This window comes from Malania oleifera, chromosome 6, assembly GCF_029873635.1.
Source record: "Malania oleifera isolate guangnan ecotype guangnan chromosome 6, ASM2987363v1, whole genome shotgun sequence".
In the NCBI taxonomy this organism is placed as follows: Eukaryota; Viridiplantae; Streptophyta; class Magnoliopsida; order Santalales; family Ximeniaceae; genus Malania; species Malania oleifera.
Window position 1 is genome coordinate 23312576 of NC_080422.1, and position 72089 is coordinate 23384664.

The window sequence follows — 72089 nt, forward strand, 5'->3', positions numbered from 1 at the left end:
TGTTTATTATATACGTATTTGGGAAAAACTAAAGTAAGTAGGGTAATCATCTCTTTTTTTTCTATAAAACCTATATTATGAGTTAAATAAAATTATGGAGATGATCATACCCTTGTTGTCAGCAAAATATATTTTCTCCGGACAGTTGATTATATTATGAATTATCACTCAAACTGTGTGGTTTTAGAAATGATTATGTTACTACATAAATAAACCTGTTAGAATATTTTTCTTTTATGGTATTATATGGTAAAAGTGGTGGTACTACACTGGTTCTGGAAATTTTTTTTTTTTTTTTTGAGAATATGTAGATATTTTGAAATGACTATTGAAAATTCTGTGTTGAGAAAAATGATTCTGTACTGAGACGATGGGGAGGGATGCTCAGTATGGAAATGCTGTTGTGAAGTCTATACTGAGACGATGGGAAGGGATGCTCAGTGTGAAAATTCTGTAGTGAACTTTGTACTGAGACGATGGGGGATGTTTAGTATGGAAATTCTATTGTGAAGTCTGTACTAAGACGATAGGGAGGGATGCTCAGTATGGAAATTCTGTTGTAAAGTATGTACTGAGAACGATGGGAAGAGATGCTCAGTATGTATTGAGAACGATGGGGAGGGATTGCTATGAAGTATGTGTTGAGAATTGATATCATGTTATATGTTGTATTATGGAAAATACATATATGTAGATTTATGTAAAAAGAGCTATTTATTGAGCTGGAGTATGTTTTGAGAAGAAAATATATATTTTCAAATAAATAGGAGTGAGTACAGTTTTATATGCTATCTCAGTTAAAATTTAATTAATGGATATATTTTCTTACATAAAAACTCATTTGCCACACACTGATAATAATCTATTCTGTCTTATTGAGAAGTGTCTCACCCCAATAATTTTATGACATTTCAGGAAATACAAGGAGCCGAGCTTAGCGAGCTTCAAGAGAGGGGGCTTAGATACTATAGCTTAGAGTAAGTACTGGTGAGACACTGATATGTATACAGATATGTTTTTGTATACCTTGGGGTCTAATATGGTTTTTTTTTTGGGAGACACCTATGTAAATGAGAAGGTTTAGAACTATGGTATAGTTCTTTATATTTAAAATATTCTCCACTATGTGATTTTAAATTGAGTTATGGACAGGTGTACTCAATAGTGCACATTAGGTTCAGGTCGTTATAATGATGGTATCGGAGATATATATATATATATATATATATATATATATATATATATATATAGAGAGAGAGAGAGAGAGAAAGAAAGAATAGCACTCCGGGCCCCACCGGATTTGGGACGCTACTGTGTTCTTATCATATGAAACCCAAGAAAGACTGGTTCACTATGTATAGATTGGTTAGTTCTGGTTCCATTCTGATGTGGAATGATACTGCGTGCAAAGTGATCGGGATGGGGAATGTCAGAATTAGGATGTACGATGGTGTGGTGAGGACATCATGTGATGTGAGGCACATACCAGAGTTTAGGAAGAATCTGGTTTCATTAGGCACCTTGGATTGTAACGGATTCAGTTACAAGTCTGAAGGTGGGGTAATGAAGGTGAGAAAGGGAGTTTTAATGTGATGAAGAGGAAGAGAGTGTCGAGTAATATATATACACTACTAGGTACCACGGTTGTAGGTGGAGTTGTAGCCGTAGAGTCTGAGTTTGACAGTATTACTCTTTGGCATTTGGGTTTAGGACATATGGGTGAGCGTGGGATGAAGGAACTTCACAAGAGAAATCTTCTAAAGGGGGTAAAATCATGTAAGCTGGATTTATGCAAGTACTGTGTGCTTGGGAAACAGAACCAAGTTTAGTTCACAATGGCCACACACAAGACGGAGGGAGTATTGGACTACATTCATTTAGACGTTTGGGGATCAGTGAGAGTGGCATCACGAGGGGGATATGTGTATTTAATAAGCTTCATCGACGACTACTCACAAAAGGTCTTGGTGTACTTCATGCGTCACAAGTTGGAGATGTTTTCCAAGTTTAAATTGTAGAAAACTGAGGAGGAGAACCAGACTAGGAGAAAGATCAAGTTCCTTAGGACAGACAATGGAGCTGAGTACACAAACTCGGGTTTCAAATATTTTTGCAAGTATAATGGAATAAGGAGGCATTTTATCATACGCTGGACATTGCAGCAAAATAGTGTTGTGAAGAGGATGAACCGAACCTTAGCTGAAATGGCTCGGTGCCTCAGATTGCATGCTGGGATCGCCATGAATTTATAGGCCGAGGTAGTTAGTATGACTTGTTGCTTGATAAACAAATCACTAATGGCATCATAGAATGGGAAAGTTGCTGAGGAGGTGTGGATAGCTAATGAGGTTGACTACTCTAGACTTAAGAGTATTTGGGTGTCCAGCCTATGCGCACATTCTTGGTGAGGAGAGATCTAAACTTGAGGAGAAGTTTAGACGATGCATATTTTTGGGATATCAGAAAGGTGGGAAAGGGTTCAAGTTGTGGGATCCAGTGGCAAAAAAGGTGGTGATCAGTAGAGACATGGTTTTCGATGAGAAAGCCATGTTGCGGTGTACTGAGGAAAAATTTTAGAAACAGGTGCTATAAAATCATAGCAGCAATGAGCATATGATTCAAGTGGAGTTAGAGACTCGGGGCAAACATGTAGGGAGTCCTAGCAAGAGAGATTAGCTAGTAATGTAGGTGGAGCCAAAAATTTAGGGTGAAGATGACATAGGGAGTTATAGCTCAGACAACTAGCAGTTGCATCGTAGCATAGCTATAGACAAACCCAGACGTGTCATCAGGCCACCCCCAAGTATGGTTTTAATGATCTGGTGTCTTATGCACTTATCACCAGCAGCGTGGATCCTACTATCTTTTAGGAGATCATGCACAACCAAGAGAAGGGTAGCTGGATAGGCACTATGGTGGAGGAGATAGGGTCGTTGCATAAGAACCAGACGTGGGACTTGGTGGAGCTTCCAGTTGGGAAGTGGGTGATTGGATGCAAATGGGTATACAAGAATAAGGAAACAGTTTCAGAAAAGGAAAGAGAGAAGTACAAGGCTCGCTTGGTAGAAAAGGGATACTCGTAGAGGAAGGGAGTAGATTATGATGAAATCTTCTCCCCTATGGCCAAGCATACTTTCATTAGGGTAGTGTTGGGATTAGTTGCGCAACATGATATACATCTCAATCAGATGGACGTAAAGACAATTTTCCTCCATGGTGACATGGATGAGCTAATTTACATGACACAACCAGAAGGGTTTAGCCAACCTAGTCAAAAGCACTTAATCTGAAAACTGAAGAAGTCACTGTACGGGCTAAAGCAGCCTCAAAGGTTGGCATTGAGATTTGGAGGGACAAAGCTATAAGGAGACTATGGCTATCTTAGGGTGGCTATGTAGAGAAGGTACTGGAGAGGTTTAGCATGGCTAATGCTAAGCTAGTGAGCATGCCTTTGGCGAGTCATTTCAGGTTGTCTACCGCTCAACGCCTAAGAACAAATGATGAGGTTCGTTATATGTCGAAGGTCCCATAAACTAGTGCAGTGGGGTGTCTGATGTATGTCATGGTGTGTACGAGGCCAGACCTAACACATGCTGTCAGCGTGGTGAGCAAGTTCTTCTCGAATCTAGGTAGATAGCACTTGGAAAATGTCAAGTGGATTCTCAAGTACTTGAGGGATATGACCAAATATGGCATAATGTTCAGTGCACAAGAGAGTGATCCATCAGTAGTAGGGTACCTAGATGTTGACTACGCAGGAGACTTAGATGACAGGGGGTCTACCACACGGTGTAACAACCCCCAAATTACTACCATTTTTTTATATTATTTTTGCAACAACATTCATTACTCTGATACCCATAATAATTTTTACTATAACTTCCCAGTCCCAAAGTGGGTACTGAGAATAACTGTTCGTCAATACCAACCATCTAAGCAGTGGAAAACGTAAAATACTTAAACCTTACTTACAATACCAGAGTTTCAGTATTTCCTAAAAAGATACATATACATCTCCCAAAAATCGACAAGAACTCCTAGGGACTACTTAAATTACATCTCCCAATAATAACACTTTTCCTGTAGTTAGGGCAGTGCTAAAGTCCCCTCTATCTCTAAGCTCGCTTCGCACGTCGGTTTGGATTTCCTGAAATGGTTGAATTTCTGGGGTGAGACACTTTTTAGTAAGACCAAATATGTTATTACCAGTGTGTGGCAAATGAGTTTACATGAATAATACATTTACTAATCAAGTTGTAACTGAGATAACATTTTAGGGTAAGGCATATCATAACTCACACCTATGTCACTTAAAATACAAGTGTTTCTGAATTTTCTATTTAATCATAATTTTAGCTATAATAGATAAATCTTGATTTTTGTAAATCTACATACATATATAACTGTGAAAACTTCCTTAGATGGATAACTGTATGCATGAATTGACCCTGCATGCTTAGGTTATGCGGTCCATGGGCTGGTCCTGACTGCCAGGGAGCTCTTCGTCTCTCCTCTGGGCACAATCAACTGTTATTCCACACTCTATTTGGAGATGTGTTGTTGCACTATCTATACTGTACTAGCTACGGTACCGTGCTCTGTAATCTGTTTTGGTCCATCAGGGATCTAATACTATATAATACTATGTCTGCATATTAGTGTTTTACCATGATTCTGTATAATTGAAATAACCACGATTTTGTATAACTGAAATAATCATGATTCTATAATATCTGTAATAGCATGATTCTATAATATTTATATTTCATGGTTTTGTAATATCTGAATAATCATGGTTCTGTAAAACTATATAATCATGATTCTCTAAAAGCTGTATAATCATGGTTCTATAAAAACTGTATAATCATGGTACTATAAAAGTTGTGTAAAACTCTTTACTAAACTGATATTTCTCATGCCACATAATAAAATAAAACTCATATACTATAATCTGTATATTTTCGCTGTATAAGAAATATATATAATCTGTAGAATTTTTCTTGAAATCCAGATTTCTGAATTTTTCTAAAAATACATAATTTCATACCCACAATGTCATACTTATAAATTATCCAAAAATCATATTCTGGAAGAACATAACTATATATAGAATATTTTACTGGTAAATTTTCTAAAATAACTAGCATAACATATTTTCTTTACTTGATTACTAGGAGGCTTGCCAAACTTCCTAAATTCACGCCCGCGGTGTTCGAAACTCCAAAACCCTGAAATCACATTTTCTTAGTCTCACACATGTTGTTTCATCAATGAAACTCCAAATAGCTAAGTATTTATCACCCCTACCTAATTTCCTAAGGGAATGCTCATAGGGATCCTAACCCAATGCCTGCGACACTCGCACAAAACCCTGTATTCCAAAATTTCTAATTTTATCAATTCGAACCTAGAATGCATAACAATCGAACATTACTAAGTCCTCTTAAGTCATATAACTCATTAAACTTAAAAACATCTCCCTTACCCTAGTTTTGGAGTGGTGCCCGGGATCCTCAAAACATAATTCTGCTCTTGTCAAATTGACGAGGATCGCCGCTAGGTGTTAGATACGGAATCTAATTGTCGATGGGGCGAGTTTAGAGTGAGAAAATGAGAAGAGAGAGAGAGAGAGAGAGAGAGAGAGAGAGAGAGAGAGGACTCGCAGCTGAGAGAGGAGAGAGAGAGCCTTTGAAATTTAACAAGAAAAATTTAACATGCAGCCTTATATGGATTTCTGTCCTAAAGCAAAATCGTTGATGATTTTCTTAGGCTCTTAGAAAACCATCAATGGTTTGGTCTTCAACCAAACCATTTTATCCATTTTACCTTTAACCCAGCTTCGGTAACTACAAAATCGTCGATGGTTTTTCTGCACCCTCACCAAATCGTCGACAGTTGGTCCACACCAAACCAAAAATCCCTTTTTTCTTTATTTCCTTATTTTTATTATTTTTTGGGTCACTACACAGGGTACGTATTTACCCTTGTGGGAAGACATATTTATTGGAGGTATATGGTGTAGTCACCCGTAGCATTGTCTACTACTGAGTCGGAGTACATAACAGTGACTAAGGCTGTCAAGGAAGCGTTGTGGCTTACGAGGTTGGTTAAAGAGTTGGTTGTCCAGCAAGGTGAATTTCGACTGTAGTGTGATAGTCAGAGTGTCATCTACTTGGCGAAGAAATAGGTGTACTATGTGAGGACAAAGCACATTGATGTGCGGTATCACAAGGTCAGGGAACTAATTACTTCAGGAGAACTTCTACTTAAGTAGGTTCAAACATCTGACAATACAGCTGATATGCTGACGAGCCAGTCACAACGGACAAGTTCAAGCATTACTTGGGTTTGATCAATGTCTCCAAGTGCTAGTCGGGAGACGGACCCAATCTACTATCCTGGGTGGAGCAGTGGTTATGCTTTAAGATTTCCTAAGTGGTGAATATTCGCCAAGGCAGAGATTGTTAAGGATGTGACTCATATTCTAAGTAGAACACATATACCAAGAAAGTTACGTGAAGTGAGGAGCAAGAGCAAGAAAGAAGGTTGTAGGAAGAGGGCAAACTAATGATGGTTTAGGCTGTAACCATCGACGGTTTCAGGCAGAATGTAGAGTGTTACTTCTCGACTCCAAACCATCGATGGTTTCTAACAGCGAACTTCATGAAATTCAAACTGAGAAGCCAATAGATCAGGTAAATCGAAAGTTTTTCCTCTAGTGATCGCTATAGGAATGGTTTAGATAGAATCTAAGGTTCCTATACTTTTAGGGTTTGTATATAATCAATTATTTGTAATCCTAATATAAACTTGACATAATTGATAGTGAAAATCAGAGTTGTTGCTCCCGTGGACATAGGCAAATTGCCGAACCATGTAAATCTTGTGTCTTTTGATTGTTGCTTCCGTCCTTCTCATTATTGAGTGTTTGCTTCTTTAGAATAGTTCATCATAAAGTGATTGCATTGGTTGTTTGTTTGATTCGTGAGTGTATGTGAGAGTGCTTTCGCTATGCATCCGTGAACAACTCCTATCCTAGTCATTTTCAGCGCTTGGTTTCTAAACTCAAGTTGGTTTCTTTACCTCCTTGAGTTTGAGGGGGAATGCTAGCAAGATACATGTGTTTGTATACCATATATATAAATATATATGAATTAATTATGTATACATACCATGTGTGAATTAACCTATATGACACATGCTTATAAAATCTACCTCGTATGTAGTTAGATTTTGTGATCCATAGGTGATCCAACTTGTATATATAGAGCCCTTTGAGGCATGGTATGTATTAAACATATGTACATACCGTGTATGAATAAACCATGTGCACATACAGTGCATGAATTAACCATGTGTATATACCATGTATAAATTAGCCTATATAACACATGTTTGTAAAATCTATCTTATATGTAATTAGACCATGTGTTTCGTATGTGATCTAAATTGTATGAATAGAGCCCTTTGAAGCCAAGACGAAATACAACAATCATTCATTAAGAGGAAATACAACAATTATTCATTCTTTCGAAGCTATGTTTAGCTAACACTATGGTTGTAGCCGCGTTGCCAAATCAAATAAATCATGATGTTTTTCTTGTTTTCTTGTATTTTTTCTTTCGATTTACTACATGAGTATGTATAACCTTAGGATGTAATTCATGACAATTACAAAAATTAATGTTGACGTAAAATTTAACCTCATACCAACAAGTTTGTTGTGATCATATGCAATCTAGAAAAAGGAGATTGGAATATGCCTAGTAGCCTCTAGGGCCCTCTCCAATGCTTAATTCAAAGCTCGGTTAATTAGTATAAGAATGAATACTACCCTTTTTGCCAACTGCAAGATGAGTACTAAACAAAAGTTGCAACTGTGAAATAAAATGTCCTCTAATTGAAAGTATCCTTAACATAAAAAACTTTTCTAAAGTAAATACGAAAGCAAGTAGCAAAAAGTTACTATTCTTCCAAGTACAAGGTTAAATCTTACTACTTAAAGACTAAAGTCAAATTCATGGTAGTTTTAACATGACAACTTTCATATTATCAATATTATCCTTCAACAAGCATTTATTTAAGAGTAGAATTACACATGACTATTGATAATGATAAGAGTCTCTTCATATTTACTTGGGAAATAAACCATTTGTCTCTCCATTTCTCATACCTCTTGATTTTCTTCCCAAAGCTACAACCTAGCTATATACATCTCCATTAATTGATTGTGCAATAGTTTTTAGGATTTTTCAATGCTATAATTAATCATTATTTAGATTGTGTTATGGATTGCAAATATTTGTTAAATGATTGAATTTTGGGTTTGTTTCTATGTTAAAGCTTCAAGATGTCAAGGAAAATGGATCCATTAATGACAAAGACAAGAATGATATTATCTCGAAAAGTTGTATGGTGAGAAGTTTGGGTGCTTTAGAGATGATGTGGAATTTTTGGAAAGCTAATTTGACTTGTAAAAGGGATCTTAGGAAGGTTTACAATAGGCAAGTCCTCTTAACTTTTTAGATCTATTTCCCTTTAGAAATTGAAGATGTAAAAATATTTTATAAGGTTGCTTAAAATGAATAATAATTACGCAAGGCATAAGATATTTTTAGTAGAAATCTAACTGTATCGCATACAAACACAAGCACACACACACATATAATTTTGTTTGTTTTAAATATGTGATTGGTAAGGTTAGAGAGGATTGTTCAAATCATGAGATTTGATATAAGTTCAATAAGGAATTTGACAGATGTAGAGGATTGATATTTATTAGCTCATACTTAAATTTACTTGTCATAACAACGAAATGTATGTCTTTTCACTTTTAGTCAATTTTTTTATTATATTTATTTTTTTTGTTATATTTCTACATGGGCTTTTGCATGTGAAGAATATTGTTTTTTTTTTTTTATGGAAGAAAGAATTATGTATACATACATACATGCATATGGGTCTCCACTCGGTAAACAAAAAGAAAAAGTGAGTAATAAAAATTAATTTGAAATTTAGCATATTTTGATTATTGTTTAAAAAAAAAAATTATCTTTTTTTCCCTCTCATCATTTTTCAGTAAGCTTGATTTGTTTTCCCCATCTACCCATTTTTCTTTTGTCATAATAATCAATAGCAATTTTCTATGTCTAATAGAGGATGTAATATTCTTTGTACCCACGATAGAGATTAGAATTCCGTTTATTCACTTCTTTCCCAAAATATTATCATGAAATATTAGTCTAACATCATAATGAAATACTCGAAATAATTATAATAAGAAATATTTACCATGTAAACTCATACTATTACCTAGAATTTACATATTGAACTTTGACTTTTAGTTGACATAATTCGATGTGTTGCATATATATTTCAAAAATGTATTTTTAAAGTAGTAATTTTGTTTTTTTAATATCTCTTGTTTACCAAACCATCCTCATAAATCTCAACTACCCATATAAATTATCCCATTTTGAGTTAGTTAACCAGTGGGAATAGACATGAACACAATTTCCGCTTCCTTTGCATGCGCTTTATTTTTTTCTTTTACTTTAGAAACATTTTCTCTCTAGAGTTTTGATGTCCATACCTTGACTTCTTTTTTAGGCAAATTATTATTATTATTATTATTATTATTATTTAGGCATGTTGGAAGGACAACTAGTGCATGATTCACCAACTTGAATGCTAATTGTGTTAATTTGCTTTGTTTAGTAATGATGGTCTTAATTAATACAAGTAGTGAACATGTCATTGTGTGCGTGTTTCACTACTCAATTTTTTTTTACCACACCGTCGGGAATACAACTAATAAAATATTTGTGTACAAATAAATGGCTTCTAACAAAAGTTTATGGATACATCAATATGCACAAATACACTCACGTATGATATGAAATCAAGCTCAATGTGAGACTGTGATTTTGTCAAAATAACGTATGCAATCTTTGAGTTAGATGTATATGATAAAACACTTCAAAGATGCAAACCTAAATAAAAATTTTCTTCCAAAAATAATTTTCAAATGAAGTGTAGGAGAACCTAGAATTTTGCACTCAAATTAATTTATGCCCAAATAATAATAAATGATCTTTGCTAAAAAAAAATATACAAAGTATACTTCAAAGATCTTCAAATTCTCAAACGCAATCTGCAAAAATATTTTTCAAAATGAAGTATTAGAGATTTTAGAGTCATGCCCAAAAACGAATTCTTGCAAGAAAGGCAAGATAAGCTTTATCAATCTTGCAATAGAAATGCTAAAGATTCACAAACTATAAAAATATTTCTCCCAAGATATTTATCAAAGAAATATGTGGAGAAATTCGACTTATACTCTTAAGGAATGATTTTAAAAAATAAGAACAAATGAGGATAAATAATATTTGTTGTGAAAAATAAATGCCCAAATAAATTTGTTCTTGAAAAGATTTTCAATGTAATGAGTATGGGAGAGTATAAATGAATGAAAAAATCAAAAATATTTTCGAAGGATTTTCAATCTAATCTTATGTTAAAATTTGAGTAATGAAGGGGTATATATAGACCTAAGGGAAAATCTAACCGTTAGGGACATATTGGGCATTTTAGAATTTGTTTAATCAAAAAATAATTATGTTTAAGTGCTTAAAAATGACCCAACCCAAGAGGTTCGGTCAACCGTCTTAAAGGGTCGGTCGATCAAGCCAAGGTGATATTCCAAACCTTCATAGGTTCGATCGCCTAGGCACGGGTTCGGTCTAGCGATTCTTGAGGGTCGGTTGACCGAGGCAAATTTGAACTAAAAGTTTGGTCAGTTGGGGCAGGTAGAAAGGTCAAGTCTAAGGTTCGGTCGACCATGAAGGATTGGTTCAAATATAGGTCGGTCGCCTGAGCCAGGTCAAATAATTGACTTTTGACCTGGTCGGTCGACCGAGACATTTATAACACCATGGGTCGGTCAATCGAGCTCCTTGAAAAATCAAGGTAAGCCCAACTTTGACCTAATAAGTTTAATCCCTATTTATATAGGTATGACATTTTAGCTAAGGGAATTTTTCATGAGATGTTTGAGGACCTAAGGTCAATCTATGCTTTTTGAGCTTGTCATTCTTATCATGCATGCCATGCAATTATTACAAATCACACACTAAATACATATACAATTTAAAAACAAATAATGTCTTCAATCTTCTTTTGCTCTTCTTGTTCTTTATGGAATCTGCCAAGTGAATGTGAGCTCTAAGTCCTTTCCGGCTTCCTTTTCCCTTTTCCATGTGTGTGTTCTAAATTATTAACATGTTCAAGTACTAGCCACATACATTAGTTTCAAGTGCTTTATTAGCATCAAAACAAGGAAAAAACTCAAAAAGTCAATAATCTCCCCCTTTTTGATGATGACAAACACCCAACAGCAAAACAGGTTCAGCCTGAAAAGGCTCCCCTAAGAATATGCATATCTTAACAATATTTAATACAACTTAGGCATATCAAGTGAAGAAGACATTAAAGATGGATCATTTAGTTTTGACAATGAAGCACATACATGTGACATGCAATATATAACTCAGAAATTTTATCATCTTGCTCTCTCTTTCCCCTTTTTGGCATCAGCAAAAGGGTTAAGCTAAGAAAAAATAGTGGATCATAAAAGAGAAAATCTTACCTTAAAATGGCACTCCCCCTTTTTGATATAAGATTTTGAAAATATAACTCCCCCTTTTTAATTTAATATTTGAAAGTATAACTCCCCTTTTTTTATTCAAAAAAAAAAATTCTAGGCATAGCAATTTAACACACAAGCAAGAAACAAAATATGTCTCATGTAAGATTGTTTCTTGCCATGAAATATATATATATCCCCCTTTTGATATTATCTTGAAGTGCTGGGGGTGATGCTTGCTGGAAAATAAACTATGAAGATCACACAAGCAGGTAACATTTTTCTAGTTGGGCATTTAAGCACAATTCATAAAATAACCAAAAAAATAAACCACAAAGATCCTAAATATATTAGACAATTCAAAACAAGGATCATATGGTAAAATAGATGACTGTGGCAAAAATAACATATTTCAAATTATGATTTGCAATAAGAACAACACATTTAAGCACATGCCACAATACATTTAAAACATATCTAAGCTAGACATGTTGGAGAGCCTAATAGGATAGAATAGATTTTGTATGCTCCCCATATCGATTTGAATTATAGCTTAGATGATATGAACTGCTTATACTAAACAAGATTAATCTCACTAAGAATGCCAAGTAGTATAAATGACTATTTTGCATTCCGTAAACCAACTATACTTATTGGCCTAACAAGGCTTTCACATCTTGTTTTGATGGTAACAAATAAAGGATGGTTTAACTAATTCGTGTTCAAGTGATGCGATTTCAGGAACTCTAAAATGACAAGTTCAAAAAGATTAAGAAAGAATGACCAAAGATCACCAAGTGCTTAAAGTCAAACTACATTTACAAAGTGATCAAGTGGAAGCTCAAGGAGAATCAAGATAGTTAAAGCAAATGAAGCTCAAAGAATGATCAAGCTCAAGGAAAAAGAAAGGATATTCATGAAGACTTCAAAAAACAAAAGAGTTTTTAAGTTTTAGGAAGTTTCATGTAAGTACTTCAACTCTAAATATCATTTTGGATGAGATGAAGCTCATTAGGGGATAAAATGGACTTAGAGACCTTATTTTAGAAACCTTGAAAAATATATTTTAAATGTAAGAAAGCAAGAAAGCCAAGGGTTTTGAAAACAAAGAGAAAAATATATTTTTTAAAATCTATTTAGGCGACTGAGGAATAAACCTCAGGCGACTGAAGATTTTCCTAAAAGAATTCTGAAGAGGCAATGTAGCCTCAAGTGACTGAAGTTGGATCTCAAGCAACTGAAGTTGGACCTCAAGCTCCTGATGCTATTTTCAACAGAAAAATAAAACAATGCACTGAAGGCTCAGGCGACTAAACTTATAGTTTAGGCAACCGAACCTCGACAACGGCTATATTTTCTTTAATGTTTTAATTTCAAATTTATATTTCTTGCGCCCCAGACTTTCTAGAAACTTGAGGGACACTCCAAGTAATCTTGGACAGCACGAATAAGACCCTTTCTAAGCCTATAAATACATGGTCTATGAAATCAAATTATACCAAGAATTGAAAATCATCTCTCAAAGCTTTCTGAACAACTAAATGCAACATTGGCCACGGGAAGGCATAAACCCCAAGTTATGAAGTGTTCAACTATGAAACATCTCAATAGGCTACTAAGGCTCTTGTTAACTACCACAACTTGCCAATTGGTTTGCAGGTGAAAAGCACTAGGACATTTAAGCCTGGTGCCTAACATGGTCCTCAAGGCTTTCAAGAAGTAACCCATGAGCTTCACATCCCTATTGGAAACAATGATTTTTGGAAACCTATTCTTGATGACAATCTTGCTGTTTATTCTATTATGGATGCACGGGCTCAAAGTGTTTTTTTTTTGGGGGATTAGGGAAAGTAGGGTAGTTAAGTGTACCTAAACTCTTTTGAACAAAGTTAGGTTCCTTCAATTCATACACTAGTTTCAACTCCTCATATTCTATCGGGTTCACTCTATGATCTGTGACATGTGAAAGCTTTGTCATGGGAGATGACTTACTAGGTGGCTCAGATAGGACATCCTTAAACTCAGAAGGTAGAGATGATACTTCTAAGGGTGTTTCTTTTTCAGGAAGGGGTATTTCAGTCTCCTTAGGAACATCCACCGACACTACCTTGGTATCTTGACTCTCCTACTCACAGAGCTTTTTTACTTATGGTGTTCAAGGTTTCACAAAAGGTCTATTTCTTTTCCTTCTTATTTTTATCACCATCTTTTCTATCAAGCGCCAAGTTCATGGGTAATTTTCCTTTGTCCATAGGTTGATGGACTATGGAATTACTCTCTCGGGAGGTGACTAGATCTAATTGTGCTGGTTGGGACTAGTTGTAGTTTGCTACTCTTTGAGAGTGTGGCTCATTTGAAAACTATTTTCCCATGGGCCCTTTAGTTATTTTCTCAAAGTCATAAGCTAAATTATAGGCATGTCCAAGGGACTCAATGTGATATAGGAATAGTTTTCTCCTAAGTTCAAGCTTTAATCTTAGGCAAAATCGGGAGGTCTGTTGTAACGACCTGCCTAATTTACTACATAATCAACCATATTAATTATCATTAACTTAAAACATAACAAAGTCAACCCGAACCCGTGGGTAACGAGGACGCACCTGTCATACACAACAAAAACCTAAGTAGCAATAAACATAAATTTCATCCACCCAACCATAAAATATAATATACCAAAGTTACCTACATTCCACCATATGTTGTGTAAATATACAATCCTCAAAATCACCAAAAGAAAAAACTAGGATCCAATACCAAAAACCAGCTGATCCTAGCTCAAAACTTATCCTCCTAGCAGGATAGTAAAAAATGCCTCAACAGCGGGCTTGGCTCACTTGTCTTTCTGGGTTCCCTGAAATGGTTTAACCTAGGATGAGACACCTCTTAGTAAGGGAAATAAATTAAATACAGTTGTGTGGCAACGTGAATATTTAGTTCTATAATAAATATACAGTACATGTTACATGCTTGAAAACACTGATAATATCATAACTAAGTAAACATACAATTTCATAGTTTTACTAAATCATGTTGTATTTCACTGTTCATAAAAACATCTGATATAACTAGTAATTCCAAAATTTACCCAGGATGAATAGCTAGCTGATGTCATGTATTACCCCCCATGATGGGTTGTGCAGCTTGAAGGCGGGACCCAACCACTACCAAGTCAAAAATGTCTGTAAGTACTATGGGCCCGCCACACCCTGGTTTAGACTGCTAAGTGGACGTCTACAACTCTACACTGAAAGCCACATCAACTATCCATCTCCCACCCCCTCTACTAGTAAGGGCGATTAGCACAAATTTGAACTGAACTGAACTGTATAGCTACGGTCCCGAGCTCTTGATAACTGATTTGAACTATCATCCGAGTTCTAATAACATATAATACATGATAATATAGTGTTTTAACATAAATAGATTGATAGCATTTTTCTAAATTCTGTAATAACATAAATAATTACGGCCTTATGTCGAATACATTCATAATTGCGGCCTTGCACCGAAAACATGAATAACTATGGCCTTGCGCTGGCTATCAATCACGATCTTGCGCCGAACATAACATACATTCTGATATGAATAAATGTACTGTTTATCATGTATTCTAAAATCATAGTTTATTGTATTATCATGTTATTCTAGAAAATAACTGAAACATGCTTTTTCTATAAAATTGACTTAACATAATACAAAATGTGTAAAATAATATTCATGTCACACAGACTGAATAAAATCATGAATTCTGTTCTGAAATCACATTTCCTGACATTTCTTACTAAATATATTTTTTCCTGTATAATAGTAGTATTTTCCCAAATATACATTTTCACAAAATATGCTCATATATAATACATGCCTTCTGAAAATTAATCTGCTATTAAATAATAATAATTTTCATGAAAAATTACTACTTTAGTTTACTCCCTTACCTGACTACTAAAAATCCCCTAATATGACTAGTCCTACACTCGCAAGGCTCCCAGCTCAACACCCTGAAAACAACATCTCCCTAAACAAAACTTTAGTATTTCTTCGAGTTCTACATTTGTTGACCCTATGGGTCATACCTTGTTTTGATTATGACAAATACTCAAGCATTTAATGTCTTCCGAGTTGATGTGCAGGTTTATCTTGGCAATATCATCTGATGGCACTCGGAGACCCGAAGGAAAATGAAGACCTTGAAGACCCTAGTTATAATTTATTTTTTGTAATTTCTACTTGGGTCTATAATCTTAATTAAGAAAAGGTCTGTAATAATCTGCATATCATGCATATAGGAACTACAAAGCTCAAAGACCTTAGAACGACTCTAGGTCCCTACACACAATCAAGACCATAAATGGACCTTAGGGAACACCCTTCGGTCAACCAACGCCGGATTTTTTCGGTGTCCTAAAATGACCTAGAATGACCCTAGGACACTCACTCATGTTTAGTCATTTGAATTGGGTGATTGTTGGCTTAAACAGAACCGAAATGCACTAAATGTGCACACTCGGTCGACTGAACTTCCCTGTACAAAAATGCCTGATCAACCGAACCAATGCTGGGTTAACAGGCCGACCATAACCCGGTCAACTTAACTCTTACAGTTCAATTTGACCCCGGTTGATCAAACTCCTCAGGAGTCAAATTTACTAACCACCTACTCGACTGTGGCCATATTACATTGCAACGACCTAATTGACAGAGTTCCCACGTACGGGAACTCAATGGTCTGGTTAACCGATCGAGTTAGTTCAAAATCTTCTTGGTCGACTGAACCTCGAAAAATGGGAAAATCGCCTTCAAACTTACAAGGCCGATCGACCAAACTCACAAGTCATTTAATGCCCTGTCGACCGAACTTCAAGCACTTCAGTCAACCAAAGTCACCTTGGTCGACCAGTGCTCTCGAGTTGCCCCTCATTTTTTACTGCAGTTAATATTTTTAAATGGGGTTAATTTATTTAAATAATATTAAAACTTTTATAATTATTCAATTTGTGTCCTTAACGGTCATATTTATGGGAAAGTCTATATATACCCCTTCATTTGGAATGATTAGCAATGAGATTAGCAAAACAATTAGCAAATATCATCTAAATCTCAAAAAATCCATTTTTGCCTATTCCACTCCAAATACTCTCATATATTCATTCCCTTGATACATCTTAGCATTGTGAGTATATTTTTGTGCTAGTGTTTATTAGGTATTGTTAATACTCTCATTGTCTTGCTGAATATTTGATATTGATTTTGGGGAGTTTGGCATAGTTTATCCCATATATTTTTATTGACAAAATCTTGTGTTGGGATAAACTTATAAGCTTAAGGATCTTTGCATTGTCATTGCAAGATTCCTATACCTTTATTTTTATGTGCAAAATATTTTACAAAACTAGATTTCAAACAACTTTTGTGTCTGATACAATTTAAGAAAATATTTTTGAGTTCGTTTGAATAATATTCCCAGCATCTTTGAAACACTAAGTTGATATTGAGATTTCATATACTTTGCTTTCAAAGATTAGCTTGCTTGAACACTTTTGTGTTTGATTAGATAAAGTCATTATATTGAGTGTAGATTGCACACATATACCACTGAGCTTATAGTTCTTACATGTATGGTGTAGATTGATTATTACTTGCGCATATTGGGTACATATCTACTTTACATGAAAGCACAAACACTGTACCAACTTGACTGAGAAAAATACTGTTGTATTTCCAGGAACAGGCCTGAAGAGGGAGACTAGCCCTATTGAATAGTCCCAGATTGGCTTAGACCCGGTTAGGAAAGTTAGGTGCACCATCCTGGTAAGGTGTAGGTTGAGGTCAGCCCCGCTAATTAACCTGGTTGTAAAGGTTGAGGTCATCCCTATGCTGATTGACCTAGTTGTAATTGGTGCCGCTCCACCCGTTAAGTAAGCATTAATGGAATTCTCAGGCTTATAAGTTAGAGGCGGGGACGTGGGTACAGTTAGTCGAACCCTGATAACATATCTTGTGTGCACTTTTTATCTTTCAGCAATTTACATTTCTGCACATGAATGTTATAACTGGTGAATGCTGCACATGATTTTAATTTCTACACGTTATATTTATCTGCGTATTTGGAACTGTATAGACAGACCCTAGGTTGCGAATATACTACTATTAGATTAGCTAAACCTAGGAATAAATTTTAAAATTCCAATTCACCCCCCTCTTGGGAATACACCAAAGCTAACAACATTTTCTACAACTATAGGAAAGCCAAATGTTAAATAAAAAGTCTTACCTTGAATTTGGGATGGTGTCCAAGTTAACCCCACCAACGATCCACTCCAGCAAACTTGAAGAGAAACTTCCCAGGAGCATCATGGCGGCCTCGGATCGTCGAACCGGCAAGAGATCGGCCCAAAATCTTAGAGAGAAAGGAGAGGGGACGAACATTTGAGAGAGAGAGAGAGAGAGAGAGAGAGAGAGAGAGAGAGAGATTTCGGCGTTGGTTGCAGGATTTGAGCTAGTAGACGGTAGTGTAGCTCTGCGTGACTGGGATAAGATTCAGCCGGTATTGGAATTACCCATGAGACCTTACTTGTGTAGTGGTGAGTTGTCCTGACGACGACTTTATTTTGAGCAGTGAGCGCTTGTTTTGGAGGTGCGTGCTAGTCTATCTGTTTTCTCAGAGAGTGCGACTTGTTTTGGGGCGAGAGCTAAGTGACGTCGGCTTTTTTTCTCACGCCCATTTTCTGGTTCAAGCACTTTGGTTTTTTCTCTTTTCGTGGATGAGCCGGTTGTCCATTCGTTCATTTTCTCGGCGATGTTTTTGCGGTTGAGCACTTAGTTCTGTTCCTGAACGCTCGGAGTTCTCGAGACCGCTGAGAGAGTTTCTTTTTGAGCGCTGTATTGTTGCGGAGGTTTGTTCGCTTTCTGTTCTGACTCGGCGTTGAGATATGAGGTGTTTGACGGTTAGGCCCGAAGGAGAGGTGAGTTTCCTGTTTTTGTCGGTTGTTTTTTCGCGGCATCCGGCAGAATTACTGGTGTTTGTGGAGATTTCTGTGAGAGCAGGCAGGGGGGAGGACCCGAGAAGGGAGTGTTATGGTTGCATTGCATTGAGTTGCGGGAGTGAGATCTGGGTGTGCTGGGGTTTAGCCAGTCTTTGTCTGGGATCGGAATATTTCGAGGTTTTGTTGAGTTGCGGGGAGGGGGAGGAGATCAGGTGAGTTATCAGTGAGAGGATCTGTAGGTGGGGTTCGCGATGTGGTGGGAATGAGAGAGTCGTGTGGAGTGGGCTCCGATGAGTAGTTGCGAATGGCAAGAGGTCATTGGGTGGGTAGGTCCGTCTTTCATGGCTTCTGACCGATCCGCTGTCTTTTGACGTGTGAGAGCGCGACGCGTGGGACCAGGGCATTCTGCGGCACGATTTTCTGGGGAGAGTTGGTCCGAGATGATTGGAGACACGAGGAGATTAGGTTCTTCGTTGGTGAGCTCGAGGGACTAATTTCGCGAGATTTTTCCTGTTTGATTTAGTTAATGCTGTTCTGAGTTGGAGTTGTTTCGGAGCGGGGAGCGAGTTCGACTGACGGTATTTTTGAGTTAGTTGAGAGTTTCCTTGCGATTCCAGATTGAGGTGTATTGGACGCACCGATTATGCAGTCTTCGTGTCATTGACGACCAGGGAGTGCAACTGAGGTTTTTTACAGGATGCGCTCCGTAACCCCCGGTTGCGATCGGAGTTAACCCATGCCGGATGTTCGGACCCAATTCATTTGTGCTCCTGAGGTCCTATATGAACTGATTGTGATTTGTGAGAGTTTGCAACGCAGAACTTTTTAAGATGAGGAGATTGGAGCCGCAAGCTTTGATGCCGTTTTAGTGTACGCTTGAGGAGAGATTATTGATTTGTTTGCTTTTTGTGTCCGGAGTGAGCTTCGGGCAGGTTTCTGTTGGAGGCTCTTGGTCTGATATTGAGGTGATAATTAGCATTGTAGTGTATGAAGGTTTTTTTTTGAACCGACGGCCCAGCGGCCGAGAGGTTGGAGTTTTGTTGAAGCTGTGACGCCTGCTCTGAGGGAGACAATTGTGAGAGTGGGGAATGGGGTAGATGGCCTCAGGATGGAGGAAGAGTGTGGCCCCGTAGTGGGGAGCCGCTTCTGTGATTGCCGCCGGGATTGGTTGTCCCGTTCGTATAAGCTGAGATGACCCCCGTTTCTACCTCTCCACCTAGCTTGTTAGGAGATTCGTTGACCTCTTTACCTTTTGTGGATTTTTCCGCGTGGACGATCGGTTTTTCTTGATTTCTTGATTGTTTGATGCGGTGCTGATTCATTTTGTTTTGTGACGGCTGATGATTTTTTTCGGGCGCTTTTGTGTCTATCCCGCTCGTGAAGCGGACTGGCTCCGACTTTTGATGTTGGAAATAGTTGTTCTTGGACTGCGCATTGTGATGTTTGACTCCGTTGCTTTTGAATGGGGATACCTTATTTGCGCTCGTTGCCTTTCGAGCGAGAAGATTGCTTACTTTCCTCCTCGGGACCTGTTGTCTCCCTCGTACCCGTGACTTTTTGCGCCTGATGAGGAGATTAGACACGAGCGTGAGTAGATGATGTGCAGGGGACTTGTTTTTGTGGTGGGAAGACGAGGTGAGGGCGAGTACTCCGTTTGTTTTTGTGACTTTGTCTTTTCGCTTTAGATCGACGTTCCCTGTGGCACACGGTATAGGAGAGTAGTAATGGTTGCGAGCTCCAGGCTCGACCGGTCGAGTGCGTATGGCATGAATCGAGAGGGACAGGAGCCCTTGTGGTATTTGTCTCGGTTTGAGATGCCGGGAGCGATGCTTTCGATTTATTGTTATGAGAGGTTAGTGAGTTTTTTTCCTGTTTTGAGATGTTGCGCTTTCTGTTGGGGCTTAATTGGGGATGGCTTTCCTTCCATTATCATTTTGATGGGGGGGCAGGTTCTGACGAGAGCGTATCGATTTTGTGTCTTTCGCGGTGCCCGCTTTTGGAGGCTTGAGGTGCAGGCAGGCGGGATGAGGGGAGAGCTGAGGGAGCTTCGTACGTGGATTGATTGGTGCATACAGTTCGAGTGTGGGGATTCGCATGGTGAGGGTATTAGGACTCGCGACGGCGAGAGATGGGTGGGCGTTTTAGGGAGAGCTGTGAGCCCCCTTCTCTTGTGGAGAGAGAAGAGCCACAGTGTCCTTTGGCGGGATGGATTTTATTCTTTTCCGTCGAATTCGGTGTTCGGGAGAGAGGAGAGACGGGGAGGAGAGAGAGAGAGAGAGAGAGAGAGAGAGAGGGTTCTTCGCGTGATTTCTGAAAGAAAAATCAAGTTTAGACTATTTATACATCTACACTCATTGACGAGTCACATCACTTCATCAACGAGGTCACGAAGAGATTTCGTCGACGAACGCTTATTTTTCATCAACGAAATTCAAAACTGAAAATAGCCTCTCGATATCTTCTTGTTGACGAGACACGTGTCCCAGTCAACGATCTCATCAAGAATGTTCATCGAAAAACGTGCTATGTTCGTCAACGTGACCCCTGTTGAATTCCAAATTCAATTTCCTTCTCTCCTCCTCCTATTATTTAATCACTATAATTATTCAGGTCTCTACATCTATTGACTATCAATCTCATAGACATCACATCTTATAGACAACTCATCGAATTGACTCATGTATTCTGACACAATTATACTACCTTGACACAAACTATAAAGTTGATCTATAATATGCTCTCTATAACTAAGGGATTCATACTTCTCTCTTAACTTGTCCTTCATTAGATCCCAATACTCAATGGGTCAATGATTTCGACATTTATCCAATGGAGCTTGGCTTGCCCCGTTAATCGCATTTTTGCAAACATAACCCGAGGAGGGTCAGTCATAGTACACCAATCAAAATAAGCATCCATCCCAGTCAACCAATCTTGGAAGACTTTAGGATCCTTTTGTCCATCATAGGTGGGTGCTTCTATCCTCATTACATCCTTGTATGGATCACGATGGTTAGGTCTCCTAACATGAAGTTCATCAACGTCATAGTCTTCATTATCCCAATGTTGGGCATAGGTCTCATGACGTGGGGGTCTCCTAGCAAAGTCATCTTAACAATTCAATCGCTGTTGTGGAAGGAGAGGAGGTCTCTCTCTAAGAGGCATAGGTGGTCCTCTTTCATTACTAATCCTACGACCTCGGTAAGGATTCTTGACTTAAGTAGACATCCTAAGGGTTGGACAAGGATTTGGACGCACTAGGGAAGCCCTTGGAATGGTGTTTGGTCACACAAAGTAGGGTCAAATGTAAACCTAACCAAACTATGTTCCAAATATCCAAAATTATGAATATAGGTGGGTTGGCTTGGGCAAAACCGTCACCCATTTTTTCTAGAAACCTGAAAGCTGCTAATGGATTTTTTGCCGCGAACACCCTTCAGTATTTGGGGCATAACTTTTGTTACAGAACTCTAAATAGGGCGATTCTAGTGTCAAAAACAAAGTTAAGAAAATTTCCCACAACTTTTGTGTTTAGGGCTTTTGAAGATGGGAAGGTTTTGATAGTGAAAATCGTACATCAATTTGGAAGACAAACAATGAAGATGTTGGGACTTAGAAGGTTCACCTAATCAGACCTAGGCTCTGATACCAAGATGATGTAGGACGGGGATGCGTGACCTAGTCCTATAGGTTTCAACTCTCAATCACATACATGAAAAAGACTTTAAAATGAGAATTCAATCAACCAAACATAAGCAAAATGAATCATGCTTTATCATGCGGTCCAATGATTTTAAAAAAGGTATATAATCATATTCAAATTCAATCCCAGGTGGTTCTTTCACAAGATAGTCAAGTTATATTCCATGAAAATACCATTCAATCATTCAAGAAAATAAATCAATGTTATCACAATCATATCCCACAGTTGACAAGCAAGTATGTGTATAAATAGTGAGAAATTTCAAGTTTGGAGGTATTTAGTTGATTGGCAGCGAAGGAACTGAATAAAAATGGGATTTTTAGGGGTTTTGTGAAACGGGGACTTATGGGATCTTAAACAAAGATGGTACCAAAGTTATGGATGGGTTAGGTTGAGTATTACCAGGTGGCTCCTCTAGATAACTTACCAATGATCAACAAATGTGAATCAAACTAAGAAATTCGTCGAGATCGTGGTGAATCGGTGTAAAGGTTGCTGCTTGTTGTTCATCGTGTGCGGAGGGCGTGAGACAATCAAAGATGGAAGGATGTGACGGATAGATGTGATGGGTAGATGTTGGATAACTTGATAGATAGATTGTTGGTCTCACACCAACTGATCTCCAGGGAGAACGTCGTAGCCTCTCGTCACTCAACCACAAGGATTAGAACAAAGCTCTGAACTTTCAAAAGGAAGAACCTTTATTCAATCAATAATATTACTTGGCTACCTTCCAGCGTTTACAATTGCAATATATATAGGGGAAAAGAAAGACCTAGTGATAAATGACCTAAGCGTCCCATACAGTCACGTGAGTTGACTCACTTAGGGAACTCACACAAATCTCTCACAAATTAAATACTTAACACAAATTAAATACCTAACATAACTCAATGCAATTAATTAAATGAAATAAAGTCAAAAGGGAGGCCTAAGCTGTGGGAGGCCTAGAGTAGCCGTATGGAACCCAGTAGATCTGTGTGGGACCCACAAGGGTCTTGAGTCTCAAAATTGTAAAATCATAACTCAGGGCTTCTTGATTCTAAAAAGTATTCAAGTATCTCCATAAGATCTTCAAGTATTTCCATAAGATCTTCAAGTATCTCCATAAGATCTTCCAATGGTTATCAAGCATTGTGGACATCCGGGGGTCGTCCACGTGTCACCATGTCGGCGAACGAAAGGGAAAGAGGGAGTGGTTGCTGTTAGCTTTAGTGTAATCCCAAGAGGGGGGGGGGTGAATTGGGTATTTAAAAAAATTATCGCCTAAGTCAATTGGTTTAACAGCAGTATTACGGAACCTAGGGCCAATCTATGTGATCAATAAGTAAATGTACATGCGCAATAAAAGTAAAGTGCGGAAAAGTAAACAATACACGCGATATGTTATCGGGGTTTGACCAATACTGCCTACGTCTCCGCCTTGGCCACACTAGCACAAGGATTCCACTACTATTCACTTAATGGGTGGAGCGGCATCGATTACAACTAGGTCAATTCAAGGGGTTGACCTCAACCAACACACCTTACCAGGATGACTCACCTAACTTTCCTAATCGGGTCTAAGCCAATCCGGGACTATTCAACAGGGCCAGTCTCCCTCTTCAGGCCCACGCTTGGAATACAAGAAATGATATGAAATTTTCGTACGCGGAAATATGCTTCTTTACAAACAGATATGTTCACCAGTATAGCTCAAGCAATAATGCAAGCACGTATGATATGTAAATATGCTCAGTGCTCAACTGTGTGTAAACACTTAATCATGTATGATAATCAATCAAGATCTAGAGTGTGTATCTAAGCAAGGTTTGAAACACTATGTTTGAATATCACAATATCATATCAAAGTTTCAAATATGCTAGCTAGTTGATTCAAACAAACTCAACAAGATATTCTCAATGTACTAAGCACAAGGAGTGTTTGAATGCAAACTTTGAAAATGATTTTTGCACACAAAAATATAGGCTTAGGTGTCTTACAATGACAATGCAAGAACCACAACCTTCTAAATCTTTTCATACAAGATTTATCAAATAAAATCAGTGGAAGAACTTAATGCTATACTCTCAAATAAAATCAATCAAACTATAAAGTAAATGAGAGTACTAGCAAGGAAGATTAAGCACAATCACTTAAGAAATACTGACAACACTTAAAAGATCAAGAAAAATGGAGTGTATGAGTGTTTGGGAGTAGTATATGCTAAAAAGAGATTTTTGAAAGTGAGACAATTTTGGCCTTAATCAAATTGTTAATCCTTACAAATTATGACAAATGAACAAGTATTTATAGGCAAGAAGAAATTTTTGATCATTGGGGGACTCAATGGGGATAATTAAATTTGTTTTAAAAGCTATTAAGAAAATTAACCCAGTTTACCCCATTTAAAAATCAGTAAAAAATATTTTAACCCAAGAGATTCGGGTGCCCGAACAGACTCACTCTGAAAATCAGTTTTTAATGGTTCAGGTGCCCAAAGAAAGGGTCGGTCGGCTGAACAAAAGTCAATAGCATTTTGTTCGTAGGTTCGGGTGCCCAGTTCCAAGTTCGGTTAACCAAACTAACCAATTCAGTCGCCCGAGCCCATTTTGAATGTGATCGTTCAGGCGCCCGAGTAGTTGAAAAGGAACCTGACATAGATTCGGGTGCCTGAGGAAGATATACTCAAAAGTGGTTCGGGTGCCTAAACACAAAGTCAACATATTAACTTGTTCGGTCGCCCGAGTCATTTTACACGCCTCTTAAGATTTTCAATTTAAGTCCATTTTTGCCAAATTTAATTCCCCTGATATGAAAATGATAATGGGGACTCATTAGTGCATATGTCTTGGGACCTAAGGTCTTTTCAAGTACGCCCAAAAACTTGGCGTCGGTAGACCAAGGGTGCCCTAAGGTCATTCGGTCCCTAAGGTTTTTCTAAGGTCTGTGTAGGTACCTAAAGTCTAACTAGGGTTGATTTGAGCATATCTACCTATCATGCATGATGCAAAATATTACAGGTCATAGGGTGTACAGTCCATAATAAATATTACATCCTAGAATGAAGAAAATAAAAGATAAATGCAAATACAACACAAAAAACTTCATTCTTTGGCACGAACACCGCACACCATCATGATATGTCTTTCAGTCCGAATACACGTGCATAGTGAACCTGCATGCAAGCTTTAGTACAACCATCAGTATCAAGAGTATTTGTCATTATCAAAACTGGATGTGACCAATTTGGTTAATAGTTACCAATCCCCATCAGTCGCTCACCTAGAGTTACGAACCGTCGATTTTGATACTGGAGAAGCCCATGAGCAGGCTTGATATACATGAGTGAGCACCAACTTGACCTAAAAGTTTAAGTCTATTAGGTCTTGGGCCCAACCATGTATATAAGTACCCATCATCCACTTAATTTTTCCAATCTTGTGAGTTCCAACTACTACCCCTTGAACAGAAACCATATCCCTTATGGGAGTAAGCCTAATTCCCCAACAATTGCTCAAGTGGACCTTACCACTAGCACATTACGTGCGTCATATTGCATTCCATGTCTTGACCTAATTTGGATCGATCCATCCCTAGCCTAGATGATCCTTATTGGTCTCGGCCACACTTGGTCCTCGAACTGTTAGCACATCAGGAGAATTAGTTTCACATCTCGACTTTTTATGATGTCGCTCAACCAAAATTACGAACCGTCGACTCTAATACCACTTGTTAGCACTGGAAGAGCCCATGAGTGAACACCAACTTCACTCAAAAACTTAAGTCTGTTGGGTCTTGGGCCCAACCATATATATAAAGTACATATCATCCACTCAATTTTTTTCGTGTGGGACAAACTCACAAGTGGAATTCTCAACAACATCAAATTCTAATCTTGAGTATGTTTGGATTTTACGGATTTAAAAAAACATATAGTATAAAATTATATTGAGTTTATTTCAAATTTTCACAAATTTAAATCCAAATTCATATTATATAGCCTTTGAAAAATTGAAAGTAAGTTGTCTTTATTGTAATTATTTTCAAATCTAGAAAGAAAAAAAGAAAATTTTAATTTTTAACTTTTTAATACGAATTTTGGAAACTAGAAATAAATTTGAATATTATAATTCTTTGGAAAATTAAATATTGAAAATAAAAACTATTTTCTACAACTAGACTGGCTCTTAAAATTCAACTATGAAAAAAAAAAAAGTATATAGCATAACATATCTTTTATTTCACACTCATTTTCAACTATGAAAAAAAAGAAAGTATATAACATAACATATCCTTTATTTCACACTCATTTCTACTCCTTTAAAATTTATGTTATGTTTGACATACTGAAATAAAACAAATCAAATATAAAGTAATTTTAAAAAATTATATCTACCAAATATATAACATTATATAATTAATTTTATGTGTATCAAACAAACCATTAATATTTGACGCTAAGAAATTTCTTTCACATAGAGTTGAAGCCAATGTTGACTAGTCTTAGGAGGAACCAACCATGTGGCTTCCACTACTATGTCCTAGTAGTGGTCCCCTCGTCATGACTTGAGTGCTTAAATTTGAGTTAGAATTTTCTTTTGCTGCAAGTGTCAAATTTAAGCCATTAGCTAAGGGAACAACTATATACATATATGTTTTCATTTTCTCTTTTTTTTGGATTACGCACTGAGTTTTCACGTGACTAATCTTGCGCCCCTTGAAACTGATCCTACAACTCCAAAAGGAAGTAAATTTTAGGAATTCAGGAACGAAAATGAACCCGAGAGGATTTGTACACCTGATCTCGTTAGAGACACTCCCGCAACCCGCACTATCGCCTGAACCACACCTTGGAGGTTATGTTTTCATTTTCTTTAATAGACTTGACCATTTCTATTCTTACAACTTGAAAAGGATATTTTTCCCCACTTTTTGTGAAAGAAAAATCTAACCCAATTTTTTACTTTATTTAAATAACTAAAAAAGTAAGCTCGATAAATGTAATAATGTCATTCTTTGACATTATTTCATTTTCTAAAAGTTCTCTTAGTTGGCTCACACATAACCGAAAGGAAAAGTGTGTAGGCCCTTTGTGTTATGGTTAAATAACTTAAGTTTTTTGTTTTTTTTTGTACCTTTTTTTTTTTTTCAAAGTTTGAATCCTGCATTTTAAGGGTGACAAAACGGTTATCGGTTGGGTTATTTTTATGTATATTAGTCAAACATCCACTTCAATTTTAATAATTTCAAATAAAATGTTACATTATCAATCTATTAAAAATAGTTTATCATGTTTATAATTCTTAAAAGTAATTTCTAAACATATTAATGATTAAAACATTTAAGCTCTAAATCTTGTACCAAATATATGGTAACTTTCTTTTTATAGCGTAACTTAAAAATGTATGGGAAATGATGAATAGATTTATTCTCAGAGATGAGCAAAATCAAACAACCCAAAAAATAAAAATAAAGGAGTGAAGAAGAAGATTAGAAGAATAAAGAAGAGGAATGGTTGGAATCCAGAAGGCCATTTTAAGAGCAGGCTGTGGGGAAATCAGCAACTCAGGAAGGAGCGAGACAACCGAGATATAGGCAGCGCACGCAATGGCACTCTCTCCTCAGAAGTCAGGCTATCCCCATCTTGCCCTAAACCCTATCCTCAATCATTAGTCTCTGTTTTCATTTATTTACTTATTTATTAATTGATCGTGCTTGTGTCTGATTCGTAGGACTCTGTGACCGTTGCTTCCTGCTCTTGATGCTGGAACACCTGATCTTTTGCAGTGTCGCATGCATGGGGTAATTACTTCTATTCCAAGTAGAAAGATTTTGAATTTTGGTACGGGTTGGTCGAATCAGTGTTTTTATAAGCATCGGTCATCGAGGGGTTTTGATTGAGTTAGCTTGTTCTCGAACTGGGCTGTAGCCTTCTTATTTGTTTATTTATTTATCTATATTTTTCTGGGTAGCTGGATTGTATGCAATCTGCTTGTGTTTTGATGAGCTGAAATCTCTTCCCCTTTGATTGCCGTAAATACAGGGAACTGGGAAAAATAATTAAAATGTGGAATTTGAATTGTTCGGGGCTTGAGAAAGCTAAAATTTCCTGCTTGAACGAGAGCCTAATACAAGTATTGAATGTTGTATTTGAAATCCGACTAAAGATTGTGTTCTGGGCGGCCAACCAACGGATTAGGGTATTTCCATGTTTATCAGTTTCTTCATCGGGGAAAGGAGCTACTTTGACCAAATGCTTATGTTAGATTCTTTTTAAGTATATTCCAGTGGACTCTGAAGTAAATTTAAATTTCAGTGATTTCATAAACCCAAAATGCATGAGATTGCATTTGGAATCACCGATTTTTGCTTGAAATGGGAATTGCAAATTCGTGTATTTGAAATTCAAGAATTTCATTTTAATTTTTTACATTCCCATCATCTCTTGCATCAATTACTGAAAATATGCCACCCTATATAATAACTGAGTGACTTGAGCCACTAAAATTAATACAAGAATGCCAACCAGAAGATAACCAAAACTAGAATTTCTGCAGTTTGCTTTTGGGTTTGTTGTGTATGAAACTCATGATCATTATGCAGCAATCACTGCATCATAGAAGATTAACAACAAATTATTTTACATGAAGTGTGAGAAAGGGTGGCAAAGTGCCAATAGGTCATAGACACTGACAGCTTTTTTCCAAAGTGTAGGAGAAATCTTTCCATAAGACCTACCTCAAAGGCCTTTCATTTTGTTTCTGCTAGCGTGGCAATGGCTAATCAAGAGGTTGATTGTAATTTTGAGAAGAATGGAAGTAGAGATGAGAGAGCTGGGGTAGAGCAAAAGAGATTGGCAGGCATTTTGGTGTAGTGGATTGGGAAGGGTTGATGGGTTTTTGAATTTGAGTTGAAATACCTGAGATTAGATGCTTTAAAATTCATGAATTTGGACCTTTAAATCCACCTTATGTGCCATTCAATTTCAGATTCTCTATTCAAGAAAGTGGTGGAACAATGTATTTATATTTGGACTTCCAAAAAATGTTTTCTATATTTGTATTTGTTGGTAGAAGACATTTTGAACACTGTTCTGGCAGCTAGTAAGGTTGTTGAGGATGTTAAAAGGAGGAATAGCGAGGTTGTTGTGTGTAACTAAACATTGAGAGAGCTTATGTTCGACTGAGCTGGGTTTAAAGGTATTGACTCTAGATGGAAGAGTTTGGTGAGGTGTTGTTTTTTACTGCCACTTTTTATTCTGTTGTTATTAGCAATTGAGAGCCCAAGGACTGGTTCCCAACCTTGACACGGGTAAGACTGTGTCATGGGCCAAACACGTCATATCTTGTGAAGGGCCATACAACACAAGTTATAGAATTTTTGATTAACTAGTCACCGCAATCTCATCACATGAACAAATTCACAATCATTGAATACAAAGTTAAGCGGAAGCAATAAACAAGCATGTACACATGAGTCACCTGGTAAAAATTGTAAAGCAATGCATTTCATTATTCACACCTTCGTAGGCAACGAGTGTTTAGTAAGAGAGGCAAGTGGACTAAACACACTTACAAAAGTTAATGAGTCCTACAATGATTGATGAACACTCACCCTCCCCTAAACTTCTAGCTCTGACCCTAGGAAACATCAAACTAACCATTGGGTTTACACTCCCATTTTACTCGAAGGCATTATTCGATCTAAAGAATAAAACCCCCACTACTATTTACATGACGTTCGCCTATCCTATGTACACAAGACAAGTGATAATAGGCAAGCATCATGCTGTGAATAAGCTTGGCACATGATAATATTCCTCACTTATGCGGTCAACGTCTTTGTAGACTTTGACACTAAGTGCTCTTCAACTTCGTCCACGAATAGTTCTATGTCTTTTGTTGACGTCCAGCTCATTTTTTCATTTCCAAGGCCTTTTGACTTCACTAAGAATTTGTGCACTTCTTCCTTAATAATGTGAACTCCCTATCTTTTAGGATGACCTTAACATCTCGTCTATCTAGTTATGTTGTCTTTAGTGGTGCTTTTGTTGACTGATTTTTGCTTGGATCTTCGGCATCAACAACAAATGGTTTGAGGTAGCTAACATGAAACAAATAATGCACATTCATCCAAGTTGGAGGATCAACCTTGTAAGAGGCCATCTCGACTTTGGTCAAGATGGGGACTGGTCCTTCATATTTTTTAAGTAGTCTCCTATCTTGAGCTCGTATACTTGATTTGTTCTTGATGGAGCTTAATAAGCACCAAGTCACCCATGTTGATTGTATACTTTCCGTTGATTCCACCCAACATGCCACTCTCTTTCGACATAGTGGAACATTCTGTAGCATATTTGGTCATGTGTTTCGTAGCACCTTGTGCAGTAAGCTCTCTTTTCAAGTCCACCCAATTATCAATTATGTATTGCCAATTCTAAATCCCATTGTACTTGGTACACCACCAAAAATCAACCACCAAGTTCATCTTGGTAGTAAGCTCACCCATCTGGATCTATAAAGCTTCTATCCTAGCAAGGAAGTCCTTTGACCATTCCACATAGAACCCTGTTGATGTCTTTGTGACCCCTAAAATGCATCAACATGTTTACAAAGTCAGGCCTTCTCCACAACCACATTGTTGGCTATCTCAGCCTGCACGTCTAGAGCATTAGTTCTCTCGGTATTGGTGCAGGACATGTTCTTGTATCGATGCTTCACACAATCCCACAGTATGAATGCAATCGAATTCATGAAGCAATTAAACATACTTTGGTACCAACGGACACAATCCGAACACTTCAACCCTTGTGAAAGGCCTTGCGACACTAGTTGTAGTGCCCTTGCTTAACTAGTCAACCAAAAGTATACTGCGATCTCATCACAGTCATCATATGAACAAATTTACATCTATTGAATATAAAGTTAAGCGAAAGTAGTAGACAAGTATGTATGAACACAAGTCATGCGGTAAATTGTAAAGCAATGCAATTCATTGTTCACATCTTTGTAGGCAACATATGTTTAGAAAGAGAAGCAAGTAGACTGAATGCATTTACAAAAGTTAGTGAGTTCTACAATATTGATGAACACTAACCCTCCTATAAAGAGCTTTCTATGTCCAACTTTGAACACTAGGAAACAAGAAAGATTAGATTGATCGGGGAGTCATACTCCCATTTTACACTAATTAATTCTTATATTAATAAGGCCACTAGAATACAACATGACCTTATTAATTTTCACTACCTAGGCTCAAATTTATGGAGCAATAGCACTCTTGCCCATATTGATTCGCAGCTCTGAGAATCTCTCAAATATCTTGAGAAGGGTAAGAACATTACAAAAAGAAGCATCAAATAGAAATAAACTAGTATCACCAACAAATGGAAAATGATATACAATAGCACACTACATATAGTCGCAATAACTTGAACAAACCCACTCTTTAACTGCTCAATCAACCAACCTACTCAAAACAATCATGCCACATCAATAAAAAGGAGTGACAAAACTTGTGTCACGAGCCAAGCTCGTTTAGGGCATGATGCTTGTCGGTGACTGCTTTCTTTTGTTTGGACAATGTTTTAAAGGGCACAATTGAGGCTCACCCCAAGTTAGTGTGTACCTAAAATGCCTTGGGGCATGGTCTCAAATATGAAACTCTTGAAAAGGCAAAATCATACTACATCAATGGTTATGCATTTGCTCAAAATGTGTGCCTTTTATGATTTTTGCTCAAGGCTTATGCATTTTAGTTTTGTGAAATTTGAGTTTGATTTAGGCAGTAAATACGGTTGGTTAGTATTTAAATAAGCGTAAGCTGTTAGGTTGTGAGCAAAAAAGCTTGGGGAGATGATCTTAGATTTTGCTATGTCATATGATTTTGTTATAATGAATACCTGCTTTAAGAAGAGAGAAGAACACTTAATAACCTTTAAAAGTGGAAAAAATGGAAGTCAAATAGATTTTTTTTAACTAGGAGGGTAGATCATTTATCATCCAAGGATTGTAAAGTTATTCCAGGTGAAAGCCTAACCATACAACATAGAGTCTTAGTGCTAGATATAGTTTTAAAAAAATGGAAGAAAAAGGGTAAAATACACTAGTGTAAGAGAACTAGGTGGCGGAACCTAAAGGGAGAAAATATAATAAAATTTAAAGATAAAATGATCAAAGATGGGGATTGGACTATAAAGGATGGGATAGACACAAATACTCTTTGGAGTAGATTAACTAGCTCAATTAAAGAGATATCAAAAGAGATTTTAGGTGAAGCAAGGGGAAGATTCACGAATAACAAAGAAAATTGGTCGTGGGATAAAGATGTCCAAAAGGCAGTAAAAGCAAAAAGAATTTGTTATAAAATGTAGCAAAAATGTAGAAATATGGATTACTTTGAAAAGTATGAAGAGGTGAGAAAAGATACAAAAATGGCAGTTAGTGAAGTTAAACTTAGATCATTTAATAGTTTGTATGATAGATTAGATACAAAAGAAGGAGAAAGAGATATATTTAAACTTGCTAAAGCTAGAGAAAGAAAGTGTAAGGACTTAGGAAATGTAAAATGTATAAAAAGTGAGGATGATATTTTCTTGGTTAAGGACGAAGACATAAAAGATAGATGGCGAAGTTACTTTAGTAAGTTATTTAATGAAAACTATATAGAAGGCTTAAACTTATAATTGACAAATGAAGAAAAGACAAAAAATATGAGATTTATTCGCAAAATTAGAGTTAATGGAGTTAAATTTGCACTAAAAAAGATGAAAAATAGAAAAGGTATTGGATAACATCTCAAATGAAGTTTGGAAATGCTTAGGTGATAACGAAACTATATGGTTAACTAATTTATTTAACACAATTATAAAAACTAAGAAAATGCCAGATGAATGGAGGGAAAACACTTTAATAACTATGTACAAAAATAAAGGAGATATTCAAAATTGCAATAACTATCGTGGAATTAAACTTATGAGTCATACTATGAAACTATGGGAAAGGGTAGTTGAACAAAGATTAAAGTTAGAAATGAAGGTCTCAGAAAATCAATTTGGTTTTATGCTTGGGAGATCTACCATAGAAGCTGTATATCTTTTCAGAAAATTCATGGAAAAGTTTAAGGAAAAAAGGACTTGCATATGGTATTCATTGACTTAGAGAAAGCTTATGATAGGGTACTGAGAGAAGTTCTATGGTGGGTTTTAGAAAAAAAAAAAAAGGTGTATGTAGTAGGCGTACTAATGTCACTGAGGATATGTACGATGGAGTAATGACTAGTGCAAAGACTCTAGATGGAGACTAGAGAATTTCTAATCACCATAGGTGTACATCAAGGATCTGCTTTGAAACCTTATTTTTTTGCTTTCGTGATGGACCAACTGACTAAGAACATTAAAAATGAGGTGCCATGGTGTATGTTGTTTGCAAATGATATTGTATTGATCGATGAAACTAGGGGCGGAGTAGAGGTTAAGTTAGAATTATGGAGAGAAACTTTGGAATCTAGAGGTTTTAAGATAAGTAGAAATAAGACAGAATATATTAAATGTAATTTTAGTAATGGTCGGAGGAATATTGGAGACAAAATTAAACTTGATGATGAAGAAATAAATAATACTTGTAGATTTCGATACCTTGGAATTATGCAAGCTGAAGGAGAAATTGAAGATGATGTGATGCATAGAGTTAAAATAGGTTGGTAAAATGGAGAAGTGCTTCAAGTGTGCTTTGTGATCGTAGAATACCCTTAAAATTAAAAGGGAAGTTTTAGAGGACAGCTATAAGACCAGCAATGCTATATGGATCAGAATGTTGGGCGATGAAAAAACAAAATATCCAAAATGTAAAAGTTGCCGAAATGAGAATGCTTAGATGAATGAGTGGTATAATACTGAAAGATAAATTAAGGAATGAACATATTCATGATAAATTAGGTGTAGCTCCTATAGAAGATAAGATAAAGGAGGAACAACTCAAATGGTTTGGGTACTTGCAACGTAGGCCACATAGTGCGCCAGTGAGGAGGAGCGAGTTAGTTACTATGGGGGGTAGTAGAAGGGGTAGGGGTAGACGTAAAATAACTTGGAATAAAATAGTGAATAAGAATTTAATAATCCTAAATTTGTCAAAAGAAATGGTCCATGATCGGATAAATTGGTGAAAAATGATTCATATAGCCGACCTCACCTAGTGGGACTTAAGAATTGGTTTTGTTGTTGTTAGGTTGTGGGCCAACAATGTATATCAAGATTTCATACTCCCCTGTACGTGTAGTGCAACCACATATGGAGAGATAAACACACGATAGATAACACCCATTATAGTGAATAAATAATTTTTTTAACACCACACAACAAGTGTGAGCAAGGAGACTAGAACCCAAGACCTTGGGGTAACTGGCTCTGATACCATGTTAGAGTACCACTTTCCCTAAAAGAAGCTTTTAGGTTGTGGACCAACAATGTATATCAGACTTTAACAGTTAGTAAACTTGGACCAAAAAAAGAAAATTTAACCAGATGTAAATGTGAAAAGATAAAGGATTGCTTTATTATGAGTGGATTTGTACACTCTTGAACAAAATGACGAGTGTTGCATCTTTGATCTTGTACACAAATTGTCTTCTAGCATGGTTTACTTGAATGAATTCAATTTGTGTGCTTAGAATGACCAAGAAGTACTTTACAAATCATATTGGATTATTTCTTTTTCAAATTTTTTATTTGTACTTTTTGTAGTTTTCCTTATATTTTGTATATGCGGTGTGCACACACACATTGTTTCACTATATTACACTAATAAACATGTTCCCTTGTTCACGGCATATATGTTTTTGCTTAACACCAAGGGATGACATTTTCAAATAATGAAACCAATTATGTTGCATTGTTGCTCCATGAGATGACATTTTTTAATGATGAAATACTGAAATTCATTATGTTAAGAGTCAAATATATTGCTGTGTGATGTGCGTTCTTGGCACCATTAACTACAGGCATTGCATTGAATTTTTTTTTAATGATTTACCTTAATTAATGTGTTGTACATGACTATTTCCCACAATGAAAGCATATCTTTAGATGACAAAGTTATCCATTTCTTCAAAATTGCATTTCTAAATCAACTAAAGCACTTGTTAATATATCATATATATATTCCACTGCAATTCTAATATTTTTATTATTAAACATTTGCAATATTTCAGTTGTAAAATAAAACATAATATTTTGTGCATTGTATGGGGATCCACAATTAATTACAAGATGTATTGGTGTCCACCATACCATGCCTTTTTCTATCCTTTGAAGTTGGGTAATGGGTTTTAGGTTGCAATAAGATTTTTTTCATCTTTAAGAATCATCTCTTCTTGATGGTAATTGATGCCTCAAGAACACAATTTTCTGGGAAGCCTTTTTTTTTTTTTCCTTTTTCCATTAATCAAATTGTATCTAACAATATCTTGGATGCTGAGCTATTGGTGAAACTACATTTACTGGAACCAAATGTGTCATGTATATTTGTGTGTTGGTTTATAACAGAATCAACTGTGATTTGTAACAGAGCAGTGCTTGTCTGGGATGTGTTATTAAGCCCACATCGCTCACCTCAGCAGATGAGCCATCAAAGGGACTGAGAATTCATGGTCGTAAAGTTAAAAAACCCAGCATATCAGAGGATTTCTGGACCACCAGCGCATGTGAAATGGACAACAGTGCTGTTCAGTCACGGGGAAGTATTTCATCAATTAGCACATCAAACCAGACCCTTGATTCCCACAGTGGCGGTGGCATCACTAAAATCCCTTCTGAATTTGTAAATCATGGCAAGTTCTTGATGCACTCTATTGTTTTAGCATGTTCTATGGTAGCTGTCTACATTTGAAGCTGAGGGCCATGACTTAACACAAGATAGCAGATTTCTTATAGACCTTTGAACAAGACCAGTGATGGCAGTTTTTGATTGTGTAGTTTTTGGTCAATATACAATGCATGACAATTAATCTAGTATCAATTTATAGATTTTTATTTCTCCCCTTTGTTCGAGCTCCTTTTATATATTGATTTTGCATGTTTTTCTTTGTAATTATCTTGATTATTGAGACATTCCATGGTGGGAGGAGTGTTCTCCTCTTTACTCCCAGATATTTGGTTTGGAAATGCTTGGAAAGAAAATGTAAGTTATCTTACCTGTCAATGTTTTATTTGCAGGTTTTCTTCTATGGAATCAAACTAGGCAGCATTGGGTCAGAAACAGGAGGACTGATAACCAAGCACAACAGGTTCGAGAACCCAAATTGAAGTAAGTTGCTTCATTGTGTCTGAATAGAACTTGCAATTTATACATGTAAGCAAGCCAAGCCCTCGTGCCTTCCTGTCATCTTGGAAAGTTGACCTGTCATTTGTTGCATCTGGCTGCAGATTTCCCAATTCTTATCTTGATCAGATGAAGATTATTCATCCAGCACCAAGAGTGCAACTAACTACTTTGTTCATCTGATGTTAAGGATGCCAAAGAAGCCTGTCCTCTGGTTAATCGATTGATCTGATTGTGTACACATTTCTTCTAGTGTTTAAGAGACCGTCTAATTAGTCAGTACGCTTCTCACAAGCAAGCTTTTGCTGAGTAGGAAAATATCCCCCCGAAACAAAACAGAGGGAGATGAGACCATGCTGGGCTCTTCTTTAGTTTTTCTAGGCTGTTTTTAGGAGTTGGGACCTAAGTGATCTAATCAGTTTAATTTTGGTTTTCTGTTCTTTGGCGGGTTCAGTGTGTCCTATCCATGGGTGCAAATTGGGGTTGCTCCCAACAAGGTTGGATATTGTGTTATGGGCACAACTTGATCTCCCAACATGCCGCTTTCTGTACTAACCAGGAAGTGGTTTAGTGAGTGAATCTTGTTACACCAGTTATACATGCATGCTTGTGCTATAAAGCAATTACCTAGTGCTGGTCCTGTCAAATTGGGTCATGGGAAGCTAAGTATAGTCTTGGCCTTGGCACTTCAATTAAAAATACAACCTAAATATGTGCACATTGTAGACACTGAAGACACTAGAGCTCACCATATCCTTTGAAGTTTGAATACCTGCTCCTGTGCTCTTGCTGCCTCTTTTGTTCTTGCTCTCTGTGTGCTCTAATTAGTTGGAGCCGGTTTGTCAAGTTGATTGTTTGTGCTGATAGGAGATGGTGCCCCTTGCAAAGCCTGATGAGAATGAATACTTGTTTCAGTACCTCATTTTCTCCCATTAATAATCACAGACAATGTTGATAATACTTTGGCAATGATCTAGCATGATAACTAGCAGTTAGTGTGTGTCTATTGATGACAGTTGGTATTACGGTCAAACTGACAATATGTTTTGTATGCACTGGTTCTGTGGGTGATGGGTGTGTCCAAGTGCCTGAATATTTACCATAAATTCAAATGAAGGGATTTCTCCAGCCATCCATCTGTTGGCAATGCTGCCGTGGGATTTTGCAAGAAAACCATCTTTCGTGATGTATACATCCCATTTTCTCCATTGGTCTAAGCTTAGATCATTCACAAAATTCTCATCTGCACTTCTTTTTCTGCTTGGAATTCTACATTTGCAGTTCGAATGCGACATATGACAGTTTGCTGGGGAGCAATAAGCCATTTCCGCAGCCAATCCCACTCTCTGTAAGGCTAAGTGCTGGCCCGACTTTTGACGGTTTCTATGAATAGAATTACCATTTCCTGATAAAAATGCTATATTGACCTGATAATTGTTGATTTCGAAACTAATAGGAAATGGTTGATTTTCTCGTCGATGTCTGGGAGCAGGAGGGGATGTACGATTGAGGAAGCATACGTATTGGCTGTAGAATATGAATTCCACCTTGTCTGTTGTGACATTTTATAGCAAAGGGGTGATCAACCATGGTGCGGCTTGTAAATCAACTTTATTATCTTCATCACATGCCCAAGCTGGGTTTTCCACTCTGCACGTTTCTTACACATGTTCTGCGCTGCATTCAGTTTAATTTATATGTTTTGTTGCCTCTGCTGCTCTTAGCAGTGGCTTTTGCAGAAATCTCTAAATTGCATTTAGAACTGGTCTTGAAAAAGCTTTCAAATCCAGACTGGTGAAAATCTGCCATGTGGGTAATCCATTTTTACCTCTTTTGAATAAATTGTTCTAATTAATATATGTATATATTAGAGGATCATTTGGAAGCATTAATGCAGAAATACTTTGTTTATAAGTGCTGAATTAAAAAAAAGTGCTTAAAGTTGTGTTGTTAGGTTGTGTTTAAAATAAATGGTATTTGGATATTTTATACTACATGATTATTTTTAATTAAAATATTATTATTTTTAATTAATAATTTTGTTAATAGTTATTTTAATTAAAATTTAAATATCTTATAATAAAAAATAATATAAAATTATTATTTTAATTAATAATAATCTTGTTATTAATGTATATTTATATCATATTACTCTCATATTAAATTATGATAAGAATAATATCATTTATTAAATTTAAATTAGAAAAAGGTTCTGTCAATTTGGAATTGAATTATAATAATTGGTATGTATTTTTAAATATATTTTAAATAAAAATATTAATATTTTTATAATGAAAAATTAAATGATAAATATATTAATTTTATAATTAAAATTTAATTATTTCTATTTAATTAAAGTAATATAATATTATTTATTAGTTAACAATAATCTTGTTTTTTAATATATATATTTATAATATATGATTTTATGTTAAAATGGTATTAACAATTACATTAAAACTTTTTGTTTATTTAACGTTAATTTAAACTTATAAATAAATTTTTTTTTATTCATTTTAGAATTTAATTATATTTGATTAATAATTGATAGACTATAATGCATAATAAAATAGTATATAATTAATTTTTAATTATTAATTTAATTAATAGATATGTTAATTGTTATTTTTAATTATTATTTTAAATATTTTTCATAAATATATAATATTAATTTTTGATTAATAGTAATCTTGTTCTTAATTTATATTTATAACATATGTCTATTACATTAATTTATGTTAATATAATATTATTAATTAAATTAGTACTTTTAATTTTGAATATTAATTTCAATTAATTGATAGTTCTTCATTTGAAAATTGAATTATTTTTCATTATAATTAATGTATTATGATACATGATAAAATAATATATGATTATCTTCTAATATATTTTTAAAATTATAAAATAGTCACTAGATTTTTTTATATTTATTGACCTCGCCTACGATCAATGTCACTTATAGATAGTCAAAAAATTATTTTAATTTGTTTCTCAAAATATAAATAATTATTAAAAAAGTAGTTTTGGAAAACCACCTTTTACTATTTGTTGCAGTAAAGTGAAATGTCAATTTTCCCCCTTTTATTTTGTAAAAATTTTTAATTTAAGTGATAAATATTATAAACATCTTTTTAAAGTGCTCCCAAGTGAGGGTTAATCGGTTATTTAGTGGCAAATTGATTTCCAACCTTAATAGTCTATTTGTCTACATTAGACCTAATAGAGTATATTGAATTGAATAAATCATGGCAAATTAGGTGAATTATTGGGTAAAGAAATTAAAATATATATTCTTAATATGGATTTATGGTAGTTCGGATTGAATAATTGATGGAAGATGACAGATAATTTGTCACTTCTATCTCAAATAATTTTTTTTTTTTTTCCATTGATGAATAACTTACCTTGTAACATAATAATTCAAGTTATTTTTATAGTTATTATTTGATAAAATTATTAAACATTTAATAATTGAGAAAAGAAGTAAAAATTTATATTACCTAATAATTATAGCTAATTATTAAATATTTAATAGTTAATCGTAAAATTATAATCTTTAAAAAAAATTTCGAATCATGAATTTAAGGTTTTTGTTTTGATAATGAGAAGTGGATTGTATTTAGGAGCATGGATTTCGGACCTTAGATTTGAATTTCGATAAAGTTGGACAACTTATAATATAATTTTATATTAAATCTTATCCAAGTCTAATATAAATCCAAATCCAAAATCTATTCAAACAAAGGATGAGGAATTTCTTCCTCTGTAGTTTCGTTTTTTTCAAGAGTTGGAATTAAAAATTAAACTTATTTTCAACACAATATAATTAATAGTAGCCATCATCTCTATATTATTTATGTCAAGTAATAAAAACTCAAAAGAAATAAAAAATAAAATTTTCAGCGCTTATTTTTTAAATTTGAATGGCCATAATTTCATTGACAAAAGAAAAGTAAAAGATATTTTTAACTTCAATACTTGGAAAGAATCTTATTTCAAAGTTTTGAGTTTGAGGTTAATGAACTTTGAACGAGCCCATTGGGCACCTCAATGTGGTACTTGGGTATTTATTTTAATTCAATGGAAATAAATAAACAAAATAAATCAAAATAATTACGTAAAATAATTAATCCGTAATAAACTACAAATTAATGTTAATTAAATTTGAAATAGCCCATTGAGCACCTCAATATATTTGAGTATTTTTTTTTATAGTGATATATATATATATATATATATATATATATATTCAATCGAAAGAAATAAATAATAGATATAAAAACAAATAAGGTAAATTAATTAATCAAATTAAGCATCAAATTGAATAGTAATCACTTATTTATTTCTTGGGTATGAAATTTACCCAAACTTGGACTTACCCAAATAAAACATGCTAATAATGTGTTGGCCATTGATTTGCACCTACTTGCTACCTTAGGTTACCTACTTATTTCATTTTGTGATGTAGCCAAAGATTAATAGGATACATTAATGAGAGACTAAAATCAAGGCACCCCCATTATTTCCCTTGTCACTATAAAAGGGATACTCTAGGAAGAAGTAAAACATCTCACTCATCTATTCTTATTATTACAATAATCCAATCCTTCTACATTTTCTTAGGCATCAGAGTGATCCCTGTATTACACCTTAGATTTTTCAAGCCTCTCTTATTTGGTTCTTTGTAGGTGGTCAAAGTAAAAGATAAATTTGCATTTTTCAACCAATTTTTGGCAGCATCATTTTGAATATGGAGTAAAACTCAAAGTAATTTTGCAAGTTTATAGGGGGGCAATATATTCACTATTTGTGTGAAAGAGGAGAAGAAAATGGTAATCACATTAATGCACATCTATTGTCACTACATGTCGTTCACACTATCTTATTTCAATAAGAAGTGAGCATGATTCACCAAAAATGGTCCATCTGATGAGCATAACTCATAAGACAATAAGAAGTAAGTATGGCTCACCAAAAATGACTCATTTGATGAGTACCACTCATGAGGCCTGAATACGCCCACTTGATGAGCAAAACTCATTATATAGTGAGAAGTGAGCATGATTCACCAAGAATGATCTATTTGGTGAGCACCGCTCATGAGACTTGAACATGCTCATTGAATGAACATAGTTTATAGAGCCCAAAAAACCACGCTTGATGAAAATGACTTAGCAGGTAAAAGGATTAGTTTGGCCAAATAAATCACCTCCATGCCCAGAAGTTGCCCTGCATAAAAGTATAACTGCTCAACAAAAAGTGGCTCAACAAATGAAATTACCCGCCTAACAAGAAGCTGTTAAAAAAATATAAAAAAAGGGCTTACAAAGCTCAATTAAAGCCAAAACAACTCGACAAAAGGGAAAATGGCTCAAATTGAGCCAAAACTTGCTAAAAACAGCAAGGATTGAGCCAGAGCATGTTGAAAGTGGCTAAGATTAAGCCACTCTATCGAAAAACGACTTGGATTGAGTCGAGTGTCACGAAAATGGCTTGAATTGAACTATCTTCTCAAAAATAGCTCAGATTGAGCCAAACATCTTGAAACGGCTCAGATTGAGTCAGTCTACCAAAAACGGCTCGTATTGAGTCAAGAGTCTTAAAAATGGCTCAGATTAAGCCAAAATGGCTCGGATTAAGCCAAAATGGCTCGAATTGAGCCAATCATCCTAAAAACAGCGTGGTTGAGCCAATGCATCATGACTACATCTCAAGTTGAGTTGATTTTCTCAAAGACTAACCTGGGCTTTTCTAAAACACTTGGATTGAGTTGGATAAGCCTAAACAACTTGGATCAAGTCTAAACAATCGAAATGGCTGGAGTGAAGTCAAAATTGTCCACACAATTAAGCATCCTTAGGTACTCTTGAGTTAGAGAAAATATAATTAAAAGCTCGAGAGTAAAAGTGGAGCAACTAATACAGCAAAAGATTAATAGGGTACATTAATAAGAGACGAAAATCAAGATCCCCTTATTATTTCCCAACAATTGTCTTTAATGGGAAATATAATCCCTACCATCAAAATAATTGGCCAATAAATATTGAATTCAATAGAATCATGTCTCCCACTACTATAAAAGGGACACTCCGAGAAAAGATAAGACATCTTACTCTCATCCATTCTTATTATTGCAATAATCTAATCCTTACACATTCCTTAACTTAGGCATCAGAGTGGTCCCCCAAAGTACACCTGGATCCTCCAAATCTCACTTGTTTGATTTTTTAAAAGTGGTCAAAGTCAAAGGTTGATCTGCATGTTTTGACCAATTTTTGGTAACAATATTTTGAATATGGAATATAACTTAAAGTATTTGTGTGAAAGAGGAGAGGAAAATGGTATATGCTTTAGTGCACATCTGTTGTCACTATATGTCATTCATACTATCTTATTTCTAAATTAGTCAAGGGAATCTACTCCCTACATGCTCCCAACATTTTAAAAATTTTATATTTATTTTGAAAAATGATTATAGAGAAAAAAAAAAAAAAAATAGAACTTGCATGGTGTTTTAGAGCAATTTGGTATAATTATGAGTGATTATAGGAATGTCTTGAGACAATTATGAATATTTATATGGTCATCTTAGATGGTTTAAAAAAAAAGAGACCGGGAAAGAAATTTCTTTTTCTAAAACTAGAGATACAATGCAAATAAATTGGTCCATGCCTTGGTTGTGGAAATTTTGAGAACTCGGAAGCATAAAGCAAGAAGTTGAGGTGCTAAAGTATTTGATGAAATTGTGAAATAGGGTACTAAAACATATGTTAGTTGAGGTGCTCCATGTTCTTTGCTTATATCTCATATGGCTTGGTATAAGCACTAAAATGAGATAATCCATATCTTATTCTATATCTCTTCCAATCTTCTATTATTTTCAAGATTTAAATTTAAGACTTTAGATAAAATTTTTAAACTTTAATTATTAAAATGTTACTTAGCAAGTCTAGCTGAAATAATCTAGCACAAAAAGAATAGCCACTCAGTAAAATCATAACAATTAGGAGAGGGCAAGAAAGATCGAAAAATCAAATCAAACTGAATAGAAAAATTAGTTAATCATTTGTTCAGTTTGATTTCAGTTCATTTTATTTATTTATTTTTCAGTTATCGATTAGGTTTTGGTTCAACCCATTCAATAACCACATTTTACCAAACATAAACTAATATATATATATATATATATATATATATATATATATATGTGTGTGTGTGTGTGTGTGTGTGTGAAAAGCATATTATATATAATATATATAATATTATATAAAATTTTAATAATTTAAATTTACAAAAAGTTATATTGATGTAATATTCATGCCTAAATTTTTATTTTGAATATTATAAATTTATATGTTGATTATTATTATGATTAAAAATATATTATTTATAGTGACTTTAAAATTTTAAATTATACTTAATGACTCAATTTGATTAATCAATAAATATTAATCTAAAACTAGTTAATTGAATTTCAATTAATCATTTTAAACATCTGTTTTCGATTTGTATTTTCTAATAAATCAAAATTTCGATTCAATTTATAGTTCCAAGGTGATAATTTGATTATATGATCATACCCTCCCCTAAAAATAATGTCAAATTCACACTCAAACCTCTAAAAATAATGTCAAATTCACACTCAAACCTCTCTCTCTCTCTCTCTCTCTCTCTCTCTCTCTCTCTCTCTCTCTCTCTCTCTCTCTCTCTCTCTCTTCCCTTAATAAAAAGGATTCAATTGATCATAGATTGTTTTGGATAAATTGTGTTGGGCCACTAATCACCCACAACCAATTGAATGATAGAGTAAAATTATATAATAATAATAATAATAATAATTTTATAAAAGATATAGGAAAACAAATAGAGATGAGATAGAAATTTACGTGGTTCGGCTATACTTACTCCACGAGCGGATGGGATAAAAACTTTCACTATATTTGGAGGAATTACAAGATTTAGAATCGGTCTTATACAAAATATCTCTCTTCTCTCTATCTCTCTTATTCTCTTATCCTTTCTATATGTCTACTTCAAGCATGCAATATGTGTGTCAAAATGAGAGGGAGAGAGTGCCCTTTTATAGGGCAATAAGGATAACAAATAATTTATGGCTGTGGAAAATGAAGGGATGACAACCATTAATCTTTTATTGTTTTCATAACACTCCCCCTTGAATGTCACCCCTATATTAACTCATTCTGTTAATATTTTTAAGATGTCTCATTTCGATGAAATGAACCAATTTCTTGAATGTTGTAGTGGGCAAAGTTTTGGTGAACAAATCTACTAGATTATCACTTGATTGGATCTGCTAAACATCTATATCACCATTCTTTTGGAGTTCATGTATATAAAAGAATCTTGAAGATATATGCTTCATTCTGTTACCCTTTATGTATCATCTTCTTAGTTAAGCTATACATGCAACATTGTCTTCATATGAAATTGTTGGAATATCCTTGATTGATTGAAGACCACAATTTGCTTGGATATGAGAAATCATTGATTTGAACCACACACATTCTCTACTAACTTCATAGATAGTTAGTATTTTAGAATGATTAGAAAATGTTGTTGTAACTGTTTGTTTTATTGATTTCCAAGATATAGCAGTCTTTTCGTAAAGAAATACATATTCGGTTTGAGATTTAGCATTGTGAGGATCAAATAGATATCCAACATATGCATTTCCTACTAATTGAGATTTGGAAACAAATGAGTAGAATAGACCCAAATCAGATATACTTCTCAAATAGCATAGAATATGTTTAATTCTATTTCAGTGTCGCCTAGTAGGAGTGGAGTTATATCTTGTTAGTAGATTTACAGCAAATGCAATGTCAGGTCTTGTGTAATTGGCTAGATACATCAAAGAGTTGATAACACTTAAATATGGTATTTTAGGAACAAGTAATTCCTTCCCATCATCATGAGGTCGATATGGATCATTCTTAACATCAAGTGATCACACCATTATTGCCTTAATGTCTTTTTGATATATTTAGATTTATGAACAAGAATTCCGTCATTTACATGTTCAATTTGTAGGCCAAGACAATATTTTGTCTTTTCTAAAATTTTCATCTCAAATTATGCCATTAAATAATTAGTAGCTTTAATGAGCTCTTTAGGAGTCCCAACTAAATTCAAATAATCAACATAAATAACAATTATAGTAAATCCAGATTTTAATAAAAAAAACATAGACAAATTTGATCATTTATGAATTATTTTTTCACTAGGTACTCACTTAATCGATTGTACCACATCCGTCCAGATTGCTTTAATCCATATAAAGAATATTAGAGTTTAATTGAATATAAATTTCTGGATTTTGCTTCAGGCAATTTAAATCCTTCGGGAACTTTCATATAAATTTCATTATCCAATAATCCACATAGGTATGTTGTTACTACATCCATAAGACATATGCTTAGTTGTTCAATGACTGCTAGCCCAATTAAGAATCTGAAAGTGATTCCATACATTATAGGAGAATAGGTCTTCTCATAATCAATTTCAGGTTTCTGCGAGAAACCTTGTGCCATAAGCCTTGCTTTATATCGAATAATTTCATCATTTTCATTTCGTTTGCGCACAAATACCCATTTGTATTTAACAGGTTAAACATCTTCTAGTGTCTAGACTATAGGTCCAAAAACTTCCGTTTTTAATAGAGAGTTTAATTCTGATGTGATAGTCTCTTTCCATTTTGGTCAATCACTTCTATATCGACATTCATTAACAGATTTAGGTTTAGGAACCTTATTACTTCTGGTAATGTCAGTAGCCACTACATATGCAAAATGTTGTTGACAAAAATTTTATTTCTATCCCACATTTCTCCTATATAATGAATTGAGATCTCATTATTATTTCCAAGTACTTGTCCATTTTTAAGGGATGTCTATTCAGGAGTTTTCTCTTCAAGAGATTCCTCTTCAAGAGGTTCCTATTGAGGAGGTTCCATAATAGGGATATCATTTTCAAGAGAAACAAGTTTTTGAATGTCAAATGGATTATCCACCTATATAATCTCTTCAGGAGTGTTTTCAGATTTCAACTTTCTCCTTCTGGGAATTTTATCGTTTGCACCAACAGGCCTTCCATGCTTAACTTGCAGTTTAGGTTTATTAGCTGACTGTTGTCTTTCAAGGACATCAACACGTGTTAGAATATTTGTAGCAGGTATATGAAATTTTAGTATGACCTTGGTATTTATAAAAGAATCTGGTAACTGATTTGCAACCCCTTGCAAATGCATAATCTTTTGAATTTCAAGTTCACTTTGATTTGTGCGAGAATCTAAATGAGATAAACTCATAGCATTTCATATGACTTCATGTTATGCTTTAGACACTGACTTTGCTCCCCCTAATGTAGGGAATACACCTTCATCAAAATGACAATCTTGATACCATGCTTTAAACAAATCACCTATTAAAGGTTCAAGAAATCTAATAATAGAAGAGAAATCAAAACCAATATAGATGCCAAGCTTACGCTAAGGACCCATTTTAGTTATTTGAGGAGAGGCAATAGGAACATATACTGCACAACCAAAAGTTCTTAAATAAAAGATATCAGATTGTTGCCCAGAAACTTATTGCATGGGTGAAAGTTTATTGTAAGCATTTGACCTTATACGAACTAAACATGCAGTACGAAGAATAACATGTCCCCAAACAAATAAAAGCAATTTGGTTCTTATAATCACAGGTCTAGTAATGAGTTGAAGTCTCTTAATAAAAGATTCAGCTAAACCATTTTGTGTATGGATATGAGCAACGTGGTGTTCAACATCTATTCCAAGTGACATGTAATAGTTATCAAAAGTTTGTGATGTAAATTCACCAACATTATTCAAACAAATTGATTTAATTGGATAATCAATAAAATGAGCTCGTAATCTAATCAGTTGAGAAAGAAGTTTAGCAAATGCAATATTACAAGTAGAAAGTAGAGAAACATGTGACCATCTAATATATGCATTAATTATGACCATAAAATATCTAAATGGTCGAGATGGTGGTCCGCATATATCACAATGAATTATTTGTAAGAAACTAGGAGATTCAAGACTTACCTTTGAAATAGATGGTTTAAAAATTAATTTTCCTTAAAAGGAAACATTACACATGAAATCACTTAATAAAAGAATTTTCTGGTTCTTTAGTGGACGACCATGTGAATTCTCAATGATTCTTCGCATCATTACATTTCCAGGATATTCAAGATGATCATGCCAAAGTGTAAATAACTTGGGGTCATTGCATTTCTGGTGCAAGACATTATATTATTCAATTGCTTTAATATTTGTATAATACAATCTAAAAGATAAAGTTGACAGTTTTGCTAAAATTTGTTTCTTCCCAGAAACAATAAAAGTAATATAAAAGAATTCTTTATTGCATTCATTTGTAGTTTTAATGTGATATCCATTGAGTTTTAAATCTTTAAAGTTTGACAAATTTGTTCTAGATCTGTTGGAATATGAAGTTTCATCAATTTATAATAAAGTACCATTGAATAACTTTATATTAGCTCTTCCGGAACTTTTAATCAAATTTGTAGAACCAGAGATTGTATTAACATTTGTTGAAGTTATATTCAAGTAATTGAAATATTTCCTATCTCGAAGAATTGTATGTGTTGTAGCACTATCAACTAAACAAACTTCTTCTAAAGACATCTTAGAATCAATCAAAGTTTCAAGACAATTCACACTAGAACACATATTTTAAAAACTCATTATTATAATTTATCATAGCAACAATAAATACAATAATTTATTTATTGAAATCCAAATACAATACTGCTTGCTTTATATCTTAAAATATTACATAATTATTTTCGTCTTGATTACAAGGAAATCAACAAAATCAAAATAAAAAGAATTGGATGATCCAACATCAAAGTCTATTGGAACAACATTATCAGCAAAATTTGTTTCAACTTTTTTACTCTTTTCATTTTCTTTTATAGAGGCTTGGTATAGATCTACCAAGTGTATAGGCGTACGACATGTGCGCCACTAATGACCTTTTCCTCCGCATCTATAGCATTTATTTTCATGATGTGTGAGTCGTTGATCCTGATCATTATCCCGCTTTTGGGGGCATCCCTCTTTTGGGGGTCATCCTTCTTCTGGGGGATTGCAGCCTCACGTCAATGCTAGTGATTATTTTAACCATGACCATCTGCACGATCATGCCTACGATCTCGTCCTTGATCACGAGATGTATTCATATTCATTTCAAGGAATGAGGTTGAACAAGTTGGTCGAGTTTGGTAATTTTTCATCAAAAGCTCATTATTTTGTTCAGTAACAAGAAGACATGATATAAGTTAAGAAAATTTAGTAAGTTTTATCACCTTATTTTGCTACTGCAGGAGCACATTAGTGGGATAGAAAGTAGTAAATGTCTTTTCAAGCATGTCTTCATTAGTAATATTTTTACCACATAATTTTAGATTTGGGCTAATCATATGCAGTGTTGAGTTATATACACTAACTGTTTTAAAATCTTGCAACCTCAAGTGTAACCATTCATGTCAAGAATTTAGTAAAATCACAGTCTTTTGATGATCAAATCTATCCTTTTTTCCATAAGATAAGTGAGTCTTTGATAGTGAGGTATTTAGTTTTTAATTCTTCATTTAAATGATGACGGAGGAAGATCATTACTTTTGCACGATCCTGCAAGGATGCGATATTTTCATCTAAAATAGTGTTTCCTAAGTTCATTGCATTTAGATGGATATCAACATCAACCATGATAAATAATTTTTACCTTTGATATCAAGGAAAACAAATTCAACTTTGCTTAGATTCGATATCTGAATAAATTAATAATAATAAGGTAATTTTAAATATACTACCTCATATAGAGGATAAATGTCTCACATCTTCTGGAGGTTGATTTTAACATCTCTTCAAGAGGTTAAAAATATACCCTCTTCAGGAGGTAAATATTTATCATATGTTCTGGAGACTAGATACATAGCATTTTCAAGAGGTCTGTCTCTTCGGGAGATTAAATATATAACCTCTTGAGGATACATATCTTACAATTTCTTCTGGAGATTGGTACTTTTTAAACTTTAAAAGACATATTGAGAATATTATGCTCTTGTGGAGTATAGCTTACAAGAAATAAACTAAATGTGATTTAAAGAAATATCTCTGATAGTCAGAGTCTCGTGCTGATAATGTGTTATAAAATATGCAAGAAAATAAATAGAGACGAGACAAAAATTTACGTGGTTCGGCTATGCCTACTCCACGGGCGGATGAGATAAAAAATTTCATGATTTCGAGAAGAATTACAAAATAATTTGGAACCAAAGTTATACAAAATATCTCTCTTCTCTCTATCTCTTATCTTTTCTCATCCTTTCTATATGTCTACTTACTTTGAGCATGCAATATGTGTGTCAAAATGATAGGGAGAGAGTGCCCTTTTATAGGGCAATAAGGATAGCAAATAATTTGTGGTGGTGGAAAACGAAGGGGTGACGACTATTAATCTTTTATGATTTTCATAATAATAATAATAATAAGGGAAAGAAAAATGGAGTTCAATCACATGTCATGCTCATTTATATGGTTCTGACATTGGGTTTTTCTATGAAATATAAGGAAGAAACCCACAAGAAAGCATCATAAATTGCGAAAATTCAGAACCTCATTAAATTTAAAAAAAAAAAAAAAAATCTCAGGAGATGAATTTATTGTAATGTGATCAAAATTAAATTTTTGTTCATCAATTTGCCATTTATTTTTACTTTTCTTGATAACAAACAAAATATTGAGAAGCATTTATTTAAATTTTCTTATTTTTAATTTAAATATTGTTAAATTTTTTTAAAAAAATTAGAAAAAGAGAAAGAAAAAATATGAAAGAAATTTTTTATATTTATTTATCAAGGCACATGAAAAAGAATATATATATATATATATATATATATATATATATATATATATATATAATGAATTATTGAACATAAAATTGATTCTACACATCATTAATATTTGGATTTGTTAATTTTTTAAATTAGGGTCTATTTAACTTAATAATTTTATTTGAAGAAAGAAAAATAAAAAGAAAATTCATTTTTATCATATCCAAAGATTTTATTAAATATATTTGAATATTATGAATAAAAAAAAAAAAAAAAAACTCAAAGGGCGGAGTCAGTGTTATATTAAAAAAAAAAAAAAAAAACTTATTGTGTGTTGCTAGATTTCGCCATATATATCTATGTTGGATTAAAATAAAAATGAGTTTTTTTAATATATTTAGAAAATTTTTAAAAATTAATTAAGTATTAATGATGTATTAAATCAAATGTTTACTCATTCATTTTGAAAATTAAACTTGACCAGAGATGGTCGGCAGCCTTCCTATGTTGAATTTGGGGGGCAGCAGCCTCACCAAAATCTTACCGACTTTAGTCATCATTGTTGATTATATTGTTCTATCTTTGTTATAAATAGATGTGTGTGTGTGTAATGTTATATATGGTGTAGAGAGGGTGAATAACCAGTGAGTGAGAGAAATTATATTTCAAGTTGTCTGTAATTTTTCATTATTGAAAGTTATCTTTATTTTCAGATTGAAATTGATTGAAAGCAATTCCTCACTGAATTTCAATCACAACCAGTGATTGAGTGAGTCTCCTCCTCCCATCAGTGGTATTAGAGCGTTTAGGTTTGCTTAAATTTGCTAAATAGAGGCGGATAGAGGGAAAATTTGAATTTTTCCTAGATTTGAAGTTGCTCAAAATCTAAAATTGAGTATACCATTGTGAAATTCGCGTTGAGACGAGTCCAAAGGTGGAAACCATATCTCAAACGGAGTCCCAGAGCCTCTACATGCTCTCACACGCACCGACAGACAAAACAACGTCCTCCACATGCGCCGGCGAGGATATTGACCACCGATGTCACACCCTTCATGTGCCCGCACACATCTTCTCCGTCTGACTGATGTGATTCGACCCGGACACTTGATTCGCGACCCGACCCAGCAATCATCAACCCCGAACCGGCCCCGCGAGCACGACCCAACCTAGATGACCGGCCCGCGTCTAGTTGTCGACACGCAACATGTGCAGAATCTGCCACGTGTCCTAACAGTAATATTTGACTCCGTTAAGTCAAACCATTTGAAAAAAAAACCAGTCCAGAACTTCTTTTAGCCGGTTCAGTGATTTTTAAATCGGTTCATTGTAACCTAAAACTGGTTCTTGAGGTTTTCTGACCTACTGAACACATTGGTGACATCATATTTGCCAAAGTTAATCTCTATCACTCTATTTTTTTTAATATATTTAAAACCCGATGATTAACGGTGTTACCCAAGCGGTCATTCCAAAGTTGACATGGGAGAATTATGACAACTAGTCTATTCAAATGAGAGCCCTTCTAGGTGCTCAAGATGTCATGGACATCATTGAAGATGGGTACAGAGAAGTCCCATCAAAAGAAGATGAAACAACTATGTCTGATGCTCAAAGAACGATTATGCGAGTCGAACCGAAAGAATGATTGCAAGGCGAAGTTCATAATCTACCAAGGTCTTAATGAGGCCACGTTCGAAATCATCGCCTCTGCCAAGACATCAAAAGAAGTTTGAGATTCTCTCCATTGAACACACAAAGGTGCAAACAAAGTAAAGAAGATTCGTCTTCAAACATTGCGAGGTGATTTCGAATCCTTAAGAATGAAATCTACTGAATCTATTTCTGATTACTATACATGAATTATGGTAATATCAAATCAATTGAGAAGAAATGAAAAGACTCTAAATGACGAGAGAATTTGTGAGAAAATTTTGCGATCTTTGGATCCAAAATTTGATTATATAATTGTGACCATGGAAGAAATAAAAGATCTAGAAACCATGTTTGTAGAAGAACTTGTGGGCTCACTCTAAGTCCATGAGTAGAAAGTCGATAGAAGGAGTGAAGATAAAGCACTGGAGCAAGCCCTCCAAGCGAAGTTGTCCCTCACTATAGATAGATACGATAAAGGGGGGCTTCACAGCGAGGAAGAGGACGAGACTGAGGATCTCGTGGAAGAAATTATGGGAATTTTGAATCCAGAGAAGGTGGTAGAGGCAGAAGAAGTCCCATTAGAGAAGGACGCAATCAACAAAACTATGTCCTTACGAGGTAGAGGACAAAGAATAAGAGGGGGATACAATAATCGTCCGAACGTAGACAAGAGAAACATTCAGTGCTACAATTACCACAAGTACGTACACTACAACAATGAGTATAGAGGTAATCTCCAAAATCACGAAGTAGATGAAAATGCTAACTTTGTAGAAAAGGAGAAAACTTAAGGAGAATCGTTGATGCTGATGGCACACAATTCAACCCACCAGGATAAAAATGTTTGGTACCTTAACTCTGGAGCCAGCAATAACATGATTAGCAGAAAGAACCTATTTAATAAACTTGATGAGAAAGTTTAGGGAGAGATATCCTTTGATGATCTCTCTAAAGTCTTAGTTCGAGGAAGGGGAAATGTCCTAATCAAGAGGAAGGATGGAGACCATGCTTTTATCTTCAACGTGTACTATGTGCTAACCTTGAAGACTAACATACTTAGTCTAGGATATCTTGTGAGAAAGGCTACCGAATTAGCCTTAAAGATAAGTAGATGGTGATAACAGATGCTGCAGGTAAGCTTGTTACTTGAGTACAAATGGCAAAGAATTGAATGTTTCCTCTCATCATTCAACATGATACGTCAACGTGTTTGAGCGCTATCATCAAAGACAAAAACTGGCTATGACATCTTAGGTTTGAACATCTGAACTTTGAAAGTTTGAAATAGTTAGGAAGCAAGAAGATGGTGAAAGACTTACCTAACATCCACCATCCAAATATGATATGTGAAAGTTGTGTTCTGAGCAAGCAACACAAAAATAACTTTGGAAAGCAAGCCGACTGGAGATTTACCATGCCGCTCTAGTTAGTTCACACAGACGTGTGTGGTCTATTGAGGCCATTTTCAAATGGATAGAACCAATACTTCCTCACCTTTATTGACGATCACAACAGGAAGATTTGAGTTTACTTTCTAAAAAGAAAGTCAGAAGTGTTCGACATGTTCAAAGAGTTCAAAACTCTTGTGGAGAAACATGGTGGCTATTGCATTAAATCACTCTGATTAAACCAAGGAGGAGAGTACAAGGATGAAACTTTTCTAGAATTCCTTCGGCAACAAAGGATTCAAAAACAGTTCACACCGACCTACACTCCCCAGTTGAACGGTGTAGTTGAGAGGAAGAATCGCACGATCCTTAACATGGCTAGGAGCATGTTAGAAGATAAGAACATGCCAAAAAGTTTTTGGGCTGAAGTAGTGTCATGTGCAGTCTATCTACTCAATAGGTGCCCTATGAAGAGTTTTATACAAAGACACCACATGAAACCTGGAGTACTCACAAGCCTAGTGTGAGTCATCTTAGAGTGTTTGGCTCCATAGCCTATGTCAAGATCCCAGAAGCAAGAAGGACAAAATTAGAAGATAAAGGAGAGAAGTGTATCCTTATTGGATACGACGATAGCACCATGGGATATCAACTATACAATCCCATCAACAAGAAAGTTATTCACAATAGGGATGCCATTTTTGAAATGAATCCTGGAAGTGGGACCAGGTTGAATCTTCCAAAGATGCGAAATTGACGCTTGAAGGAGAATAACCCACATAGACAAGAGAAGTGGCTATCGAGTCACAAGTTCCAGAGCTGCGGACACCTCCACACGGTTCACCACAGAGGAATGAATCTTCATCACCAATTGAGTGTAAAATCTCATACATGAGGCCTAGAGGAGTTGTAATTTAGTTGATCTGTATGAAACTATAGAACTAATAGAAGAGTATGCTACACTATATTATCTATTGTTGACTCGCGACCCGATTAGTTTTGAGGAGACTAACAAGACAAATGGAGAAAAGTGATGGATGAGGAGATTCAATCCATCGAAAAGAACAAGACTTGGGAGTTAACAAATCTCCCGAAGGGCCGAAAAACTATTGGTGTGAAATGGGTCTACAAGACCAAGAAGAATGCTCAAGGAGAAGTTCAGAGATATAAAGTAAGACTTGTCGCCAAGGGCTACAAGCAGAAAGAAGAGATTGATTATAGAGAAATATTTGCCCTGGTTGCCAGGCTTGAAACCATCAAATTACTAATTTCACTATTAGTACAAAATGGATGGAAGATTTACCAGCTGGACGTAAAATCAGCATTTCTGAACCGTTTTCTGGAAGAAGAGATCTATATCGATCAACTACCTGGATATGTGAAGAACGGAAAAGAAGATAGAGTGTACAAACTGAAGAAAACACTTTATGGTTTGAAGTAGGCACCTCGTGCGTGGAACATGAGAATTGATAATTATTTTCAGAAGAATGGATTTGAGAAGTGTCCTTACGAGCATGCGCTATAGATGAAGATGGAGATAGATGGGAGCATGTTGATTGCTTGCCTATATGTTGATGATCTAATTTTTACCGGCAACAATCCAAAGATGTTTGCCGCTTTCAAAAGGAGCATGGTTAAAGAGTTCAAAATGACGGATATTGGCCAGATGACTCATTTTCTTGGCATAGAAGTCGTGCAAAGTAAGAATGGAATCTTCATCTCTCAGAGCTACTATGCAAAAGAAGTACTAAAGAAGTTTGGACTGGAGTCGGCAACAACCTCACCAAAATCTCACAAACTTCCGCCACTATTATTGATTATATTGTTCTACCTTTGCTGTAAATAGATGTGTGTGTGTAATGTTATATGTGGTGTAGAAAGGATAAATAACCAGTGAGTGAGAGAAATTGTATTTTGAGTTGTCCTTAATTTTTCATTATTGAAAGTTATCTGTATTTTCCGATTGAAATCAGTTGAGTGCAATTTCTCACCGAGTTTCAATCACAACCAGTGATTGAGTGAGTCCCCTCCTCCCATCAATTCATTTAGTATATATATGTTTTTTATTTTTAGTATTCAAACCTAAAAATAGACTCGATCCTTCTACTTTTTAAGTCTTAATAGTTTTCAAATTCTAAAACATTAATCATACATTTGGAGAGATTTTAAATTTTGATTTGTATTGAATTTGGATTAAATGTAATATAAGATTACATTAAATTTTGTTCAAATTCACCTATAAATTTAAATTCATAATCCAAAATATATGATATCAATTTTATTATTTTTGAGTTTAAAATGAAATTTTAAAAATGTTGCAAAGTCCTCCATCACTCTACATATTTCACCATTTTTTATATATATCATCTAGCAAAAAATTGACACTAATTATGTTTGTAAAATAGAATAAGATAAAAATAAAAAAAATTAAGTTTGAATAGTAATTATAATAATTTTAATTTTATTACACTTCATTTCATTTGTCTTATCTACTTAGGCTTAGGAAATTGGACAAAAAATTTGAACAAGATTTTTATCGAAAGTTTTAAAAGTAATTGATGAGGTGAAAAATGGAGGCATAGGGGGCACACCAAAAGTCAAAAAAAAAAAGAAAAAAGGTGGCATGAGGATGGATCCACGCATATATGAAGTATGTCACGTCACACGCACACACACTAGTGCTAGTGCATGTGCATGCACCACACCACACCGGAATAATATTAGAAAGAACAAGAACACTCTGGTAGCCTCTGCGCTTTACTTGACATTTTAAACTAAAACTTGAGGTGCACCACCTCCCACATCCTCGAGGACCCCCTCTACCTCCATCTGTTCACACTCCAAACCCCACCTCCTTCTCTCTTTCTTATATTATTTAATCTCCGTGAGATCGATCAGACTTGTTTACTTCAGATCACACCGTTATTGCTCTGTTCAATATCAATGGCTTTAGCTCGTTTGGCTCTGAAGCATGTGCAGCGAAGGGTGTTATCTTCTTTTCCTTCTGCTGCCGCCGTTGTAAGTAGCAGCAGTGAGAGAATCACAGGTGGAAAGGAAGTAATGTTTAAGACTACGGCGAGAGGGTTTTCCGACGACACTACTGGGTCGTCAGAAAAGGGTCGCGACGAGAAATCTGGTGAAGGCGGAGAGAGAGAGGTCGCCGTCGCTGAAGGTGGGGGTAAGAAGTCAAAGCTCTTCTCCAGATCAAAGCAACATAGGAGAGGTAGCAGTCTCTGGAAGAGAAACAGAGGCCCTGATTTCGTTCCTTCCTTTTTTGGTACTCTTCTCTCTCTCTCTCTCCCCAAAGTCCAAATACATATATATTTTTCCTTAACTATTAAATTACTTTATAATAAAGGTAAAAAGTTTAAATGATAATCAATTTAGGAAATTAATAAGTGTATAATTGTCCTTGTCCACGATTATAAGCAATTATTCATAATTATCGAAAATTATTATTGTATCTTTACTGTTAAATTAAAGGAAATCGTCAATCATCTTTTAAAAAATTTTTAGATTCGTATCTTATAATTACAATATTTAAAAATGATGTCTACAGTATACAGTTATTTAAACAAATTTTTATGACATGCTAGTTACATATATAAAATGGGAAACTCGAAATGATTGGAGTGCTTTTGCTGTCTTCTACCTTAGTTTCATCCCCATTTAGATGACCCAATCGGATCCTATAAAACAAATCATTTAACTACGGTATAGAATTGTACCAAAATTTTCATAAATTTATACAAATTTAAATTTAAATTTTAGATGGCTTCTGACTGATGGATGCATTTTTGTTTCATGTACAAGAGTTGTTTCCAATGGGTCTCGGAAATGCAGTGATGCAAGCAACCGAGAACTTGAACAGGCTGTTGGAGAACTGGGCGCCATCCCGGCTGATAGGGCGGCTGAAGGAGAAGGACGAATGCTACAAGCTCCGGTACGAGGTGCCGGGGGTGGCGAAGGAAGAGCTAAAGATCACGGTGGAGGACGGCGTTCTGAGGATCAAGGGAGAGCACAAGGAGACGTCGGAGGAAGAAGGATTCGACGACGACGAGGGTTGGTCGTCGTCGTTGAGCTACGGCTTCTACGACGCGACGCTGGTGCTGCCTGAGGATGCCAAAGTGGATGGGATTAAGGCGGAGATGAAGGATGGCGTGCTCTACATTACCATTCCCAGAACTGTGAAGGACAAGAAAGACGTGAAGGAAGTTCAAATCCACTGATAGGAAGGTTTTTTTTGTGCGTGTGAATTAACAAGGGAGTGTTTGGTTTGGCTATTGGTGCATGTTGTTGTTTCAATGTAAGCTTTTGTGTGGTGAAATATTTTGAAGTTTAAGTGTGCTGTATTATTTTGATTTGTGGAGTGTTCTTTGGGCCGCCTCAGGTAAGAACAAAATTGTGAAAAAATAAACTACAACGCAGAAGAGGAGCATTAAGATTTAGGGTAAGGACCGGACAAACTTGTTGATTTGTTATCCTTCATTTAAATTTCTCTTTTGTCATAATAAATGTCTTGCAAATGCATTTTTTTCCTTGTTGCATGGGAATTGTTTAGTCATAAAAATTATGTCAAAATGAATTTTGATGGGTTTGTGTTTAAACGCATTTATATAAGAGATAATACGTGATATCTGTTTTTTTTTTTTTTTTTTTCCTTTTCCTTTTTATGTTGTGACTAGTTACATGCCTCGTTAAAATTCCATTATTTTCAGATTTCATATGTTGGCTCTAATAATAGAAAATCAAGAATATGAGAGTTGCAGGTATTGGGAATAACTTTAATCCATAAATCTAATAATCCAATATCATCATGTTATTTAATTAAGAAAACTAAGTGTGGAATAAATATTTAAATCCGTAAATGTGTCTGATTTGATTGTTCAATAGTCTTTAGCGAAGAGTTTTGATCTTCCACAGTTAAATCTTTGAGTGTTTCACTGATGTTCTTCTCTTTAGATGAGGAAAAGAAAGAACGTGAAAATTGTATCCGATTTGATTTGAGGATCATATTCCTATTATGTTTTCTTTATATACTAGGTTAATTTTAGAAGTTCATCGGTCCTAAATTAACTTAGAATTGAATTTCTACACATTACAAAGCACATACCCAATAGATGTTAAAATAGACTAGTAAAATAACTGTTCTTAAATATATAAGCCCATAATAGGAAATTAAAATTTCCTAACAATCTCCCACTTGGGCGACACATAAATATTGAAAATAATTATATTACCCAAACCTTAAGTGTACACAATATGGCTATTATCTTTATAACATTTTCTTAATTCAATCTTGTTCATCTCATATACTAGCATGGGATCAAAGCGTCATTCCTTACACTCATATTCGTAATTAAACCCATCAATGGTCACTATACTAATATACTCAATGAAATATATCGAGTATGGATGTGTAGCATGGTAATATGCATGCTCCTTAACCTTAACATGCATATCCCAACTGATACTACCTTATTTCTTATGAGATCAACCTTAGTTCCTTAGTCCTTAACTCCTCCAAAAGGAAGATAACATTCAGAATCACAAATATATAAAAAATGCATTCCTTTATTACTTTATTTCTGTAGAAAATAATCTGAACCAAGTATCTACAAGAAAGAACATAAAAACAAATACAAACTCCCACTAAACCGCAAGATCGTCAAACAAGACAACACTCATACAAGCAGTGTGCTCATGAAACACCTTGGGCGGTAAACCCTTGGTGAGTGGATTTGCAACCATGGAGTGTGTCTCAATATGTTCTATCGACACTTAACAATTTTGAACCCTTTTCTTAACCACTAAAAACTTGATGTCAATATGCTTTGATTTGGTGGAGCTTCTGTTGTTGCTTGAATACAACATGTTGACTCTATGAGTCCAATCCGGTTTTGATAATAACAAATCACTTGGTATTTGATCTATGCATTGAGTTTGTGAACAAGAATTATATTAAGCATGCACGAAAGCATAACGAGTCATGGAAGTCACAAAGTAAAGTTAACATATCTTGGCAAGATCCATGGAACTCAAAGAGTACGGAAATCAAGATGCAAGCGGCAAAGTTCAAGAACATCTTGGGAATGGGTATTTAGAACTCCTGTACTTATATTTTCATATGATTTAATTTAAAGCTCAACATAACTTAGAATGATTTTAGAATTCATACATTTTATGTATATCATTAAGGGACTTTCATGGACTTAGAAATACTTTTAAAATCATGGAAAATATGTTTTATAAAAGACCCAAGAAAGAGAGCAAAAAAGATTTTTAAATTAGAAAAGAAAAATTGAGAAAAATGGGACTTCGGTAGCCTGAACTTAACCTCAATAACTTGAAGAATTTCTTCAGGAGCTTGAAGATTAAGTTCGGTAACCTAAAAAAATTAATGGGAAACACAGCAAGTTGGCCAAGGCACTTCGGTCGCCTGACCTTGGGACCTCAGGCGCCTGACCTGGCTTCAAGAGCCTGACCCTCGCTTTAGGCGCCTGACCCTACATTCTAAGTTAATTTTTCAAAGGGTTAAGGAACTTCCGTCGCCTGGGCATTCAACCTTAGGTGTTTGAACCTACGGAAAACTTAAAAGTTTAATTTTTATTAAACGAACTCGCGAGCTATTTCTTTGATCCAACGATTGAGATCAAACCTAAGGGTAAGACATTATATATACTGAATATCTAAATCCTAGAACGAAGCTAAGACACACAAGAAAGAGAAGAACACATCTTATTGTAAGAACATATAGAAACTTGAGCTGATTGCCTGCACTTTATTCTACATTCATCTTCTTTGGGCAAATCTACTCGTAAAATCAAAGGGCATTCATTCATTCAACTTTATTTCATTCTATTATTGAGGTTTGATCATTCAAGTTAGTATTTTCAAGAACTTCTCATCTCATTACTTGTTCTTGATTATCATTAGAAAAGTTTGATCTTGAGTGTGCACATACATAAAAAAAATGTTTTGGAAAAGATCATTACTTGAGAAAGTTATTTAGCTATTGGTTGATTGGTTTTTGATTCAATAGTATATATATATTGTTCGTAGAGCATATTATTGAAAAATCTATTTTTGATTAAGTATTAAAAGGTTGATCTTGAATGTGCATATACATATACATATTTTGTTTAAACAAGATCATTACTTGATTAAGGTTTTGTTATTAATTGAATGGTTCGATTCAAGTGTGTATTTGGTTAAAGGATTCATATTTTTGATATATTAAAACACTTGAATATATATCCTTGGTATTCATAAATATTTATTTTATTGAGGGATCTTTTGTTTGGAAAACCTTATACTCAGTATTTTGATCTTTGAATTACATATCGTATATATTTACATATTACCAAGATCAGGTTGTGATTAAATGTTTGATAAAAAACTTCTTGATATAGATTGATAAAACATTCAAAATAAAGCTTTTAACAAGCTCACATTAGACATATTTGTGCATCTTTACAAAGTGAACTAGAACTTTAATATACTCCAAAGCATTTCAAATATTTCTTTACTTGAGAGTTTTTGATAAAAAAAAGTTTTTTGTGTTGAAGCATATCATACATAAAACGATTGTATCGTTTTCATACATTCTGAGCTTTAAGTTTAATCACATGTTAATGTGTTAGGAATTTGAATTGTACTCATAAGCTTTTATTAGAAGCATTTTTTAGTATTGTTTTTCAGATTCTATTGTATACACGGTTTGGTGTGTGAACTAGGGTTTGAAGAGAGAGTTGTATCTCTTGTGTTGGAATTGGTGAGAGGGGGGGGTGAATTGGGTTTTAAAATATTTTTCGCTAATTTAAACAATTATGCTAATTCACCACATATCATATCTCATTCAATGTATACGCGTGTATATAAAATAAATTTAATAGTGAAACCAAACATACACGTGTGCAGTATCTTATTTAAATCAAATGTGTGTATGCAAAAAATTTTGACATTAAATAAACATTCATACACATGCTGAATTTAAAGTGCAGGAATTTAAATAAGATAGAGAGAGCGACACCAGATTTGTTATCGAGGTTCAGCCAAACTAGCCTACGTTCCCGCCTTGGGCATACCCCCCCAAGGATTCCATTATACTTGTTCACTTAATCGGGCGGAGTAAAAACCTTTTACATCCTCTCCTTATAGGGTGAGGAAAACCCCAGTTCAATTTTCAGGCTAAACGAAATCGGTCTCACTTACGGGGTTGAGACTCCCCAGTTCAATTCCGGACTGAACCCAACCATCACGCCTTACCAGGATGGCACACCTAACTTTCCTAACTGGGTCTAAGCCAGTTCGGGACTTTCTTAACTGGCTCTAAGTCTATACGGGACTCTTCACAGGGTGAGTCTCCCTCTCCAGACCACGCCTATAACACAAATATATTTAATAGAATTTGGGTACAAATAAATGCTTCTAAACTAAGCAGGGATATACAACATTAAAACCTAATATGCGAATTCATATGATTTTGAAATGAAACTTGTAACGACCCGGCCCTTTACACGGACCCAGGTGGCTACCAAACATACAGAATACCTGTATCTGATAAACATGCACAAACAACCCGCCCTAACCAGGGACATACGAGTATAAATCATACATAATTTCGATGTAAATGTCATGGAAAAACATAAAAATCCATTGGGATTTCTATTAGTCTTATACCAGAGTTTACTAATACATCCACAATTACATAAAATCAAACATAAAATAAATCTTGTTATTACAACCCTCCAAAAAGGAATTTCATCTAGGTTTAATACGAGGTTCAAATGCTTACGTAAGCTAACAAAAAATAATCTCCCCAGTCCCTTTAGCTACTAGAATTGACGTACTGATGGACCTGAAAACAAAGGTTGTATAATAGGGTGAGACACCTCTTAGTAAGGAAGAAAGTGTTAGAACAGTGTGTGACTGCATATATGCACATTTTCATACAAACTCATACGTTTGAAACATTTGTTTATAATACTGTATCATATAACATTTATCAGCACATCAAATATTTAAATCATGCATATGAATATTAGAACAACTACCAACTTGTCTTACATGTATTGCCTATTTACCCTGTGGCATAGGTTGTGCACTGATATCTCCAACAATGCCCTATTCGTGCAGGCATATGTCAAGTATCTATATATAGTCCGACTGCCCCCATCTGGTTTATTATTTCACCAGTGGTTTCATTACACCTGCTAGCTGACCATCTATGTAGACACACTGATTTTAAACATAAGTGGTTGCACTGTACCTTTCCAACTGAGGAATATTCCCTGCCATTGGGGCTTATCTTTCAACCCCATAACTAAAGCTTTTTCAACTTCTAACTGGAGTATCTTTCAACTCCTATTACTGGAGTATCTTTCAACTCCTTTAGTAGCAAGTTATGGTTCCATTTATCATATATACAATTTATAACAAAATATAGTAACCTGTGCAATTCCAGTATTTTCACAAATTCAAATAATCACATCGGGTTCAAATTGGCGCCTATCCACTCAGTTTACCCCTTTTCACAAATACAGTTCGTTGTATCACCGGCCTCTGTTTTCCACATACTTAGTATAACAAATTGGAACTCCGTTTCCATAATATATATCAATACTATAGAAAATTCATACATTTTCATTTCAACATATATCATCACACGAGTTTAGTCAAAAAATCCGCTAAATGATATAAATCCAGTAAACATCATTTGAAAGGAAAAGTAAAGGATTAAAACATCTCCTATTACAATATAAATGCAAATAAGTGATTTTCGTAAAATTTGGAGATCATATGCCAAAATCCTCGTTTTTACCAAAAATTGTAAAACCGGCATTTCTACTCAGTATAATTTAGCAACTAAGCAGTTAAATCATACATATAAGTATAAACTAGCTTTTTAGTGGTTTAGTTTTTCCAAAAATGTTGTTGTAATCAAATTCCCCTTACCTTAAACCCAGAAATGAAAACACGAATGGTTTGATCTAAAACAACGACCTTGGATCCTCAAAACCTAAAAGCCATAGAATATTACCTTATTGCAATCCCAACTACTATACAAATACCTAATCGAAATCGGAATCAGATCCTTACCTTGATTTTTGGGGAAAACCCGAAAATCTTCAAAACGACGATCTAATCCGCTATAGTTATAGAGTTTCTCCTTCTGATCCACGCAGGAACCTTCGATTGTCGAAACGGACGATGAACGACGAAGGATCTTAGAGAGAGAGAGAGAGAGAGAGAGAGAGAGAGAGAAATTTATAGAATAAAACTTAACTTAGCCTTTAAGTAATCTAAATAAATATCTCCTCCAAGATATTTATATACAAATATCTCAAAATATCTCCTTTCAAAACATCTTCTCCAAAATATCTCCTCCAAAATATCTTTTTATTTATTTATTTATTATTTTTTTCGGGGTTAGGTTACTACAATCTCCCCTCCTTATAAGAATTTCGTCCCCGAAATTCACCAACTGATACCAAACATACTCTACCTTATGTTGAGACGTACAGAAGAGTCGGCAGCTACCCTCACAGTAGCTCCAGCTCGAATTTATTATCTACCCTCGCTTATGGCGGAGGAATACCGTGGTTACAATGTGATGCTTCGGAATTACACACACACAAAACTCTCCCGAAGACCATACCACCTATACTACTATACATAACTACGTACCATCCGAAAATAATTGTGGGTACTTCTAGCATATCTCTGACTCTAACTCCTATGAAGCTTCCTCCACTGCATGGTTACGCCATAATACATTCACTAGCGGTTTTTCTCTAGTCCGTAATTGCTGAACTTTCCAATCTAATATCAGTACTGGTACCTCCTCATATGATAAAGCCTCACTGATCTCTAGAGGTTCGTAACTCAACATGTGCGAAGGATCTGACACGTACTTCCTCAGCACCGAGACGTGAAACACGCCATGAGCTCTGGATAGTGCTAGAGGTAAATCCACTCGATAAGAAACCGAACCTATCCTTTTCAGGACTTCAAAAGGCCTGATATACCGAGGACTTAACTTCCCTTTCTATCTGAACCTCATCACCCCTTTCATCGGAGCGATCTTAAGAAAAACCATATCCCCTACCTTAAATTCCAACTCTCGACGATGAGTATCAGCATAACTCTTTTGCCGACTCTGAGCTGCCTTGATTCTTTCCCTGATCAACTCGACCTTTGTAAAGGCCTATTGAACCAATTCTAGACCCAGTACCTGCCGCTCACCTACCTGATCCCAAAACAATGGAGATCGACACCGGTGACCATACAGTGCCTCATAAGGTGCCATCTCTATACTAGCCTGGTAACTGTTGTTATACGCAAATTCGATAAGCGGTAGATACGGTATCCAACTATCACCAAAATCCAATACACAAACTCGCAACATATCCTCCAACGTCTGAATAGTACTCTTAGACTGTCCATTTGTCTGCGGGTGGAAAGAAGTACTGAACATCAGTTGTGATCCCAAGGCATCTTGTAGACTCTTCCAGAAACAAGACGTAAAACAAGGATCTCAGTCTGAAACAATCGAAACAGGAACACCGTGTAATCGTACAATCTCCTGCACATATAGCTCTGCCAACCTATTCAGAGAATAGCTGACTTTGATTGGTATGAAATGTGCAGTCTTCGTCAACCGATCTACTACAACCCATATAGCATTCTACCCATGCACCACCGCAAGTAATCATGTCATAAAATCCATCGAAACGTACTCCCACTTCCACTCGGGGATGACAAGTGGCTGAAGTGGTCCTACTGGCCTCTGGTACTCTGCTTTGATCCGCTGACAAGTTAGACACTGCTCTACAAAATGAGCGATCTTTTTTTCCATGCAAGACCACCAAAAAGATTCCCTCAAATCCCGATACATCTTCGTGCTACCAAGATGCACAATGTAGAGCGAATGGTGTGCCTCCTCTAGAATGACCTGTTTAATCACAGCATCATTTGGTATACACACTCTGTTGTGAAATCTCAATATCCCATCACCCGAGATACAGAAATCTGGCTTCAACCCATTTTGAACTCCTTCCATAACCTCAACTAACTCCGGATCCTCTTTCTGCGCCATACAAATCCTCTCCTGTAAGGTCAACTACACCACCAAGTTGGCAAGAACAACCTGATGATTCCTTTCTACCACTTCCAAACCCAACCTTTCTAGGTCCATACAAATCTGATGCTGAACTCCTACTGCTGAGACCAACGCATCAATAGACATCCGACTCAGAGCATCAGCCACCACATTAGCCTTTCCTAGGTGATAGCTAATAATTCAATCATAGTCTTTTATCAACTCGAGCCACCTGCGTTGTCTCATGTTCAGCTCTTTTTGGGTGAAAAAGTACTTAAGACTTTTATGATCGGTAAAAATCTCGCACCTCTCACCATACAAATAATGCCTCCAGATTTTCAATGCAAACACTACCGCTTCTAATCCTATATCATGCGTCGAGTAGTTCTTCTTGTATTCTTTAAGTTGACGAGAAGCATAAGAAATTACTCTGCCCTGCTGCATTAGAAAACAGCCAAGACCCTTCTTAGAGGCATCAATGTATATAACAAATCTGTCATCCCCAGAAGGAATGGTCAGGACTGGAGCAGCAACCAGCCCCCTTTTCAGCTATTGGAAACTACGCTCGCAATCTTCAGTCCAATCGTACTTCACATTCTTTCTCGTGAGTCGTGTCAAAGGACCTGCTAAAATGGAGAACCCTTCTACAAAACGACGGTAGTAGCCTGCAAGACCCAGTGACTTCCTGAAGATTCTTCGACCTCGCCCAGTCCACTACTGCCTCTATCTTACTCGGGTCCACCGGTACACCTTCCTTGGACACTACATGACCAAGAAATGCAATATGCTATAACCAGAACTCACACTTCTCTAGTTTGGCATATAATCTCTTATCCCTAAGCATTTGTGTTAGAATTGGTGTTTTCCCAAGAGGGGGGTGAATTGGAATTTAAAACTTTTTCTCCTAGGTTAATCTATCCTACAACAGTATATACACAACCTAGGGTCTGTCTATTCAATTTTCAAATGCGTAGATAAATATAATGTGAAATTTAAGTCATACGCATCATTCACCCATAACATACATATGCGGTAAATATAAAGTGCCGAAATATAAATGAACACACGATATGTTATCGGGGTTCGGCCAACCATGCCTACGTCCCTGCCTCAAGCTCGCAAGCAGGAGGATTCCACTAATAGCTCACTTAAGGGTGGAGCAGCACCATTTACAACCAGGTCAAATTAACACAAGGCTGACCTCAACCTTAACCAGGTCAATTAGCGGGGCTGACCTCAACCTACACGCCTTAACAGGACGACGCACCTAGCTTTCCTAATCGGATCTAAGCCAATCCGGGACTATTCCAGGGCTAGTCTCCCTCTTCAGGCCCGTGCCTGGAAATACAACCAAAGTGTATTACAATGAAATGGTACAGTGATTGTGCTTTCAAGTAAAGCAGATAAGTACCCAAATTCGCGCAATAATATACACCACAAATATGATTCAATATGTAAGCTTAATGTGGTCTAGATGATTCAACTCTCCAAGGTATTTTCTATCGGTGTAAAGCGTACGTGAGAGTGTCAAACAAACAATCTTTGTATCACAAGATATTCAACAAATAGTTTCACACAAAGATGTCAAGTCTTATGTATTTCAATCATTAAGATATCTCAAGCATGTATGTATTAAACGATGTATATGCTTGGTTTGCAAAAGACGTGTAATCTTTGTATTCAGCAAATAATATATGAGTGAAAGAATATTGCAACAAAGATTTTATCACACTAACAAATATCTCATCAAATATTTTCAAGATAAAAACACAGTAGATATTTGAAAATGTTTTTGCAACCAAAATGAAAATACCCTCTTCTTAAGATCTTGCAATGAAGATGCAAGCTTAGAAGATCTAACAAGGTTTTCTTAGGAAATGCTTATTAGCAAAAGCCTCCTAAGAATCCTAAGGTTTGGCTCTCAAGAAAATCACATCAAACAAGTAGCATAAGGAGAGCAAACCTATTAAACAAAACACTCAATCAACTTACAAAATATGTAGGCAATGCTAGAAGGCAAGTATGAGTGGTTTGAGTAATAAAATGAGTAGTATAGGGTTTTTATTTTTCAGAGAATTCTTCCCTAATCAAGGTGGCTAATCTCTTACTAATTTTCTCAAATGAACTTGTATATATAGGCAAAGGAGAAAATATGACCGTTGGGGACCTATTGGGTATTATTAGAAAAGTTTAATGACGTTTAAGACTTTTAACCCTGTTTAGAAAAATATTAACCACGGTAAAAATTGGACTAATCCGAGAGGTCCAGTCGACCAGGACTCAAGTAGCTCGGTCGATCAGGGCAATTTTGAACTGAGTGGCTCGGTCGACCGGAGAGGACGATTTGCCAAATTTCTGAGGTTCGGTCGACCGGGGCCTTTTTGAACTATAGGGTTCGATCGACCAGGCCGTTGGGAATTCTCCGAAGACCCCTCGGTCGACCAGGTCATTGGAGTACAAATCAGGTCGGTCGACCGGGAGGTCAAAGAGTTGACTCCCAGGAGGTTCGGTCGACCGAGGTCAAATAACCTATAAGGGCTTGGTCGACCGGGCCTGGGTCAAACAGTTGACCCGGACCGGTTTCGGTCGACCAGGCCAAGAATGAATTGTTTTGGCCGGTCGACCGAAAGTGCACCAAGTGTGCATTGTGGTCCCTTCTTGCAACATATAAACCCTATTCAAGTGTCTATTACATACAAGTGCAAAGGTGAGTGTCCTAAGATCACTTGGGGTCCAATTTGAAATCACCGAAAAAGTCCGGTGTTGGTCGACCGAAGGTTCACCCTAAGGTCTTTCTATGGTTCAGTTTGAGCTTACAAATTAAATTATGCATGTGATGTGTGTGAGCTTATTACAAACCGAAAACCCTAATTACTATTACAGACAACTTCACTGAAAATTATTACAATTAAGAGTTATGAAATTGTCTTCAAACCTTTCTTGCTTTGTGCACATCTTGATCTTATCATTCTTGATTCCTGCACAAAACTCAACCACTCATTAGATACAATGAGTATTTTTCATAATCAAAACCGGACATGACCAATAAGGTCAACAATTTGCAAAACCAACCTCAAATGATCTTCATGCTCTGTAGTGCTCCTAGAATACCCTAGGATGTCGTCAATAAATACCACGACGAACCGGTCTAAATATTTGTGAAAGACTCTATTCATCATATTCATAAATGCTACAGGTGCCTTAGTCAAACCAAAAGGCATAACCATAAATTCAAAATGGCCATACTGGGTTCGAAATGCAGTTTTCGAGACGTCCTCCGCTTTCACCTTCAACTGGTGATACCCAGAGCATAGGTCAATCTTGGAGAAAACTTGCTTGCCCTGAAGTTGGTCAAACAAATCATCAATCCTGGGTAGCAGATGTTTATTCTTTATTGTTACTTTATTCAGTTCTTGGTAGTCGATGCACATCCTCATCGACCGATCCTTCTTCTTCACAAATAACACCAGTGCTCCCCAAGGAGAAACACTAGGTCTAATGTACCCCTTGTCAAGCAGCTCTTGAAGTTGTTCCTTCAATTCTCTTAATTCAGCTAGAGCCATTCGATATGGAGCTTTCGATATTGGTGCCGTACCTGGAACTAATTCTATGGCAAATTCCACCTCACGGTCTGGAGGTAATCCTGGTAAGTCCTCTGGAAACACCTCAGGGAACTCGCGCACCACAACAATCATCTCCAATTCCCGTTCTTCTACTTGGCACCCTTTAAGGAGTGGTCTTCTAGCTTGCATAGCAGAAAGGATACATGGTGTAGAATGCACACACGATCCAAGGAACTGAAATTCCTGCTTTCCTAGCGGTCTAAACAACACCTTTCCCCTGTGGCAATCAATACTGACATAACTGGCAAACAACCAGTCCATCCCTAGGATAATATCAAAGTCATACATGTCGTATACCACAAGATCAACTGGTAGTATCCTCCCTTGTATTTCAATCAGGAAGTCCCGAACTACCTTGCTACACCCAACTATAGATCCAGACGGTGTAGCCACCACTAGTTCATAATCTAACAATTGCACTTCTAATCCACACAATTTAACAAAATCTCGGGAAATAAAAGAATGTGATGCCCCGGAATCAAATAATACTATAGATTTATGAGAAAGCATGTAAATGATACCTATTACTACATCACCAACATTCTCTACGTCGCCAGGTGTCAGGGAATACACCCTAGCCTGGGCGGTACCCCCTTGCTAACCACCACACCGCGCTTAAGTATTTCCCATGTATGGCTGTTGCGGGGCTCCACAATTTCCTTGCATACTATAGTCTCTCACCTGGTGTCCTTATTTACCACACCACATATAAGCCCCTGTAGCCAACTAACACTGCCCCGGGTGTCTCCTACCACACAATGAGCAACGTTGTAAACGTACGGTGTTCTGAGACGTACCACCATGATTCTTCTTCTAGTTACCCTAGCTCATCCCAAATGAAGAACTGGGAGGTGTTAACCTCTTCTTCGGGACCTGAACCTCTACATCCTCCAGTAGACTCTCCTTTGCCACAGTGGCTTTATTAACCAATGTAGCAAAGTATTGCAACTGCAAGATTGTCGTCTGCTTACGGATCTCGCTCCTTAGACCCCTCTGAAACTTCCAGACCTTCTTTGCTTCATCAGGAATCATGAATGGAACAAATCAAGACAGCTCCTGGAATTTAGCAGCGTACTGTTGCACTATTAGCGATCCCTGCGTCAGATTCATGAATTCCTCCATCTTTGCGTTTCTAATTGTGGCCAGAAAATAACGTTCAAAGAAGAGCTCTATGAATCGGGCCCACGTCAACGCAATTGGTATCGGTCAGTGCCCTTCCATCTGCTTTATAGACACCCACCATCTTTTAGCCTCCCCTACCAACTTGAACGTGGCGAAGGTGACTTTATGCCTTTTAGTGCAGTTCAACACATCTAGGATCTTCTCAATCTCCTGGATCCAATTCTCAGCACGAACTAGATCTGTACTGCCCATAAAACCTGAGGGCTTCAATCTGGTGAACTGCTCAAGGGAGCAACTCATCTTAGTCGTAGGACGATCCTACCCCTATTCATCCGCAATACCTCAACCATAAGCTGTTGTGCGAAGTCACGCAACACACTAGTTGTAACGACCTAAAAAATTATGATATTTAAATATTAAAAGAGAAGAAAATGGAATTTAGGAAAAATAGTCTGAAAGATTTTCCACAGGTCCTCGTTCACGAACACAGGAGTTTGTCGACGAATGTATAAGGAACTTCGTCGACGAATCCATGTCTCGTCGATGAGAAATACCGAGAGAGGTTTTTTAGCAGACTGAATTTTGTCGACGAGGAGTGGATTTCGTCAATGAAATTATTGAAGGACTTATCGACGAGGTGACGTGCTCATCGACGAATCCAGCCCTATAAATAGCTAAAACTCATATTTTTATCCATTTTTAACGACGCTCTATCTCTCCTCTCTCTCTCTCTCTCTCTCTACGTCCCTCTCTCACTTCTCTCTTCTTTTCTGGGCCTATTTCTCACCGGATTGAAGATCTAAGGCTACCACGATGACCTGAGTAAAATAGAGGCCATGGTGAATTGGAAGAGACCAGGAAATGTTCAGGAAGTCAGGAGTTTTCTGGGGTTAGCAGGTTATTACCTATGCTTTGTGGTTGGTTTCTCCAGGTAATCAGATCCATTAACATGACTTATGAGGAAAAATATAAAATTTGAATGGACTAATGACTGTGAGCAAAGTTTCTAAGAATTAAAGCAGCAGTTAGTTTCAGCTGCAGTACTGGCTATTCCATTAGGGGAGGACAGTTTTTTAATATACAATGATGCCTCTTTGAAGGGTCTTGGATGCGTGTTGATGCAGCACGGCAGGGTCATTGCTTATGTGTCCAGACAACTTAAAGAATATGAGAAGAATTATCCTGTCCATGATTTAGAGCTTGCTGCAGTGGTGTATGCTCTCAAGATCTGGAGGCATTATTTGTATGGTGGAATGTGCGATATTTTCACGGATCATAAAAGTTTGAAATATTTATTTACTCATAAAGAATTGAATATGAGGCAAAGGAGGTGGCTAGAACTTATTAAAGACTATGATTACACGATTAGTTACCACACAGGAAAAGCAAATGTAGTGGCAGATGCTCTAAACAGGAAATTAGGGGGATCCATACTAGCAGCTATAGAAATTCAACACTCAATTCTAGTGGATTTGGAAAGGCTTAGTATAGAATTGGTGGAGAAGAGTCCTCAGACAGTTATTACCAGTCTAGTGGTTCAGCCTACGCTTTACGAGAGGATTAAAGCTGCTCAGGGTGATGATGCAAAGTTGGCAGTGGTAATGGTTAAAGTACGTGATGGTCAGGGTGAAGAGTTCAGCATATCAGATGATGGAGCT

The 72089-nt window shown here is 35.8% G+C and overlaps 2 protein-coding genes across 22 annotated transcripts; both read left to right on the forward strand.

Moving 5' to 3' along the window:
* The first annotated feature begins 27670 nt into the window (after nucleotides 1-27670).
* Nucleotides 27671-38542, forward strand: LOC131158778 (uncharacterized). Of its 21 annotated transcripts, XR_009137501.1 has the most exons (8): nucleotides 27711-27940; nucleotides 28046-28115; nucleotides 35881-36137; nucleotides 36523-36613; nucleotides 37746-37815; nucleotides 37910-37976; nucleotides 38121-38219; nucleotides 38356-38542. XR_009137501.1 is itself a non-coding variant. In XM_058113632.1 (7 exons), exons 2-6 carry the CDS (start codon nucleotides 28075-28077, stop codon nucleotides 37925-37927), a joined length of 477 nt encoding a protein of 158 aa, XP_057969615.1. In that variant the 5' UTR covers nucleotides 27711-27940; nucleotides 28046-28074; the 3' UTR covers nucleotides 37928-37976; nucleotides 38085-38148. The 21 variants fall into 21 exon arrangements, 12 of the variants coding, with proteins under 12 accessions (XP_057969616.1, XP_057969613.1, XP_057969615.1 ...); XR_009137505.1 differs by lacking the exon at nucleotides 37746-37815 and having other exon boundaries at nucleotides 27682-27940; XR_009137500.1 differs by lacking the exon at nucleotides 37746-37815 and having other exon boundaries at nucleotides 35876-36137; nucleotides 38085-38219; nucleotides 38353-38542.
* A 16041-nt stretch (nucleotides 38543-54583) lies between these two features.
* LOC131158780 (26.5 kDa heat shock protein, mitochondrial) lies at nucleotides 54584-58119 on the forward strand. Its single transcript, XM_058113642.1, has 2 exons — nucleotides 54584-56860; nucleotides 57397-58119. The coding sequence occupies exons 1-2, from the start codon at nucleotides 56527-56529 to the stop codon at nucleotides 57810-57812; spliced, it is 750 nt and encodes a 249-aa protein (XP_057969625.1). The 5' UTR covers nucleotides 54584-56526; the 3' UTR covers nucleotides 57813-58119.
* Nucleotides 58120-72089: the final 13970 nt, after the last annotated feature.

What these genes read in the sequence shown, in the direction of transcription:
- LOC131158780 (XM_058113642.1), top strand. Translation starts at nt 56,527, where the DNA reads ATGGCTTTAGCTCGTTTGGCTCTGAAGCATGTGCAGCGAAGGGTGTTA. An exon ending in TTTCGTTCCTTCCTTTTTTG is followed by an intron (nt 56,861 to 57,396) that starts GTACTCTTCTCT and finishes TTCATGTACAAG; the next exon opens with AGTTGTTTCCAATGGGTCTC.
- LOC131158778 (XM_058113633.1), top strand. Translation starts at nt 28,075, where the DNA reads ATGCTGGAACACCTGATCTTTTGCAGTGTCGCATGCATGGG. An exon ending in TGCAGTGTCGCATGCATGGG is followed by an intron (nt 28,116 to 35,880) that starts GTAATTACTTCT and finishes GTAACAGAGCAG; the next exon opens with TGCTTGTCTGGGATGTGTTA. An exon ending in TTCTGAATTTGTAAATCATG is followed by an intron (nt 36,138 to 36,522) that starts GCAAGTTCTTGA and finishes TTTTATTTGCAG; the next exon opens with GTTTTCTTCTATGGAATCAA.